Source organism: Rattus norvegicus, chromosome Y, assembly GCF_036323735.1.
Source record: "Rattus norvegicus strain BN/NHsdMcwi chromosome Y, GRCr8, whole genome shotgun sequence".
NCBI classification, from domain to species: Eukaryota; Metazoa; Chordata; class Mammalia; order Rodentia; family Muridae; genus Rattus; species Rattus norvegicus.
Genome location: NC_086040.1, coordinates 7,353,749 through 7,425,837, shown reverse-complemented (window position 1 = coordinate 7,425,837; position 72,089 = coordinate 7,353,749). Strand labels below are relative to the sequence as shown.

The 72,089-nt window shown below is 37.2% G+C and overlaps 1 pseudogene; it reads right to left on the bottom strand.

Annotated features, from left to right (window-relative positions):
- LOC103694672 (glutaredoxin-1-like) lies at positions 53,219-60,212 on the bottom strand (annotated as a pseudogene).

Below are 72,089 nucleotides of genomic sequence, written 5' to 3'. Positions count from 1 at the left end.
CATTAAAGAAAATGACCAAATAGATTATACATTTCAGTTCTCTAGTCACATTTGATATCTGTACTACACTATTCACCTTCCTGTGTTCCCAAAGCCAGACTTGAAGATTGTAGATGTGTTACCATGATTCTTTCTTAAGGCCAAATATAAGAAACACGGGAATAGCAGGGAGAAGGAAGGATTGAGGAATAGTGAAATGTCAAGTTCAATACCTTCATAAGTACAGGAGGGATTCTATTTGACATTTTCATTTGTAAATTCAAAATTCTTCACCTAGTTGCACAGAATCCATGTTAACATTCCACCTAACCACCTAACCAAATAGTTGTAGGAGGCACCAAAATTTTATATACAAAAGTATATATATATATATATATATATATATATATATATATATATATATATATATATATATATGTATGTATGTATAAATGCGCTACCAAAACTACATAAGACTGATGAATCTAAGAAGTGCATTCTGCCAGGACAGATATAGATATCTTCTGAGAGACACAGCTAGAGCATGTCAAATAAATGACTGAATGCTTGTGGCAAAGCAGTGACTTGAAATGGACCTCTTGTAGGTAGATTCCGTGAAAGGATACCAAGAGCTGAAGGAGGTTTCAACCCCATAAGAACAAAAATGCTTTTTTTAAGAACCAGAGCTTTCTGGTACTAAACCAATATTGAAAGACTGTACTTAGACAGACCTATGCATCCAACTGCATATGTAGAAGAGGATGACCTTGTTGGGCACCAATGGAAGTAGAAGGCCTTGGTCCTCCCTTGGTTTGACTCGCAGTTAAAGGAAATGTGAAGGGAGAGTAAGGTTGTTTATAGACGAAGTGGAGAGGGACCCGTTAGGGATCTTATGGGAGGAAACTCTTAAAGGAAGTAATATTTTAAAAGGAAATAGAGAAATATATTTAAAAAAACAAATAAAATTTGTAACAAATAAAAAATATGAGAAATAAATGATATAATAGTGGAAAGAGTGAGATGGTGAAGTCTCAACTAGAAGCACTTCTCTGTCCCAGATATCAGTGTCACACACAAACTGCACAAAAGATATATAAAGCATGGAGGAGTTTACTCTGAGCAAGGGACATAATACTTTACTTCCTTTCTTCCTTAGGACCTATTTCTTCTTGTCAAAACAATAAAGGCCATGTGCTCTCAGGAAAACAACAGTGCCCTTCCCATCACTTGGCTTTTGGAATAAAGAAATGAACGATATAAACTTTCTGAATTCCAGAAACCATAAGAACAGAGAAGTCCATAAGCTTCTGAGAGGACACAAGCTCCTGATTCCCATATCTGGGAGGCTAAGATCAATGCTATCTGTTCAGAAATACCACTCAACCCCTACCAAGGCATCACTGGGCTTTCCCAAGCACACATATTTCTTCCTTTTTTTAGACCAAGACAGAAGGGCAGCTTTCTTCTCCCCATTTCTGATCTCTTCATACTCATAGTTCTAACTCCCAAATGGCTGTTTACACTGTCTTAGATGCCAGTTACTAAACCCTAGAGGTACAGAAGGAATACCAGAGTGGCAGATGCAGACTTGACAACACTTGAGACATCAAAGAAGAAGATAAAGCTCTCCAGGTTACAAGAGATTTTTCAGGCAGGGCCTAATAATGATGTCACTGAGAACTGCCATGGCCTACCTGCTAAACAACTTTTCTTACATTTTCCATATTTGAGGGTGGTCTTTCCTGGTATGTCTCCTGGGATTCAATAGAAACCTTTATGTACTCCATCTCTCTAAAGCTAGAGACTTCTCTTTGCTTTATTAGTGGTTACATGCTCTGAATGGAGAAAGTTAGCCAGGGGCTTGGAATGGGTAGAAAAGATCTTGTAACATGGAGTGGAGGAGATTCTTCTGGATATTAATTTTATTCCCAGGTACAATCTCTGAAATACAGTACAAATTTGTAGGTTTTCTGTATTTCCCAAAGCCAGTATTTTGTCTACAGACCTTCAATTGAATGAATATCGTATTTCACTTTCTTATTGTTTTTTTTTTCTTTTCTTTTCTTTTTTTTCGGAGATGGGGACCGATCCCAGGGACTTGCACTTGCTAGGCAAGCACTCTACCACTCAGCTAAATCCCCAACCCTCACTTTCTTATTGTACATTTATCATTATGGGACTTTATAAATATTGCTGAATGTGTACTCAAAAATTGTTTTCCAATTCCTTTTTGTGCAATGATTTTCACAACAAAGGTGGCCCAGCTATAGAATGAATATAACAGTGTAAATATTGTGTACCTACTTGAAATGATAAACTCCCAAGTATATTTTATCCCAAAATTACCAGACATCAGTAAAACAAAGGCCAACACGGGCTACAGAATTCGGTTCTCTAGTCACATTTGATATCAGTTCTGCATCATCTACCTCACTGTTTTCCCGTGGCTAGACTTGAGGGTTGTGGATGTTTTACCATGATTCTTTCTTGAGGAATAATAAGATACAAGAGCAAGGACTGTGAGAGGAATGGCTTGAGGTCCAGTGAAACCTCAACTTCAATAGATTCATAAGAACAGGAGGGAATCTATTTCGCATTGTCCTTTATGGATTCTACATTCTTGACTTAGTTACACAGAATCGATGTGAAAATTCCCCCTACCCAAGTAGCAGAAGGAGCCACCCAAACATATATCACCAAAACTAGGTAAGATTGATGAAGCTAAGAAGTGCTTTCTTCCAGGAACCAGATATAGATATTTCAAGAGAAACACAGCTAGAACATCTTATATACAGAAGTGAATGTGTTCAGGTAAAAATATAAAAATAAAAAAGTAAAATTTTGTTTAACACTGCTAACTCCGGCACCAAAATGTCTGAAATTCTCTGTTAGATATCTTGGCAGAAACACCTTCCCACTCCTCGGCTACACAGTGGTTCATGCTGTCACACACTCTCCTATACTCAAACCCTCACATAAAAAACACACAGCACAACAATCTTTGTTCCAGTTAATTAGATATAATTGCCCACTTAGACATACAAATCCGGGTACCATCCATCCCTTAGGAACATTAATAACGACCTGTAAACACACAGAGCAGAATCTTAAATTCACCTATCATGGCTTCTCACTCTGTCATCTTTATTTTTCTCTTTTTTCCTCTAGTCTCCTCCTCTTTCTTCAAACATCTCTCCCACCCATTCTTCCTTCTCCTTCCAAGATTACCTTCCTCCTATCCTGTTCCTGCCACTCACATATACTTTTCAAATTCAATGGGGATGTAGTTCTGGTGAAGTAATCTGAGTTCTGAGTACAAGACTATGAAGCTAACCATTTGGGCAGTGGAATTAGAATCAAACACAGATAACTTCAGGGCAAACCACAACATGAATACTAGTGGCAAACCAGTTTACTGGAAACGGACTTCTTGTTGGGAGATTTTTGAGAAAGGATTAAAGAGGTGAAGGTGCTTTCAACCTCATAAGAACAACAGTGCCAATCAAACAGAGCTTTATGGTAGTAGACCAATATTCAAAGAATGTACATGAACAGACCTATGGCACCAACTGCATATGTTGCAGAAGATGGCCTTGTTGGGAAACAATGGAAGGAGAACCCTTGGTCCTACATAGGTTTGACTCCCAGTTCAAGGGAATGTCCAGGGTCAGTAAGGGGTTTATAGGAGAAGGTTAAGGGGACTGGTAATGGATCTTATAGTCAAAAAACTGGGAAAGGAAATAATATTTTAAAAGTAAATTAAGAAACATCCAATTAAAAAGCATTAAAATTTATTAAAAGATTAAAAAAATGAAAGAAATAAAAGAAAAGAAATCTGCCAGCTAATCACATTTATTGACTCAGAATTTTAGGGGGACACTGTCAGGGAATGGTAGTCAGAGTAATACTAGTGAAAAGACTGACATGATGAAGTCTCATCTATAAGCACTTCTCCGTCCCAGATATCAGTGCCAGACACAAACTGCATTATTAGAATCCAATGCATGGAGGAGTTTACAATGTGCTGAGGACACAATACTTGCCTTACCTTTCTTCCTTAGGATCTTTCCCTCCTTGGCAAAAGGATAAAACCTATGAGCTCTCAGGAAAAACTATAGTGCCCTTCCCAACACCTGGCTTTTGGGATAAAGAAATGAATTATATAAACTATCTAACTTCCGAGAAAGATAAAAAGCAGGGAAGTCCAGATGCTTCTGAGAGGCTCCCAGTACCTGATTCCCAAATGTGGAAGACTCAGATCAAGGCTAACTCTTCAGTGAACTTAATCAACCCTTACCCAAGACTCAAGGAACTTTCCCATTGACCACGTATTTCTTCATTTTTAATACCAGGAAAAAAGGTCAGCTTCCAACACCCCATGTCTGATCACTTCCTCCTCTGTGTTCTCCCTCCCAAATGGCTGTTTACTCGGCATTAAAGGCCAATTAGTAAACCCTAGACATACTGAAGGAATATCTGAGAGGCAGTTTCAGTCATGACAACACTTGTGACATCACAGAAGAGGCTAAGACTCTCCAGGATACAAGAGATTTTTCAGGGAGGCCTAATGATGATGTCACCGAGATCGCCATGGCCTACCTGCTGAACAGCTTTCCTTAAATTGACCAGATTTGAGAGTGCCCTTCCCAGGAGTGTCTCCTGTGAAACAGTGGAAACCTTTACATACTACATCTCTCTAAATCTAGAGTCTTCTCTTTGCTTCATTAGTGGTTACATGCTCTGAATGGACAAATTTAGTCAGGTGCTTAGCATGGGTAGGTACATAGAGTGGAGGATATTCTTCTGAATAATATTTTTTTCCCAGGTTCATTCCTGTGACACACAGTTCAACATCCCAGGTTTCTCTATTTCCCACAGTCCAGTATTTTGCCTACAGTCCTTATATGAATGAATATTGTATTTCACTTTCTCATGTACATTCCATGATAACAGACTATATTAATATTCCTGAATGTGTACTCAAAAATTCTGTTTCCACATCCATTTTCATCAAAGCAAATGACAAAATGACTTTAGTATTCAGTTCTCTAGTCCGATTTGATATCAGTACAACACTATCTACCTTCCTGTGTTCCCACTGCTAGACTTGAGGCCAAACATAAGACACCAGAGGATGGGCAGAAAGAAGAATGGCTTGAGGACCAGTGAAACCTCAACTTCAGTAGGTTCATAAGAACAGGAGAGAGTGTATTTGGCATTGTCATTTCTGTACTCTACATTTTTGACCTAGTTGCTCAAAATCCATGTAACCATTCCACCTAGCCACAAAGCTGTAAATGAAACCAAAAGTACATATATACATCAGCCATCAAAACTAGATAAGATTGATGTACCTAAAAAGTGCATTCTGCAAGCAACTGGATAAAGATCTCTTCTGAGAGACACAGGTAGATTGTAGAACTAGAGTTTCATAAAGGTTACCATTGTCAGAGCCCGGATGTGCAGAGCTAGAGTTTCATAAAGGTTGCTCATTGTCAGAGTCCGGATGTGCAGGGCCGGACGTGCCTGAGGGAGAGCCAGAGACAGGACTTGCCAAACCAGCTATCAGCCCCAGGACATTGATCATCCGTAGCCACCCCCTCCCCTTCCTTCACCCCCCTGAGTGAGATGAGCCACCCTACTTGCCTGCCGAGGTACTAGATAACACATACTCCTTGCTGATGTCATTTCGCAATGAAAGTAACCGTGCACCTTTTGAATTGACCATTCATGTGTAACTGTGCGAATGCCCCTTATCTCCCCTATATAAACCCCAGAGTTTGGAAGCTCGGGGTCGATTCCTCTGTCTCCTGTGTGAGATACATGTCGACCTGGGATCCTGCTAAGACCCGGGATCTCATTAATAAAAGCTACCTCTTGCTGTTACATCAATAATGGCTACTCGTGATTCCTGGGGGCACCCCACCCCTGGATCGGAGTGAGAGACTCGGCTCCCCATTTAGGGGTATGCTCGTTCAGATCATGTCAACTACAGAAGTGAATACTAGTGGCAAACCAATGAACTGAAACAGACCTCTTGTTGGCATATTTTGAGAAAGGATTACAAGAGCTGAAGGAGCATAAGAACAACAATGTCAATGAACCAGAGCTTTCTGGTACTAAACCAATATTCAATGAACGTACATGGACAGAGCAATGGCTTAAACTGCATGTGGCAGAGGATGACCTTGTTCATCATGAATGGAAGCAGAAGCTATTGGTCCTCTCTAGTACAAGGGAAAATGAAGGTGCAGTCAGGGGTGTTAGAGAAGAAGGGGAAGGATATGGGTATGAATCTTATGGGCATGAAAATGGGGAGCGAAATAACATTAAATGTTATACACAAACACACACACACACACACACACACACACACACACACACACACAAGCAGCATTCATAGTTAGTGGGTCAGGGAAGTTCCTGCCGTGGCACTCAGTGGATGTGGTGATTAGACAAGGCAGCAGGAAATGGGAGCATCTTCTGATAAACACACCTTGAATTAATCTTGCTCACTGTACTTCTGTGCTTTCTCAAACACAGCTCTGTAACATGGAATGACAGCACTGTCATTGGTTCTGTTTTGTTTACCTAGATTTTAACACTGTGACATTGGGTACTACTCAGGGCATTCGGCAAGCTTAGAAAGAAGACTAGTACAACAGAAATGATCACAAGGCCTTGAAGTGAATCCTAGCACTGTTATCCATTTGGTAGTGTCGATTTTGAAGTTCAATCTTTTATGCATATTCATACTCTTGGTTCTTCTACTTCCTAAATGGGGGGTTTGGGCAAATATATTAACCACTGCTTTAATTCCCTTCCCTATAAAATGAAATTCAAGTGTTGGTATCTCTCAAAGACTCTCTCCTTGATTTGCTTAGCTAATTTTCTTTAACCTCTCCAGGCCTTAGTCCTAGCACTTGTACTTTATACATGAGGTCTATATCACCTAGCCCTAACAAGCATCTTGCTAAGTAAGTCTGAACTGTGCAAACCCAACATACATTAGACAACCTACATCTGTTTTCATTAAGAATCTGACAGGTGGGCTTAGCCAGGGTCTCTAATCCAATGTTTCCTTTTAGGAATTCCCTTTCATTAACTTCTTGGCTATAAACCCTCATTTCTTTGTTAGTGATGTAAGTGGAGTTGAAAACACAGAAAGAATAATAATCACTTTTCCACAATTGCAATGCTTGTCAATAAAATGCCACCCTTAGATCTGCCCAGTTTTTTTTTTTGTGCTTCTTCTGTGGGCATAGAGGCCAGAGGACAATGCTAGAGGTCTTTCCTCATGACATCCATCTTCATTTACCCCTGAGATAGGGCCTCTCTGACCCTTAAACTTACCAAGTACGACTGGTTGGCCTTCCAGGTGAGGGCATTATCCTTTGTCAGGCTACCATGTGATGTTTCATGTCCTGCAGCTGCTAAATCGACTGTAAACTTGTTACACACTTTGATTTTCTTACTGTAGTGTCACGCACCCAACGTCTCACCATTAAGAACAATGAGTGTCAACAGGATTCTTCTTTGAACAAGCCTTTACTGTACAGCTCTCTTGAACAGGGACAGGGGACCACGGGCGGCAAAGTCGCTCGCCTTATATACACAACAATATGCTAATAATCTCTCAGGGATTGGTGGGGCACGGGTCATCCCACTATCACCCCACTGTCATCCCACTATCACCCCACTACTTGTCTTCTATGGATAGGCATAGAACGAATCACCTCACCAGCATGGTACCGCCCCCTCATTAGCATATTACTGGCCAACTGACACCAGGTACAAAGCCTGCGCATGCGGAGTCCCGTTGTTCACCACTGGAGTGCGCCCTACACTGTAGAATGCTCTAAGCGTGTCTTAGCTTTCCCCAAGTTCTCTTCCTATTCTACTTATGGAAAGGAATTTATTAGTCGAAAGATATATATTTTTGGTTTTTTGAGACAGGGTTACTCTGTGTCAAACTCACTCTGTAGACCTTGCTGCTTCCGTCTCAGAGATGTGTCCTCCTCTGCCTCTTAAGTTCTGGGATTCAATGCATGAATGACCACACCTGCATAGAAGATAAATATTTTCAAAATAACAACTGCCTGAGAATAAATGCTCACCACCCTGTAACTTTACTGGCAGTGACATCATCACCCAGCAGATATTACCTTTACTTTCATTATTCTGCTTTTTGTGAACTAAAACACTGCTAATGTGTTTATTCTGCAAAATTATGGTTAAGAACTGTGCGAATTAAGGAGTCAATTTGGATTGTTTTCCATGTAGAGGTCTGGCTGCAGCTGAAATATCATTACTTTCAGCTCCCCATTCCCAAGGCAAGAGTGTTCTTTGCCTCAGTGATGCTGGGTTTGGAGATTGGTTTTGTGTTAGGCAGGGCTGGCTTACTTTGGACCTGCTGTGGGATTTCTTAGACAGTAAGAAAAGATGCTTTAAAAGCATTTGTGCAATAGGACTTGCTTTCCTCAGTGCCACACGACAAGCTTCCCTTGGCAAGGCTTGCTTCATGGGGTAGGGCTCTAGAATTAACACCCATGGAACAGCCCCACTGCCAATTGACAGGTAAGAGCTAAGCACAGATAAACCAGGGCAGAAGCAGTTCTACTGGATGAGTTCAACCTACTCCAGTGAGATACAGCTGACCCAAAGAATTTCCAGCAAGAACAAGTTACAATTATTTAAGTTACAAAATTTTGGGTGCATTTATATGTGGCAAGAACAGGTGATGAGTATTCTTACTATGGTGAACTTTAAAGGACTTCAAAGAGACTCATATATAGTCTTCTCTGCTCCCAAAGTATGACATATAGTAGAAATGAGGCCTTGTTGTCTATTTGCCTGCTCATTTCTTCTGCCTTTTCTTTTTCAGCTAAAATATGTCAATGTAATAAATTCATTGGTTTTCACTGATAGCATCAATATGAAATCATATGTATAGATTACAATGAAAATTTAGGATTCTACCAAGTCTCAACTTTCTCTACAATCAGACATTGTTGTAAAAGTTAAATTCAAATAATAATCACCTCGCTTCCTTCAAGCCTCAAAAATCTTACAACTTCTGAACAATAAAATATTATAGATAATTTACAATCTTTAAACTATTTTGTATGAGTATTACATAAGCTATATACCGTATATTAAAATGCTCTTTTTTGTTGTTGTTTTTTTGTTTTTTGTTTGTTTTGTTTTTTGTTTTTTTAATGTTTTGGTTTTTTTTTTTTTTGTTTTTTTGAGACAGGGTTTCTCTGTTTAGCCCTGATTACCCTGACCAGGCCTTGAACTCACAGTGATCAGCGTGCCTCTGCCTCCCAAGTGTGGGGAATAAAGATATGTGCCACCTCTATCCAGTTGAAATGCTGTTTTAATTATAAGAACAATTAAGAAAATCAATATGACAAGAGAAATAATCAAAACAGAATTTAGATGTCAACACAGGTGTTACTTTTTGCAAGTCTTCAGTGAAGAAGGTAAAGGTTTAATTTTTTCAAAGCTAAAATTAATATTATGTAGAGAAATAATTTATGTATACATGATTTATATATAAAAACAATTATACCGGTTTAAAATTCAGCATTATACTAGCAGAAAATGTCAATTAATAATTAGGAAAAAACCCAGTTTATTTATATTTTGGTTTCCTGGTATCAACAGGTCTTCATCTAATTTTATTGAGATAGATTGTAAATCAGTTTCTTCCTGTGTGAGGGAATTGCAACAGAATGTAATAACTTTCAAAAGGCTTAATTCTTTGAGCTACTTTCAATAGTAAGACAAAAATGAGAACATTTTTCCAAATGAGTATTTTTTTTGCTAATAGCACATATATCTTTTAATGTCAATAGAACAAAAAATTACCTATAATATTAAAAACCACAACTACCAATTTTATTATATTATAAGCACATTAAAATGTGGACCAGAAACCTAATATTCAGGGCAGCAAAAGAGGAGCAATGGGCTGAACCCCAGAGAAGCAGCGCTGCAGGACTATGTGTGCTCACTCAGAATAATGAAGCAGCTACTTCTGCAGAGGTCCAGACCGGATCCGAGAAAACCTCTCTGAGAGGATCAGCCATCAGAGTGCACAAAGAGACCCAGACAAGACCTGGGCACCAATCACAATGATGGGAGTGAACTCAAGAGTGTCTCCTTCAAAAATGCAATAGCTAATCCTACCTTAACCTAAGAAATCTCAGGAAACATGACATGTACGTCCCGCACCCTCACCTGCCACCAATCCCTATTATTCATGTGAACAATGAGTTTCTAATTCCATTAGGATTTTATGTGTAATAAATGGTCAGGAAGCGCAAGGACCTGGGTTCGGTCCCCAGCTCTGAAAAAAAGAACCAAAAAAAAAAAAGCCAGAAGTTGGGGTTGGGGATTTAGTTCAGTGGTTAGAGCGCTTGCCTAGCAAGCGCAAGGCTCTGGGTTCAGTACCAGCTCCGAAAAAAAAAATAATCAGAAGCTTCAAATGCCATACCATCTAATGCAATCCTTTCTCCTTAAAATTTGCTAGAAGCAAAAGCGTCACATCTTTCTGCTCCTATGACTCCCAAATACCTTTCTTTGCAAAGCAAAGAAATCTTAAGGAAACCAGAACCCATTTACAATAATTCCCACTTTTTCCAATCCACATTTCCAAGAAAACACTTGTAGGAGTTGTTTCAAAGGTGATCATGAATGAAATATCAATCTTTGAACACAGAAATTGGCTGCTAGCTGAATTATTTTGTCTCCAAAAATCAATGATAGCAAATAACTTATTTCAAATATGTGTCTTTTTTAATATAACAAAAGAGGCCAAATAAATATTATCATGATTAATCTTCCTAAATAGGCTGCCTAAATCCTCACCTACAATGGTTGCAAGTGCAGATTTAATGCATACACCTACAGTTTAACAAATCATGCAACAAAAAATAAAAACAACCACCCACTGTAACAATTTTGAAAAGTGCACTTAGTACAGTGCTGTTACTATGGTAACCCAAGAAGACTAGTTCTTTGAAAGAATCACATCAGAATTTAAACAAGGTCATGTCATGGTCTTTTACTCTTCTTTCCTCACAAATATTTCTTTTGCAACAGCCTAAATAGAACATTATCTACATAATTAGCCATTGTCACAAGATTCTTTTGTCTCAGTTATTATTTCTAAGGACTTTGTTTTTTAGGACACTGTCTAATAAAATAACCTAACTAGGGCTGGGGCGATGGCTCAACTGGTAGGACGTCTGCCTAGCAAACTGAAGCCCTGAGTTTGATGTTCATCTCCACAGAAAACTGGTTGTTGTTGTTGTTGCACATTACTGTAATCCCAGCACTTAAGAGGGGAACAGAGAGAAGAGAGTCAGAAGTTCAAACTCAAGCTTCCTACATAATGAATTTGAAGCTAGTCAGACCTTTGTGTGGTCTAGCCCTGTCTTTTTTTAACTTTTATGTGAGACTTGTACTTTTTGTTTTGTTTTGTTCTGTTGTGTTCTGTTTTTTTCTTTTCTCCTTCAAGAGAGGGCTTTTCTGTGTAACTCTGGCTATCCCAGAATTCACTCTATAGAAAAGGGTGTCCTTAAATTCAAAGATCTACCTGCCTCCTCTGTGATTAAAGGTATGCACTGATACCACCTGACATGAGACCCAATCTTAAAGAAAAAAAGGGAAGTAAAGAAGGAAGGAAAAAGAAAGGAGGGAAGGAAGGAAGAAAAGAAGGGAGGAAATGAAACCTGATCACAATTCAATGTCAAAATTTTGCCATGCAAAGTTCTAGACTTTTTGCTACAAAAATTATTTATTTATCCAAAATTCAGCAATATTAAAATATTTTAAAAACTTTAGGGATCAACAAAATTAATAAATGGCCGCTCCATTTTTCTCTCTAGGGCAATCATGCAGCAAGCACACCTATAAAGTCTATACAATGATTTCAGGAAAATTCTTACAATGATTCTGTGAGGTAAAAAATATAGGTATTATTATGTCCACTTTAAAGATAAAGCTATGTGTAAGACAAAAACAGCCGTGACAAATGGGGTTAAGGGAAACAGAAAGAAGCTGAATTCTCCCTTATACTGCATGGTGAGGCTGGATGAGCCCCATGGCACAGTGACCACATGGCACACTGCACTCAGGCCCCTGAGAACGAGCCTGGGTATCACAAAATAAAAATGAGAAGCCAGGCAGGGTCACTCACTTCTTCATCCAAGAATTTGAGTGGTTATGGCAAGAGGATCAGACCTTCACGGTCATTCTCAGCTGCATTTCCTCTGAATGTCATCTTTTATCTGTGGCCTAGCAGGCTGTGTGAGAGATTTGTGCTAAGCGTTTACTGATCACTACTTACACAAAATAGTATAATAGAAGTCTTTCAAAAATATGTGGATTTAAACCTCCATAAATTTAACACTTTAACCATTTCTTAGTATATACAGTTAAACAAAGCTCTATAATTTCAAATTAGATATAAGAAAATAATAATACTGTAATCTGATTTTTTTTGTTTTTGAGAAAAGAATATAATTTTCTATCAGTTTACATATATATGTAGCAGATAAGTCATCAATGCATCAAATATATCAAGGTAAAACTGTACCATATTAAGCTAGGGTTAAATAGGAAATATATATATTTACTAGTACAGAACTGCTTCATGTATAGATTAATTATGTTGGCTCAAACTTCGTTCACATTCCCCAGCCCCCTGTGATACTGGGGACAAAGCATCCATTTCCTCATAAGCCAACTGTTCAAACACAGAGGTCAGAAAACAACCTGATGGGTGCAGTTCTTTTTCTGTACAATGGGTGCTCAGGGACTGAAATGAGGCTGTCAAGTTTTGCTCAGGTGCCTTTACTTCTGAAGGCATTTTGATGGCCATCCCAACCTTCTTTGTACTTCTTCTTACATCGTGCTAAGGACTGACCACAGACCTCAGTGAATGACAGGTAAGCTATATATTACTTATTTTGAGACAGGATCTTCTTATGTTGCCAGGTTGTCCTGAACTCACTCTGTAAATAAGACAGACCTTGGACTTGTAATCCTTTTGTGTTCTTAAAGGTTTTTATGTAAACATAAGTTCCTCAAGGCTGAGTCTCAATCCTGAGATTTGTGAATGTAGATGGTGTGAAGACCATAACCACATTGCCATAGACTGTCCCTTTGAAAGTCACTCACTGTTCACGCCTGTGTGTGAAAGTGCCTGTGACTATCCAAATCTGTCAAATGTGTTCTCTGTTTATTGGGAGCTTGGCATCAGTGTCTTCCCAAACATTCTCTACCTTAATTTTCCAGACAAGGCTTCTGAATGAAGCTGCAGCTCAATGAAACCATAATATGACTGGCAACCAATTCACAGTGTCTATCTCCCCAGAGCTGGAGTTATAGGTGTTTGTTGCTTTCCCCAGCCTTTTCTTGGATGTTGGGGACAAAATTCACTACAGCCCTATAATGTATGCTTAGCAGGGCACCAGCCCTCACCAATCTGAAAGCTGAACATGTAATTAGACATCCCAGATCTATACATAGTTCCCCTTGTTTTGCTGTAGCCTGCTTAGTGACAGTGACCACCAATGTGATAAATGCACTGATTTATGTTTTTCTTTGTTCTGTATCAAATAAAATACTATGTGATCACCTCCAGGGGTTATAACCTCAGTTGTGCTCCAAGACTACTACCACTTAGGTTTGCCTCAAGAATTAACTATCTCTTATTTCTTGAGGTGTGTGATGTATTTTGTGTCAATAGCACCTACCAGCAATTTTAACTTCTTAATGAATATATTACTAGTATAATCTATCCCAGCACTCATTTATATCTAAGAAGGGAGGCAGATGTTTCTGATAATTTAGTAAAAAAAGCAATATAGAATCTTTTATCAAATCAACTGTCAATTCTATAAATCATGGTGCATCCTGGGACTGACAACTGGCATTCCTTAGCAAGAACTAAAATTATGGAAGTTGTGGGGATGTGTTTCCTTCACTGAGGAACTCAATTAAATTCTAACACTTAACAAGAATGGCTACATTTATCAATACTATTCTAGCACAGACTCTATGTCATACTGTGAATGTTCAGGGACACCAATATCAGAGTACTAACAGTGCCCTCATCTGACATGGTGTCAGATGTATGTTAGACCAATAATAGTTTTACACTTCTGAATAGATCTCCCAAAAGTGCCGCACAGAAAAGGTGACTGAGAACAATGTACGTGCATATTTAAAAAACACTTTACTCATCTGCATTTGTCACAGCTCTTTGCACTGTGTAAGATGTGGGCTGATGCTCTCTACTCAGCAGACAAAGAAAGAATGCATTTTAGTGCAAGGATGGGAAATCACTGATTGACAGTTATTGGGAAAAGGTTAAAAATTCAAAAGGACTGTCTGCATTTGGTTCTGAACTTAAAAGCTTTTTTTTTCCTATTCCCAACAGAAGAGCAGTAGCAAGTCATAGAAGGATGCCATGGAGATGAGAAACTGGAGGGATCAGAGAACTCAATTTGCAGTTAAATGTGCTGTAAACAATCCATACAAGTTCGTCAAAGAAAATGATGAAAAATATACTTGGTTGTGAGAGGGATTCTTGTGCACCTAACCATTTCTGAACCTCATTAATAAACAAGCAGCAGGGATGGAAGAGTCCAGGGCAAGAAATTGCATTAGTAAAGGCTCAGATGGTAGACCTCAGCTTACCTTTGTGAGTGCTGTAAAGGGCTGGAAATGTCACGGTGAAGAAAGTTGTAGAGTATTTGCCAGGCAGCATTTAGTGAATGAGGAAAGGCTCTTCTTGTGTCACGGTACCAGCGCAGGCACTGGATGAAGTGAAGCCAAGCAGAAATGCACTGAATAGTGGCTCGCACTCTGTATGTATATCTGTGGCAAAATTCTGGTTCTGTGAAGATTTCAGAGAAGAAGGAAAACAATATCACAATTCAAATAAATTAACTGTTTCATACCATTTAGTCACACAGTACAACTACCCATCAGCATATTGATAAAAGTGTAACCCGTGGGTTCCCAGTCACTTTCTCCTATGCACACAATACTTACTCAACCTCTTTAGTGGCTGAGAAACCGGAGAAGCTGAGGTGACCACTGGGCAATGGTTTTTGAGATTTCTGAATATAGTAGAACCAACTCAAACAATTTTGTTCTTTTTTCTTTTTTTTTTTTCGGAGCTGGGGACCGAACCCAGGGCCTTGCGCTTGTTAGGCAAGCGCTCTACCACTGAGCTAAATCCCCAACCCCTTGTTCTTTTGTCAAGTGTAATAAAACTATAGGAAAAGAGTCTATGAATACAAGGAGGAAAAACACATGCTTTGTTCTATGACTTTAAAAAGAGGAAAATGTAGAAATATAATGAATACTGAGACAGCTTTGTAAGTGGCAAGTTACTATAAACATACACCCAGAGCACGTGTTCTATGGCCTCGCCATAATCAGAGAAAGCTTAAGGCACATTATTGTTTTTTATTGCTGATCTACAGTAGTTTTTGTCTTGGGGACTGGATTTCATTTATGCACCCCAGAATTACCGATCATCCTATTACTTCAGTCTCTTCAGTGCTGGGTTTGCAGGGGCATGGTGGCCTGCCTTACCCAATTTATCATTATCTTGTGTGAGTACATGCTAGACCTGTATACATTAGATCTTTGTTATTAATGCAAACTTCCTAACTAAATGAACTTAGCGTCACCTAAGCATGGGTAAAGAGCCAGAAGAAGGTCAAGACTTCTGAATTGACCAGGATGTTCTATCTCAATGCATTCAACCTGATTCTAAGCAATCAGTAGTTGGACCACTGGCACCTAAAATGGCATCCTGAGCATTTCTATGAGGACAAGTTGCTGGCACTCTCGCAGTTGTGATACAGCTCCCAACACATATTAACGTTGAGTGATAACAGCAGAATTATTTCAGTGTAAGTTGTAAATGTATTGGCAAGTGGTTGACTAAAATCCTAACACATCTTAAAAGCCAAATAAATGATATCAGATAAGGAGATTGATAACAGGGTGCCAATCACATTTAACTACATGTGTAATGGTTTTGGATGAGTTTTCATCATGACTTTAACTGTCATAGTTATCATTCTGAATAGTTCTTGTTTATCCTGGAAATTCACTAGTGTGAATACAAAATCAGACCCTAACTTACACATCATTTGGCAACAAGCCCTTACTCTCAGGTCATTGGTTCAAATTGTAAAAGCAGATCATATATTCCAGGTCCATGTGAATCACTGACAGGCTGTTCAGCTGATCGGCCAGCCAGAAATAAGCAAAGCCTACCTTATGGAAGGGAGCAGTAAAAATTTGAAATTGAGAGAAAAAGGGAAAAATGAGAAAACATAGAAACAGTTCTCTAATTCAAGGCTGACCATTCAGAGTGCCTGCTGGTAAAAAGGAAACCAAACAATCAGACACATACACAAAGCCCAGACAATGAGGGTGGGTAAAGTAACAAAGTAGGAAGGAGTTGAATGGAAAATTGGAAGGTAAAAAGTGGATGAGTGTGTGGTTGTTGTTTGGGAAAGCAGAAAGCAAGGGGAGGGAGAATATGATAGCCATAATGGTTTGTTCATGAAGGCCTTCACTTAGAAGGCTGAGGCAGCAATGCAACAAGTTTGAGGCTAGCCTGTGCTAAGGAGTGAGACCCTTTCAAAAGAACTAAGTAATGGAAGCACAAGAGGCAACCTAGTATTAGGCTACAAAGCATTTGTTGGAAAGGGGAACACTACGCTCACTACAAAGTTCTTCTTTGGCGATAAAAGACAGGAAGGTCCAGACAGTGGTGGCTCATGCCTTTAATCCCAAAACAGGGAGGAAGACACAGGCATATCTCTGAATTAGTGGCCAGCCTGGTCTACAATTTGCATTCTAGAACACCTGCACAGAAAAACCCTGTCTCAGAAAATCAGGGTGAGAAATACAGGCAGGGAGTGTGATCATCTGAGGTCTGTTGCATTCTCTAACATAAATGACACTCTTAGAGCATTGTGTTTCACGCCCAGGGTCATCTGCATATGAGGCATGCACTCTACCACTTGTCTGCATCCACAGACTATATAATATTGATTTCACTAATGTAATGTTAATGACTGTGTTCGCCTTAAAATTTTCAAAAAAATCACCTCTGACCACTATTCTGAAAAGAATGATAAATCTTTTAAGCAACTAACTCATGAAATATATTCCCTTAGAGTTTATAGAATGGTATAGCTCAATTCTTATAAAAATTCTCTTAAGGGGAGTAGGTTGAGACAGTCCTCACTATGTAGCCCAGGCTGGCCTCTAACTTGAAATTCTCCTGCCTTAGTGCCAGGATCATAGTGTCTAACAGCACGCTAAACTTTCTCATAGCAATTCCTTTGTTATTCCCATTAACACAAACTCACCTTGACTTGTTCTCTATAATCCTGTTATAATTATAAAAAAATCCTGGCATTGCAGAGCAGAACCAGACCCTGGTGCAACCATTAGGAATAAACTCATGTTGTGCAGGGGACCCGGTTGTGCCTCCATACCGGAGTATGGATAGAGATAGCTTTTACCTTTATCCTCTTAGACTCCCTTGACTTTATCATACAGAAGAAAATGCATAGATAATAATGCATTCCTCTGACACTGTAGTAATTCTGAAGAGGAGTTTAAATTCCTAGCTCTCTGGCTGTATAGATGTATTCATTGTGTAGACACATTCAACCTGGGAATCTATGGCAGGCCTCACCTCAGATGTGATTGGTTCTTTCTCTTTATTCTATAAGAATTTTTCTTCAGAGGGATACATGACTATCTAACATGAATCCATCTTGAATATCATCTATAGCAGATACTGTTTGAAGCTAGCTATGGAAACAATAATAACAAGTTTTGATATACTGGTCTCTGGAGCTGATATATTTTTATTCCAGGATCCTCTTCCTGTGCTGTTAAACACTCAACCCTCTCCAGGTCCCTTAAGTTCATATCCATGCATACACAATTTTACTCAAAATAAAAAAAATGGTAAAATCTGATCTGTGCCCAGGCAATCATTGCACATGACTTTAGAGGCAGAGGTAGCAGATCTGGGTGAGTTCAAGATTAGCCTGTTCAGTAGATCCAGCTCAAGGACAACCAGGGGCACACTGAAATACACTGCCTTGAAAAATAACAAAAACAACACCAACAACAAAAAAAACAAAAAAAATTATCGCTAATGATATAACTAAGGACTTAATTTTAAAACTTTAGTCACTTACTAGAAAAATGAGGTAAAGTTACTATTGGAAAGCCTGGGACTTTGTGCTGTCTAATTGGATTCCTAGCTGGGGCAAAAACAATGATAGGATAGAGGACAAAAGACTTACTAAGTATAAATAGAATGCACTATATTTGACACAGTAACATTGCAGAAAGTTCGTACTTAAAGTTCTTATTTTTTTAGGCGGGAGGGAAGGTAGCATAAGTCAATTACAAAGATTCCCATATAACTATGAATATAAAAGGTGAGCAATCTTTATTTTTAAGACCGAGTGTTTTCCTGTAAATAATAAAGATAAAACACAAGGTAAATAAAATTTTTTTTCAGAGCTGGGGACCAAACACAGGACCTTGCTCTTGCTAGGCAAGCGCTCTACCACTGAGCTAAATCCCCAACCCCTAAAATTTTTATTTTAGGAAAAGTGTTTACAAAACATTTTCAATAAATAAAACTATGGGGAAAACATTCTGTTAATTCTCTGACATACATTTTTAGGGAATAATTTTATCAATGAAGTTTGAATAAATAAGCCAACTGATTTTAAATGACCTATACCCAATAACACTTGTGTTTTAGTAACGATATTACAAAAGCAACAAATCACTGCTTCAAGGAAGTCTTTTACTAGCGTGTTAATCCTTTTTATACTTCACCCCTGCCTTTTCAACCAATCAGTCTAAATTTATTATCACACAGGTCAAATCCAGATACACATCCATTCATCAGGGTTCATTCTACATATCAGAGAAAGTAACCATGCATGAAACGATGGCTTCCTATTTAAAAAAAGGAATCACCGAGGCACTTCACACAAAGTACGCATCAATACCATCCTGCAATTGCAACATCATCACAGTAAGCTTTCTGAACCTTCCAAAAACCTCATTTAGAAATAAGTTTATTGAAAACCTAGAGCGGTGGCACATTAGTTATGTACTGCTGCTCTTGTGGAGGAAGGGGCTGAGTTCCCATCACCCAGGCTTGGTTAACCACAGTCTACAACTTATGCTTCAGGGATCAGATACACTCATTACGCTTTAATGAATACCAACCACAAGCGTGGTATATATATATATATATATATATATATATATATATATATATATATATATATATGCATATATATATACACACACATATATATGCATACGTATAAACTCACATATATGATTTAGACAAAAATAAACACTTCATAGGGATTTGTAGTTATAGGCAATTTAAGAGGATACCGATGTAAATGGAGAATAAAGTAGCCTTGGACTTCTGATCCTTCTACCTTCAAAACCTAAGTAAGGGATTACACAACGACACTCTGCTTGACTCTCTTTTCTTTAGAAAGAAAAAAAAAGTGCTAAATATTACCACACTGCTTAATTAATTATAATATGAACAATCAATTCACTATCTGGCTTCCATTTTATAAATGTTCAAGTTTATCTGGTATCCAACAAAAGCACTTACTCCTGAATCTGGGCACTATTCCCTCGTCCCAATGTGAATCCTGCCTCTAAGGCTGTGCAATCCATCAGTCCAGTGAGGCATCTGAGGAAGTCAATGCTAATGTACTATTCTCAAAATGTTGTGCATGCCTTCTAGACTTACCAGAAGTTTAAACCACCGAAATCTGGATTTATAGTAGAAAGTTTTGTTGGGGTTGATAAGAAAGAAGACCATAAAACCATAAAGGGCAAGCAAATACACATATATAGGGATGATACTAATTGGAGCAAAGAAGCTTAGCAGAAGGCTCAGGGACCATAATATCCCCAGGAATCTCCCAATCAGTAAAGTAGAGGGAAGACAAAAGAGAGAAAGTTACTCATTATTATTACACAGATAGCCTTTAATAAACAAGGATATGAAAAATGATGAACAGGTCAATAATCCCCTAGTGGAGATGGACTTGAGCACTGATCAGGTTATTCAAAAACACCCCTGCAGTCAGCCACTCAGAGTGGAGTACACAATTGGAGTCCCAGTGCGTCAGCCACTCTGTGAGAGTGGAGAACACTCAGGAGACTCCCAGTGAACTGGCCATTCATTTAGCGAGGACAGGTTCATACGACTCTGGACTTTATTACCTCAAAGAGATGCTGATGAGACAAATTGTTTCTTGAGTTAAGTTCAAAGATAGGACATGATGTACTCCAGCTTGTCTCCAACCATATTTGTTGATGCCCAGTAGAAAAAGGAATTCAATCAGAAGATAACTACCCCAATAGATTCTTTTCAAGGGTCATACAATTCTATCTATTTCAAGTTTATATACAAGATGAAAGAAATGTACCATGTTCCCTTAAATTATCTTTTCTCCTAATTCTCTAAGACACAGACCTAGGACAGAATGTTTCTACAAAGACAATTTGTATCTACATAATCTTAAGAGTCAATAAATATGCTTCTAGGCATATTTCTTCTGCCACTTTACACTGCAGAGTGCCATTAGAATAATTTCCATCAAACTATTTTAATCATGTTATTCCATTGTTCTATATGTTTTATTTTATTTTTATTTATTTTCTAAATTATAAGACAGCAGGGATAAATGGCATTGAACAGTAAGACCAGACTTTGTTTTTGTTTGAGACATGCAATCATGGCTAACCTGGAGCATGCTATGTAGACCGGGCTGCCTTCAAACACAGGGATCCTCTTTCTTCTGCCTCCTGTATGCTGGCATTAAATATGTGCCATGCCTAGTGTAAGACTAGTTTTGTCAATGGGACATTTCTATATGATACAACCTCTTCTCCATTGCTTTCACTGTCATTACACTAATTACATTATCTTCTACTACACAGATTTGTTGTAAAATGAAAAGATACAAAACACAAGGCAATGTGTGTATCTAAATGTCACATAATAATAGTTTACATCTATGCAACGTTTAATACGCTAAGAGTTTAGTTTGTTCTTGGTACTTTTACATGTAAAATAGTGTAAAACATTATAATAGTTTCATGAATTTAAATTACTATGCCTATGTTGACTAAGAAAACAAGAGCACAGGTAGTTCGAGTAATTTGCTCTGGTTTATTGAATTAAATGTAGCGTTTGGTTGGCCAGGCCATGTACTTGAAGGTACCCATCTTCCTCTGCCTCCACACCTGACTGCAACTTTTATAACTGTGCACAAATCTGGTGCTCTCCAGTACTATGTTTCTTATATGACCATTCAAACCACTCGGGAACACTATTGATATACAGCTTCCTACAATTCTGATATTCAAACACCTTAGCTCTGCAATTTCAAGCTCTTAAAGACATCTACTCTCCAAGTTACTTTTCCCAAATCTACCATGCACTACTCTCAGTGACAGTACCAGTGCATCTTATCTTTTTAAAAAGAGAGTTTTCCCCAGCACATACTGTGGGCATTCATTTCATCTCAACCAAATTATACCTACTTAATTTAAATAAGAATTTATTGTTTATGAAAATATTTAGTAAATTAAAAATAACAGGTCAGAGAAAGTGTTTTTTGAAATCAAATATATAAATCAGAAATCAAATCCTAGTAGGATAAATTATTTAATTTAGAATTTCTAGTTATCAGTTTCCTCTTGGTCAATGGAAATATCATCTGTTCTCCTATTGGTCTAAAAGAAAAATACTTAAAATGATTTGTTATTAGGAAAATGCAAATTACAAAACTAAGACAATACCTCACATCCACTTGGATGGACGTAACAGCACCCTCATACATTACTGGTCGAAATGGAAAGTGGCATAACCTATATAGAAGAGAATAAGATGCGTTTCTGTAAAGATAAACATACCCCAAGCCTGCACACCTACCTGGGTTCCATTTCTTGATCCAATAGGAGGGAAACAAGTCGCTCACTTACATCACACATACAGTGTCTTCTGATCACTACATGTGAGCCATATCAAGCACATGCCCATAGCTCCTAATATAATAATACAGACAACGAAAAATATTAAGTTTAGAAGACACAAAGAATCTATGAATGGACACATGGGTAAACAAAGTGTGATATGTGGAATGTAGTACAGAATGATGCCACAAAGTGAATGCATGTTGAGTACACACTAAGTGAAAAGGCCACAAGACTTCAGTCACATGGACTTTCTACAGGAGTTATATCCATAAAGAAAGAAGAGGACAGTAGTTGTTGCCAGCTGGAGCAATAGAAATTTGTGACTGGGCTTCCTTCTAGGACGATAAAAGGTTTAGGTAGATTGTGCAACTATACTGACTTATTATTGTAAAATAGTTAATTCTGAGGTCAAATAACAGCTTAAGCAAGCATGACAAGGTGGGTTTGCACCATATAAAAGCAGGCTTTGTCATAGATACTTATAACTTAGTGCTGTATCATGAAGCCAGGCAGGCCTGGAGAGTTCATTAACCAGCAGCAGAGCAAAATGACAAGCCTCAAGTTCAGTGAGCAACCTGGCCTAAAGGAATAAAGCAGGGATAAGAAAGACACCTGTTATCCTCTTTTCGACTTTTACATGAACACATGCTGGGTATACCTGTATACAGGAATCTGACTCACACACACACACACACACACACACACACACACACCGAGAGAGAGAGAGAGAGAGAGAGAGAGAGAGAGAGAGAGAGAGACTTCATCTTTTGTACACTTCATTTCACCAAAAGAAATAATTACAGAGGGAGAAAGTAATAAAATATTGAAGTTGACATTGCAATTCCATATTAAATTTAATTGTTTTAACTCTTTACCATTCATGGATTTGTTCTAACATTGCAAAATTTCTAATTCTGTCTAGTCAACTTGACATAACCTAGAGTGACCTGGGAAAAGGCACCCCTATTGCTTGTGCTTGTGACTGTGTCTCTGGGAGACTGTCTTGACTGATGGCTGATGTGAAAGGGCCCCAAAAATCTCAAGTAATTACGGAATAAGCTGAGTTCATAGAGTTTCTATTTAAGAATAAGAATGCCACCTCTGTGAATAATGGATCCATATAATAAAAGCTGCATACTGTTTCTTTCTAAACTCTCACATAGTTTAAAATCTTAGTGAGAGGATCCTAACATACATTAGCATCTCCTGGGCTAAGTGATCTTATGTGTTGCTTGCTGTGTATAATTTTATTAAGTATAAACATACATTATTTTACTAGAGGTAAATGAAGAAACAGAGTTAAATCAAATGCTACATCTAAGGACACAAAAATTTAATTTCAGTATTCTGGTTCCAGAGCCTTCTGGACTTCTATGTAAATTATAAACAAATCACAACATGTCTGTTAACACAAAACAAAAAGCAATGCCCCAAAAAGAAGTCTATTCTAAATCTTTTCATGATAGTCTTTGCTGCATTGAATCCAGTTCTGGATATGTTTTCTTATGTTGTTCTGGGTCCTAAATCACTGTTGAACTGCATCACAAAACAGTGCCTGTGCTTTACATCCCTTTCTGGCCATGGTAAGAAAGCACTCTTTTCTAACACGAATTGCTAATTATTTTGCAAGCTAAATCAAATAACGTGTATTTTTGGTGTTCGTCTTATTTTGTTTATTTTTATATGGTTAATTTCATGTTCTATAAACCTCACTTATAAACTTTCATCTGTGTCCTGTATGTGGCTACACTTCATTCCTCTCTCTTCTCCACACCATCCCATGGGGAAAAAATATCTATCACGCTGTTGATAGAACTTTGGATTGTTCCAGTTTGGAGACATTAACATAGTACAGTTACTAATGTTCTCGAGTGCTTATTCGTAGGTCATCTCAATTCCTAGCGATGGATCATAGGTTACTGCCCACAAACATAGGTTACCTCCGCTTTGGTAAATAGTGCCTATCAGCACTCTGAAGTGCTACACCTTCCTTTCACTTCCAGCATTACTGCCGAGATGTGCCACTGTACAGGGAAACACAACTCCTGTACACATCCATAATATATGGCTATGTGAGAGGCTTCTAAGCTGCTACTGTTGCAGGCACATAGGCACAAAATTATTTCTCTGTACTGTAGCCTCTTAGGTTGTACATTTATGAAAAATAAATTAATTAAAGTGATTGTAACAGTTTACATATACTACCACTTTTTCTCAAAAAGGATTTCAACAATCAATAGTCCTACCATTAATTTACAAGTGCTTATTTTATTCCCTTATGTCTACTGCAAATGTTAAGTAGTAAGTGAAATCTGGCATAATTTCATGATTTCAAATTGAGCAAAAGTTAATAGAAGAAAAACTGAAAACCAAAAATCTGTACAGCAAAATAATATTTTGTGAAATTAAAACTCTGTGATATGAGACTTTTTATGGCAAATTATTGAACACTAGGTCATGTCCCCTTCAGAGACAATAGCAATTTTTTCACATAGTTTTTAATATTAATGCTCAAACAAAAAAATCGTGCTTGTTAATGCATTACGGCTGCTGCGTTTCCCTCTGACTCTCAACACTGCTATCTTCTCAGTAATTGAGGGGAGATAAAGATAGACAGCTGGCCTTATCTGTTTACCCTTCCCCTCCCCAATACACACTAAAAACAAACAAAAAATGGTTCTGAGTTTAGATTGTAATGTACAATATTAGATATATAAATTGCATGTACTAATAGTAATCTCAGAGTAATACAGACTATGTTTACTAAAAACTCAGCTTGTCAACTATGTTAAAAAATAAAAAAACAAACAAAACCACCTTTCCCTTTAATTCACATGAAAAGAAAGAAATCTTTCCCTGACTTACTTCTTCCCTGACTTACTTAAACTCTTAAAGGATTGACTTCTCCTGTTTTTTCAGTACTGGGACTGAACTCAGAAGTCCATTTGAGACAGGCAAGCATTCTGCTACTGACCTACACAATCCTCTCCTTCCTCTGCACCCCCAAACACTTTTTTTGTCTGAAGACTCTTGGGTGTCAAGGAAAGTTACTAAACACATAAAGATGACTTGTGTGTTAACTGGGGAGATAGCACAGGGAGCAGAGAGCTTAGGGTGCAAGTGTGAGGATCTGAGTTTGAGTGCACGGAATCCACATAAAAAGCAAGATTTTATAACATAAATCTATCATCCCTTTACTCCAGCAACTGGATGGCAGGGTGAGATAGGAGAATCTTAGACGCTGGTAGGCCAGCTTGTCTGGCATAGCCGAGGTAAGCAATAGAGAAACTCTACCTCAAAACAAGATGTAAAAATGCCTGCCATGGTCGTCTGATATTCTACCTGTGCAGGGGCTCACATTTACATTTATGGAAAAAACAAAAACATCAAGTTTTAAGTTACTTATAGATGAACAAATAAAGATAAATTTATAGTAATCCTGTAAATTAAGGTACTGAGTTCATTGAATAGGTGAGGAAACTGCTGTAGAAAAGAAGAGTTGTCCATATGAACAAAACAACAACCCAACAATGGTGGAAATGGAATTGAAGGTCAGGCAGAGTTATGCTCTTTCCATGGCAGCTTGGTAATCAGGTTGGTCGTGTGTACTGTAGGCATTTTATGTATCCTAGACACATAAACTATAATTACCCTATATGCACAGAAACAGGTTACAAAATTATCATAACTCAGCAATATTAAATTGTATGATTTGGGTACATAATACTTTTTAGCAGCTAGTGGGAAGGAGAATCTTGAAGTTTTGGTTGTAATGGCTGACCTGTCTTTCTAGCTACAGAACTCTAATAATACAATGAAAACATACTTTCAATAGGAAAGTTCATGTAAAAGCCCTTACAACTAGGGTTATAACTTTATGATATAAAATAGGCAATTCTGAGGAAAAAGCATCCAAGGAATAATAAAGTTCTGAACATCACTTAATTTCAATTGGTTTTCTCTTCGATCCATTCATACTTCATAAATATTGTTAAACACCTATTATGCTCCATATAGTATTCTAGCGCTTAGAGACAACAATACAGGCATAAAGGTGTTTGGAACGAAGTCCATCTATTTCTTACATATTAGTGGCAAGTAGTGACAGGAGTATGTGATGCACTGTCATATCACAAGCATCTGAAGAAAACAAATATGGGCTAAAGGGATAGAAAAATAGAGAAGAGACCATTTTAGTGTAGTGTGATCACAGAATGTGTCACTGAAAATACAGCATTAAACAGAGATCTAATGAAGGAAAAGAATAAGGCAAAGAGACCCCCTAGGAAAGAGCTCCCTAAGCAACAGATGTGTTCAAAGACTAATGCCTTCAACTGAGTGAACACGGGAAGAAAGACAAGATGGGAAGTAACCAACAACTAAGGTGCAACATCCTTGAACATACTGTTTACTATGGAGGGGGAGGGGATGAAGAAAGGGGAAGAGAAGAAAACCACCTTGCACAGACTTGTGGTTAGAAGAAGCTCACGGTAGATGCACATAGTTGTATGGTAAACAAAAAACAACTCTTGAGACAAAGATAGTAATAATGGATGGAGTTAAGAGTGATAAAATTCAAAGAATATGAAGACACAGTAATAAGATTTCTTATTTGTGTAAGTGATAAAACACGAAGGATGTTGTTTGGAAATTAAATTAAGTGTTGGCCAAAGGTAAATTATCATGTGTGCTGTCCCCAGTGAGTAGTGTTTCTAGTAGTAACAGTGAGCAACTGACTCTAAAACTGTGACAAAAGTGATGTGCCTTCCTACAGACCTGAAGGGTTCAAGTTATCAAGGACTAAAATCTTTACAAACATGAGCCAAAAGGAATAAAAGACATGAGCTCTCAGGAAAACAACTATGCCCTTCCTACAACCTGGCTTTTGGAATAAAGAAAATAATGATATAAATTCTCTGACTTGTAGGAAACATAACAAGCAGGGAAGTACAGGTGCTTCTGAGAGGCTCCTGCTCCTGTTTCTCAGAAAAGGCTATCTCTTCAGCAAACCCACTCAACTCCTACCCAAGAATCACTGAGCTTTCCCATTGTTGACATAATTCTTCCTCTTTTTATACCAAGACAGAAGGCCAGCTTCCTTCTCCCCATGACTGATTTCTTCATCCTCTTTTTTCTCCTTTCTAAATGACTGTTTTCTCTTAATTGGTGGCAAATTAGCCAACCCTAGAGGTACTGAAAGAATATCGATGAGGCAGTCGCAGACAAAGCAACACTTTTGACATCACAGAAGAAGCTAGGGTTCTCCAGGATATAAGACATTTTTCATTTAGGGTCTAATGATGATGTCACTGAGAACTGCCATAGCCTACCTGGGGAACAGCTTTCCTTACATTGACCAGATTTGACCTTGCCCTTTACAGTATGTCTCCTGTAACACAGTGAAAACCTTTACATACTACAACTATCTAAAGTTAGAGACTTCTCTTTGCTTCATTAGTTTTTACATGATATGAATGGAGAAAGTTAGTCAGGGGCTTGGCATATGTAGAAAGGATCTAGGAACAAGGAGTGGAGGAGATTCTTCTGGATAATAAATCTATTCCCAGGTGTATTCCTGTGACATACAGATCAATTTGCTAGGTTTTCTCTGTTTCACGAAGACCAGGATTTTCTGTGCAGACATTTACTTGAATGAAAATTGTATTAAGTTTTCTTATAGTACATTCCTTGGTATAGTAATATATATATATATATATATATATATATATATATATATATATATATATATATATATATATATATATATATATATTCCAGAATGTGAACTTAAAAATTCTACTTTTCAATTAAATTTTTTGCAATTATTTTGTAAATAAAGGAGGGCCAGCTAGAGAGTGAATATAACAGTGTAAATATTGTGTAGTGTCTTCAAATGATAAGCCTCCAAATCCTTATTTTTTTTCCTAAAATTACCAGACATCAGTAAAGCAAAGTACAACATAGACTATAGAATGAATTTCTTTAGTCCCATTAGATATGAGTTCCTAATATCTACCTTCTTGTGTTCCCATGGCCAGATTTGAGGGTTTTGAATGTTTTACCATGATTCTTTCTTCAGTCCAAACATAAGATTCAGGAGGATGGGCAGAGAGAGCAATGAGTGAGGTCCAGGTATACCTCAAATTTAATAGGTTCATAAGAACAGGAGGGAGTCTATTTGGCATTGTCATTTGTTGATTCTACATTCATGAGCTAGTTGTGCAGAATCAATGTTAAAATTCCACCTCACCTCATAATTGTAGAAGCCACCAATGTATATATAATGTATATATATATATATATATATATATATATATATATACAGAGTAACAAATCTAGATAAGACAGATGCACCTAATAAGTGCATTCTTCCAGGAGCTGGATATAGATCTTTCCTGAGAGACACAGCTAGAGCAGGTCAAATGCGAAATGAATGACAGTGTCAAACGTGTGAACTGAAAACAGAACTCTTGTTGGTAGATTTTGAGAAAGGATTACAAGGGCTGAAGGGGCTTTCAACCCAATAAGAACAAAGATGCCAAAAAACCAGAGCTTTCTGGTACTAAACCAATGTTCAAAGACTGTACATGGACAGACTTATGGCTCCAACTGCATATGTAGCTGAGCATGGACTTTTAGGGCACCAAAGGAAGGAGAAGCCCTTGGTCATCCACTGGTTTGATTACAAGTTAATGTGAATGTCAAGTGGCAATAAATGTGGTTATAGAGGCATTGGATGGGGAGTGCTTGGGATCTTACTGAAATGAAACTGAATAAAATTATTCAAATAGGGGTTGGGGATTTGTTCAGTGGTAGAGTCCTTGCCGAGCAAATGCAAAGCCCTGGGTTTGGTACCCAGCTCTGAAAAAAAGAAAAGAAAAGAAAAAAAAAAGAAATATCCAAATAAAAAGGCAAAAAATGGTAAAAAATAAAGAAAATGCAAGAAATAATACAAAAGAGAACTGCCTACTAATCACACCTATTGACTCAGAAATCTAATTAGTCACTGTCAGGAAATGCTGATCAGAGAAATACTAGTGGAAAGGGTAGGATGATGAAACATCAACTAGAAGCACTTCTTTCTCTTAGATATCCTGTCAGACAAAAACTGTACTCTAGGAAACCAAAGCATGGAGGAGTTTACACTGAGCTGAGGATACAAAACTTTTCTTTCCCTTCTTCCTTAGGATGTTTTACTATGGGGCAACAAAAGTAAATGTGATTAGCTCTCAGAAAAAACAATGGACCCCTTCCCAACAACTGCCTTTTAGAATAAAAAAAAATGAATTATATAAACTCTCTTACTCCCAGCAACCATAACAAGCAGGGAAGTCCAGATTCTTCTGAGAGGCACCTGGCTCCTGATTCCCATATGTGGAAGGCTCAGATCAAGTCAATCACTCAATGCCTACCCAGGACCCACTGAGATTCTCATGAACCATTTTTTTCTTCCGTATTTTTATACCAAGACAGAATTCAAGCTTCCCTCCCAAATGTCTGTTTACACTGAATTAGTGGACAAATAGTAAACACTGTTAGTACTGAAGGAATATCCAAGAGGCACTTGCAGACACAACAACACTTTTTACATCACAAAAGAAGCTAGGGCTCTCCAGGATACATGAGATTTTTCAGGGAGGGCCTAATGATGATGCCAATGAGAACTGCAATGTCCTACCTGCTAAACAGCTTTCCTTACATTGAAGAGATTTGAGGGTGCCCTTTTCAGGAGAGTCACCTGTGACACAGTGGAAACCTTTATGTACTCCATCTCTCTAATGCTAGAGACTTCTCTTTGCTTCATTATTGGTGTCATGTTCTGAATGGAGAAAGTTAGTACTGGGCTTAACATGGGTAGAAAATATCTAGGATCATGGAGTGGAGGAGATTCTTCTGGGTAATAATTTTTTCCCATGTTGATTACTGTGACATACAGTTCCATTTTCTACATTATCTCTATTTCCAAAAGGCATTAATTGGGTGAATATATTATTACATTTTTCATTGTACATTCCTTGCTAGGGGACTTTCTATATATTCCTGAATGTGTACTCAAAAATTCTGTTTTCTAATTCAAATTTTGCAATGATTTAGGCAACCAAGGGGGCCCAGCTATAGCATGAATATACCAGTGTATATATTGTGTACTACTTGAAATGATAAACCCGCGAATCCTTATTTTATCTAAAAATTACCAGACAGCAGTAAAGAAGAGGAAAACATGGATTATAGAATGTGGATCTGTAGCCATATTAGATATCAGTTCTTTAATATCTACCTTTCTGTGTTCCCAGGGACATAATTGAAGATTTTGGATATTGAATCATGATTCTTTCTTCAGGCCAAACATAAGATTCAGGAGGATGGGCATGGAGAGGAATGGGTGAGGTCTATTGAATCCTCTACCTCATTTGTTTCATGATACCATGAGGGTGTATACTTGGCATTGTTCTTTGTGGATTCCACATCTTTGATCTAGTTTCCCAGAATTCATGTTAAAATTTCACCTAACCTCATAGCTGTAGGAGTCAGCAAAAGTGTGTGTGTGTAATATATATACGATCAGCCACCAAATCAAGATAATGTAAAGAAGTGCCATTGAGGGGAAGAAGATATAATTCTTTCCTGAGAGACACAGCTAGAGCATGTTAAATACAGAAATGAATGGTATTGGTAGACAAGTGAAGTGTAAACGTACCTCATTTTGGTAGACTTTAAGAAAGGATTACAAGAGCTGAAAGACTTTCAATATCGTAAAAGCAACAATGCCAATGAAGCAGAGATTTCTGTTTCTAAACCAATTTTCAAAGACTGTACACGGACATACCTATGGCTACAACTGCATATGTAGCAGAGGATTGCCTTGTTTGGCACCAATGGAAGGGGAAGTGCTTGGTCCAACAGAGTTTTGACTACTAGTTCAAGGGAATGTCAAGGGGCAGTAAATGGGATTATTGAAAAGGGGAAGGTCTGGGTAGGGGTCTTATGTCAGGAAACTGGGAAAGAAAATAACATTTAAAATAAATATATAATTAACAAATTTAAAAGAGCAATGAAATTTTCTAAAAAATAAAAAAAAATGAAAGAAGAATAAGAGAAGAAAATTGCAAGCTAATCACAGCTATTGACTCAAAAATCTAAAGGGTCACTGTCAGGGAATGATAGTCTGAGTAATACTAGTAGAAAGTCTGAGATGATAAAATCTCACGTAAAAGCACTTCTCTCTCCCAAATATCAGTGTCAGACAGAAACTGACTATAGGAATCCAAATCATAGAGGAGTTTCCTCTGAGCTGAGGAAAAAATACTTGTCTTTCCCTTCTTCCTCAGTACCTATTTCTTCTGGGCAAAACAAATAAAAGTCATGAGCTCTAAGGAACAACTGTGCCCTTCAAATAATCTGACTTTTGGGATAAAGATGTTAATGATGTAAACTCTCTGACTTCCAGGAACCATAAGAAAAAGGGAAGACCAGATGCTTCTGAGTAGCTCCCTTCTCCTGATTCCCATATGTGGAAAGGTCAGATCAAGGCTATCTCTTCAGAACCCACTAAACTAATACCCAGGACTCACTGAAATTTCCCATGGACGAACAATTTTTTTATACCAAGGCTGAAGGCCAACTTCCATCTCCCCATCTCTAATCTCTTCATCCTCCATGTTCTTCCTCTAAAATTGTTGTTTATTATGAATTATTGGCCAAATAGTAAACCCCAGTGGTACTGAAGGAATATCAATGAGAGTTGCTGTCATGCCAAAACTTGTGTCATCACAGAAGAACTTAGGACTCTCCAGGATAGAAGAGATTTTTCAGGGAGGACATAATGATGGTGTCACTGAGAATTCCATGGTCTACCTGGTAAACAGGTTTCATTACATTGGCCAGATTTGAGGGTGCCCTTTCCAGGAGTGTCTCATGTGACAGAGTGGAAACCATGAAGTACTACATACCTCTAAAGCTAGAGACTACTCTTTGTTCATTATTGATTACGTGTTATGAATAGAGCAAGTTAGTCAGGGGCTTGGCAGAGATAGAAATGGTCTAGGCACATACAGTGGAAGAGATTCTTATGGATAATAATTTTATTCCCAGATCCATTCCTGTGACATACCATGCTATTTCCTATGTTTTCTCTATTTCCCAAAGGCCAGTGTTTGCACTACACAACTTTACTTGACTGAATATTGTATTACATTTCCTTATTGTACATTCTATGATAGGGGATTTTTATATATTCCTGTATGTGTACTCAAAAATTGTATTTTCCAATACAGTTTTTTGCAATGATTTTGGCAGCAAAGGGGACCCAGATATAATGAATACAACAGTTTAAATATTGTGTACCTACTTCAAATGATAATCTCCAAAATCCTTTTATTTTCTAAAAATTCCAGATATTAGTAAAACAAAGGACGGCATGGACTATAGTATGTGGTTCTATAGTCCCATTAGATATCAGTAATCTAATATCTAGATTACTGAGTTCCCAGGGACACACTTGAGGGTTTTGGATATATTTCCCTGATTCTTTCTACAGGCCAAACATAACATTGAGAAGGATGGGCAGGGAGAAGAATGGCTTGAGGTCTAGTGAAAACTCAACTTCATTAGTTTCAAAAGAACAGGAGAGAGTTTATTTGGCATTTTCATTTGTGGATTCTACATTCTTGATCTAGTTTCCCAGAATCCATGTTAAAATTCGACCTATCATCATACTTTTTGGAGCCAGCAAAAGTGTGGTGTGTGTGTGTGTGTGTGTGTGTGTGTGTGTGTGTGTGTGTGTTTGTATATATATATATATATATATATATATATATATATATATATATATTCAGACACCAAAACTAAATAAGATTGATGAAGCTAAGAATTGCATGCTACCGGGAACCAGATATAGAATTTTCCTGAGAGACACAGCTAGACCATGTCAAATACATAAGTGAATCCTAGTGGCAAACCAGTGGATTATAAACTGACAACACGTTGGTAGATTTTGTGAAAGGATAACAAAAGATGAAGGTGCTTTCACTCAATAAGAACAACAGTGCCATCAAACCATAGCTTTATGGTACTAAACAAATATTCGAAGAGTGTACATGGATAGACCTACGTCTCCAACTGCATATGTAGCAGAGGATGGCCTTGTTGGGCACCAATGGAAGGAAAAGCCCTTTGTCCAAACTAGGTTGACTCCCCGTTCAAGAGAATGTCAAGCTGCAGTAAGGGAGTTATACAAGAAGGGTAGTGGGAGAGGTTAGGGGTCTTACAGACAGGAAACTGGGAAATGAAAAAAGAAACATTTAAATGTAAATACAGAAACATCCTGTAAAAAAAAAAAGCAAAAAAAATGCTAAAAAGTAAAAAAAAATGATAGAAATAAAAGAAAGGAAAACTGCAGGCTAATGTCACCAATTGTCTCAGAAATCTAAAGGGTCACCATCAGGGAATGGTAGTCAGAGTAATACTAGTGGAAAGACTGAGATCATGAAGTCTCAACTAGAAGCACGATTTCAGTCTCAGACACAAACTGCACTATAGGAATGCAAAGCATGGGGGAGTTTCCTCTGGACTGAGGATGTAATACTTGTCTTTACCTCCTTCCTTAGGACCTTTTTCTTCTAGACAAAAAGAATACAGGCGTGAGCTCTCAGAAAAACAACTGTACTCTTCCCAACACCTGGCTTTTGGAATAAATAAATGAATGATATAAAAGCTCTGACTTCCAGGTACCATAACATCAGGGAAGTCCAGATTCTTCTCAGAGGCTCCCAGCACCTGATTCTGATATGTGGAAGACTAAGACCAAAGCTTCTCTTCAGCGAACCCACTCAGCCCTAACCCAGTACTCTCTGAACTTTCCCACAGACGGCATATTTCTTCTTTTTAAAACCAAAACAGAAGGCCAGCTGCAATCTCCCCATCTCTGATCTCTTCATCCTTTTGTTCTCTTTTCCAAATGGCTGTTTTCACTGAATAAGAGGCTAATTAGTAAACATAGAGTTACAGAAGGAATAACCGTTAGGCCGTTGCTGTGATGACAACACTTATGACATCACAGAAGAAGCTAGTGTTCTCCAGGATACAAGAGATTTTCAGGGAGTGGCTAATGGTGATGTCACTGAGAACTTCCATGGCCTACCTGCTAAACAGCTTTCCTTACATTGACCAGATTTGAGGGTGCCCTTTTCCAGGAGTGTCTTCTCTGATTCAGTGGAAAACTTTACATACTCCATCTCTCTAAAGCTAGAGACTTCTCTTTGCTTCATTAGTGGTTACATGCTCTGAATGGAGAAAGTTAGTCAGGTAATTAGCATGGCTAGAAAAGATTTAGGAACATAGATTGGAGCAGATTCTTCTAGCTAATATTTTTCCCCCAGGTTCATTCCTGTGACATACAGTTCAATATCCTAGGTTCTCTCTATTTCCCAAAGATCAGTATTTACCTACAGACATTAATTGAATGAATATTGTATTTCACTTTCTCATTGTACATTCCTTGATAAGAGACTTATTAATATTCCTGTATGTGTACTCAAAAATTCTGTTTCCAATTCCATTTTCAACATAGCAAAGGACAAAATGACTATAGAATTCAGTTCTCTAGTACTATTTGATATCAGTACTACACTATCCACCTTCCTGTGTTCCCATTGCTAGACTTGAGGGTTGGATGTTTTACCATGATTCTCTCTGAATGCCAAACATATGATACTGGAGGATGGGCAGAAAGAAGAATATCTTGAGGACCAGTGAAACTTCAATAGGTTCATAAGAACTTGAGGGCTTCTATTTGTCATTGCCATTTCTGAACTCTACATTCTTGACCTAGTTGCTCAGAATACATGTTACCATTCCACCTAACCACATAGCTGTAGGAGCCACAAAAAGTATATATATATACTAGCCACCAAAACTAGATAAGATTGATGTAGCAAAAAATTCATTCTGCCAGCAACCGGATATAGATATATCCTGAGAGACACAGGTAGATCATGTCAACTACAGAAATTAATGCTATTGACCAACCAGTGAACTGATACAGACCTTTTTTGGCAGATATTGAGAAAGGATTTCAAGAGGTGAAGCAGCTTTCAATCCCATAAGAACAACAATGTCAATGAACAAGAGCTTTCAGGGACTAGACCAATATTCAATGAATGTATTCAGACAGAGCTATGACACAAACTACATGTGGCAGAGGATGGCCTTGTTCATCACAAATGCAAGAAGAAGCTATTGGTCCTCTCTACGTTTGTCTCCCAGTTCATGGGAATGTAAAATTGCAGTCAGGGTGTTTAGCAAAGAAGCGGAAGTATACGGGTAGGAATCTTATTGGTAGGAAAATGGGAAACGAAATAACATTAAATGTAAATATAGAAACATCAAGTTAAAAAAGCAATAAAATTGCTAAAACATATAAAAATGAAAGAAATAAAAGATGAGAAAACTGACAGCTAATCATACTTATTGACTCAGAAAAGGTAAGTGGTAGTCAGTCGAAATATTAGTGGAAAGACTGAGATGATGATGTCATTTCATAGCACTGCTGCTTCCCAGACTGCACTATAGAACATCCAAAACATGGAGTAGTTTACTCTGAGCTAGTGAAACAATACCTGTATATCCCTTTCCTTAGGACCTTTTTCTTCTTGTCAAAAAAAGTAAAGGCCATGAGCTCTCAGGAAAACAACTGTGCCCTTACCAAAACTTGGCTTTTGGAATAAAGAAATTAATGATATAAACTGTCTGTTTTCCGGGAACCATAATAACCGGGAAGTCCAGATGCCCCTGAGAGGCTCCCAGTTCCTGATTCCCATAGGTGGGAGACTCAGATCCCACTAAATCCCTGCCAAGTACTCACTGAGTTGTACCAAGGATCATGCATTTCTTCCTTTTTATATAAGACAGAAGGCAAGCTTCCTGCATTCTCCCCATATCTGATCTTTTAATCCTCTTTGTTCATCCTCTCAAATTGATGTTTACTCTGAATTAGAGGCCAATTAGTAAACCCTAGAGGTACTGAAGGAATATATGAGAGGCAGTTGCAGTCATGACAACACTTGTGTCATTATAGAAGAAGATAGGTATCTCCAGGTTACAAGATATTTTTCAGGGAGGGCCTAATGATGATGTCTCTGAGAACTGTCATGGCCTACATGCTGAACAACTTCCTTTACATTGACCAGATTCAAGAGTGTATGTCTCCTATGACACAGGGGAAAGCTTTATGTACTCCATCTCTCTAAAAAGCTAGAGAATTTTTTCCTTTATCAATGGTTTCATGCTCTGAATGGAGAAAGTTAATCAGGCACTTGACATGGGTAAAAAAGGTCTAGGAACATGTGGTGGAGGGGTTTAATCTGGATAAGAATTCTGTTCCCAGGTCCATTCCTGTGACATACACTTCAATTTCCTAGGTTTTCTCTGTCTCCCAAAGGCCAGTATTTTCCCTACAGACCTTTAATTGATTGAATATTGTATTTCATTTTCGTATTGTACTTTCCACTTAGGAATATATATGAATGTGTACTCAAAAGTTCTGTTTTGCAATTCCACTTTTTACAATTAATAAGCAACAAAGAGTGCCCAGCTATAGAGTGAATATATCTGTGTAAATATTGCGTACCTAATTCAAATGATGAAGTTCCAAATCCTTATTTTATCCAAAAATTATGAGACAGCAGTAAAGCAAAGGATGTCATGTACTGTAGAATTTGGATGTCTAGTCCCATTAGATATCAGTTCAATAATATCTAACTTCCTATTCCCAGGGCCAGACTTAAGGGTTTTGGAGGTTTTACCATGATTATTTCTTCAGGCCAAACACAAGACTCAGGAGGATGGGCAGGAAGAGGAATGGCTTGATGTCCAAAGAAACCTCAACTTCAATAGTTTCATAATAACAGGGGGGAGTCTGATTGGCACTGGCATTTGCTGATTCTACATTTTTTAACTAATGCACAGAATCCATCTTAAAATTCAACCTAAACACATAGCTGTAGGAGCCACCAAAATATACATTATATATATATATATATATATATATATATATATATATATGTATATATATATATGTGTGTGTGTGTGTGTCTATGTATGTATATGTATATGTATATGTATATATATATATATATATATATATATATATGATAGATAGACAGATAGAGATAGATAGATAGATAGATAGATGATAGATAGATAGATAGATAGATAGATAGATAGATAGATAGATAGACGGTAGATAGATAGATCTGCCACAAAACTACATAAGTGCATGTTGCCAGGAAACCGATAAGGATTTTTCCTGAGAGACCCAGGTAGAGCATGCCAATTACAGATGTGAAAATTATTGGCAGACCAATGGAATGCAAACCAACCTCTTGTTAGTAAATTTGGAGAAAGGTTTACCAGGACTGAATGGGCTTTCAAACCCATAAGAACAACAGTGACAACGACCCATAGTTTTCTGGTATTAAACCTATATTCAAAGATTGTACATGGACAGAACTAGGGCTCCGACTGCATATTAGGCAGAGAATGAGCTTGTAGGACATCAATGGGAGGGGAAGCTCTTAGGCCTATCAAAGCTGTAACCCCCAGTGTAGGGGAATATCAGGGGGTGCAGGGAAAGGGAGTGGTTTGTGAGGGGGAACACCTTTATAGAAGAACTGGTGGGGGAAGCAATAGGAGTCTTGTGACTGGAAAACTAGTAAAGTATATCATATTTGATATGTAAACAAAAATATCCAAATTTATAAAAGGATAAAGAAAAGTTTAACAAGCTGAACAGCCAAAGAGGAATCTCAATCCTACTTGAGAGGGAGAAGAAATGAACCTCAAGAGGGAAGAGGGATGGACCTGGGTGAGAAAGGAGACAGTAAGGGTAAGAGGGAAAAATGGTCAGGTATTGGTGGGGAGAAGGACTGAAGCCCTGAGGTCCAGCAGAATGAATGAAAACAGGCAACCTCAGGATCTTATAAGTTGGAGATGGGGGGTGGCTCTAGAATATTCCAGAGACCTGAGAGGTAAGAGACTATCAGAACTCAGTGAAATGTCCAGGAGAGGGTAGAGGTAACTTCTAGAGTCTACCTCCATTAGGAAAAGTGAGCATCAAGTGAGGGATAAGGTCGACATCAACAAATCAAAATTCTGACCCATATTTGGTCCTCTTTGAAAGAACTTCAAGGACAAAACCAGAGAAGAGCCTGAGTAAAAGGAATTCCCGTGACCCACCATATCTGGGAACCAAATTAAGTAGAGGTCCCAAAGGCCTGACACTATTACTCATGCTTTGTCATGTTGAAAAAACGGACCTACATGACTGCCTTCTGAAAGACCCAACAAGCAGCTGAAAGAGTCAGATGCAGACAATTGCACTCAGCTAATGAACAGAAGCTGCTAAGACCTGTGGTCAAACTAGGGAAAAGCTGGAGGAAGCTGAGGAGGGGAGTAATCCTGTAGGAGGACCAGCAGTGTTAACTAACATGGACTCCATTGTTTTTTTTTTTTTTCAGACACTGAGCCATCAATGCGTCATCATGCACCAACTAATATGAGGCCTCTAAGACTGGAGTGCTGGTTCTGGACACAGCAAGAGAAGATGCACTTAACCATCAAGAGATGTGTGTCCACAGGGAGTGGAGAAGTGTGATAGAATGGGGGTTCAGTGAGAGACAGCTTCATTCAGAAGAGCATGAGGGGAGTAGGTATGGGATGTAGAACAGTCAGAGTGTGGGCTGGGAAATGAATGAAATCTGGATTGTAAAATTCTATTAAATAAAATTAAAAAAAACTGTAAACCAAAATAAACACTTTCTTCCCCCACTTTCTTTTTTCCCTTTTGGTCATGGTATTTCATAACAGCAATAGAAACTTTGGCTAAGACATGGTATTATTGAAAAAAGTGTGCAAATCCTAATTAGAGAATGATGACATCTCTGTGGAGTCAAGTAGCATGATCTGATTCAAACTTCCTTATTCAGAGGTAGCAACTAACAGGGAATTTCTAAGACTAAGTTTATTATCATGACATAGTGAACACTTTATAATCCAACCCTTATGGGATCTGTGATATCTGGAAACAAATCAAGAGCATGGGAATAAAAAAAGGGAAGAATTTTGTTTAAACATTCATGGAAGAAATGAAATTCATATTTAGTAGATTAACACAAAGAGGGTGATGCTTATGATTGTTTCCTGCTACCCAACACAATCCATATTCTCTTTTATTCCTTTTAAGTAATAATAGATTAAGTAATAAGACTCTGTATCTAGAGAGAAAGTTTGAATTTAATATGAACTTAACTCCAAAGATATCACTGTTTGTATGGGATTATTTTGTTTACTAAATTTATTATAAATATAATTTGTATAAGAATGTCAAATGGAATTGCCTGGAAAAGTTCCTATATCTTGCTGATATGGATTTACTTTAATGAGATTTTACAGTAGCAGTGAATTCCATTTGTTTATATCATGGTTTCTTCTACATCTACTGATGGAAATGACAATAGTTAGATTAATTCTGAAACGCTTGCAAAAAATTTCACTTACCAAAAGAAATGATTATTGAAGAACTGCAGCAATTATATTTCACTACTAATGGACTTTCTTCATGTACATTGGTATTGGCTTTTGGAAAAAGAAAGAAAAATTAATTTTTGAATGTCTCAAGTTAGCCAAAGTACTTTAGAAAAAAGTCATTCTACTCTTAATAAAGAAGATATTTATCTAATGCTAGATAAGTTTTAAAATATTTTAAAAGGATTGCTTTTGCGTTCTTTTTTAACTGTCCTACAATAAATAAAATGCAGTTTGGTCATTTCACTTTTTAATGAACCAAGGAGTAATGAACCAAGGAGTAATGAACCAAGGAGTAATGAACCAAGGAGTAAGGGTATAATTCTGTGACATAGAAATATCTCATGGACATTAGCCATCCCATCAAATTACTATTTTAATTTTGAGTTCTCATTCCCTTGTAATTCCGAATAAGTATCTTATATTTTCTGGCATTTTAGCACTTGGGTATTATCTTTTTCTCAAACAATATGCTTTTACAGTTTCATCTCAAAATAATAACAAATAAATTTTGCAAAAATATATGTACTACAGAGTTTCTTTATGCCTGAACTTAATATCAAAATATATCCTGTAAAATTTAGCTATTGTTGCAATTCCATTCACCATTACACATCAGATTTATTCTGGCTCTTCATATTTGACAAATACAAACCCACACATATGGTTGTTCCTATCCCAGAGCAGAATAAATTTGACAACTGAAAAGGTTGCAATAAAAGTCAGTCAACTAGAATTAAAGTGGTAAGTCAGGTAGAAGATTAAAGCATCCTAGCTGGAAAACAATTCTTACCAAAGAAAACTTCACATGTGTGATCTTTATAAAGTTTGAATAACATATATTTTATGGCAAGATGAACCCATTCTAAAATGATCATCCTTATGACATATTAGAAGATTAAAATATTTATAGTATTCATTTCAAAGTATGAGAGCATTTTATATTTTATAGTGAGTGTTTTCTCGCAATCACTTGTCTCTTTACAATCTTATTTGCTTAACGATTAGATAATGGAGAGTGTATATTCCATACCAGACAGTAAGACTTTAGATGCTGTATTTCACCACTATATATCAGCAATCTTAACAATTTTTTAAATGGAGTCATCTCCTTACAATTATTCTAAGTGTGAAATTCATATCCTGTACAGTATTGCTTCATGTAAGTAATTATATTCTTTGGATTTCATTCAATCAATTAATAATTTTACATTTTCACTGTTTAAAAGGTTGGTTGTATGTGACTGAAAATACATGGAAGATATCTGTATCCCAACACATTGACACAAGAGTCTCTATTGCTGTCTTATCCCATAAAAATCTTACTGAGAGTGGTTTAAACTGTGTTAGATGATATGTCAATGATGCTTAACCAATAAAATCATCATATGTCTATTTTTTCTTTCCAATGATTCTGTGTGTTCATATAAGAAATGGAATTACTATTTCAATGACATTTCTTGAAAAACATGAAATGCTATAGTCTCCTGACCGTTGCCTTTCATACATAACAAAAATGCTTGAATCTTTAACTTATACCAGCATATAAAAGCTCTCTCATTCTTTTGAGTTAAGCCTACTCTTCCTTTCTCCCTCAGTTCCTTCTTTTTTAATTGAATATTTTATGTATTACATTTCAAAATTTATACCCTTTTCTGGTTCCCATCTCTTCCATCCACCCTCCCCCTGCCTCTTCGAGTTTGCTACCAATCCCACCTGCACGCTCACACCTCAACACTCTGGCATCCTCTTCACTAGAAAAACTAGACTTCATAGGAAAAGGCTTTTTCCTCCTATTGATGCCAGACAATGCCATCCTCTTCTATATATGTGGCTGGAGTCATGGACACTACCTGTGAACTCTTTGATTGGTAGTTTGGTCCCTCAATTCTTTCCTCTATCACTGGAAAAGAGCTCATTATAATTCCCTGCTGTCATTGCTGTCCTTGCAGCAGGAATACAATGGTTAGTGAGCCTGGACCTCAGGAAGCTGAACGTTCACACACATGACTAAAAACATGTAACCAGTAAATAAAATATAGCGTGTAAATATTGCACAATGAACACTTGCCATGGGATTCAATGCTGTTTCAAAATAATATAGCCAAGTTTACTTTGTGCCCAGCTCCATGAGTGAGTGGGTCATCCTTTATTTTAGATTATTTATTTAGTGTTGAATATTGTGAGCCTCAGACAAAATTCTTCCAGTGGAACTTTATACATACTCATGGTTCTTTATTAGTTTTTTTGTTTTCTTTGGTGTGACTTGATATCAAAATATATACAGCACAAAACTTAGCTCTTTATCATTTTTGGTATAGTGCTCAGCACGTCTGGTGTGTGTCTGTCACTCCCTCTCTGACCCAGATCTATTTGAATTTATGAAGCTGTAATGCCAAGCATTTTACACACAGGAATCAACTTTTTTCTCCCTCCCCAAGACCCCAAACCTCCTGCTTCTTGCCACTATTGATGAAAATTAAATATTCACTGATATATACAGAACGAGAGAATCCCAGTCATTTTTCAGTTAACTTGGTATCCTCAGAGTCCGGCCATGCACCATATGTCAAATGTCTGAGTGATTTTCCATTCCAAGGACAGCCTACAGCTGATAACTCTTCAAACTAAAACTATATTTTTCCAAGTATCTATGTTTGATGATGACTCTTAAAAGCTTTAATCTCCTTTGTAGCCCTCTCCCACCCGAGGTAAAAGAAAGGATGGGCAGTCATTGGGGAGTAGGGTGGTGGCCCTGTTTAGAAAGGGTCATTGGAGCAACACTCATCTGTGTTGCCTGGAAAGCAGAATTTCATTTCTCAAGTTGGAACAGGCAGCTTGTTACATTAGCAAACATTTCATGAATAATCTAGTAGTCCAGTTCTGTAAAGTTGTCATAACAAACAGGATACAGCAGCAGTGGCACAACCTAGTAGAATAGTCAGGCTTCTGTCAGTAGCCTGGACAGAGAGAAATTCTATGCTGTGCTTCTCTCAGGGAACTAAAGATCAGAAGAGACTCAAGATGCACAAGCATTGTTCCTGCTGCTTTATTTGTTTGTCATAGTCTGTATAGATAGATTTCCCTTGGAAAAATATAAAATATTTGAAACGTTTTCTGCTGCTACAAATATATTACTGTAGCTGAGTAATCCTGTACATCATTTTCTCCTCAGAGGGATAGAGATTATTCCAATCATTTACACCAATTGCCGCTAATGTTGAAATGGGTAATCCAATATGTGATCAGAGGAGAAAAATCAAGACAGTGTAGATCCTTTGACCATGTTTCCAATATAAAAAGTTTAAAAACACTTACACCCTATGAGCTGTAATGGTACTGCATACTCTTTTTTTTTTTTTATTAACTTGAGTATTTCTTATATACATTTCGAGTGTTATTCCCTTTCCCGGTTTCCGGGAAAACATCCCCCTCCCCCCTCCCCTTCCTTATGGGTGTTCCCCTCCCAACCCTCCCCCCATTGCCGCCCTCCCCCCATAGACTAGTTCACTGGGGGTTCAGTCTTAGCTTAAAACCACCTCAATAGCAGTTACTTATTTTTACTCTTGTATGAAATAAAGTACAGTTAGTTTTAAAAAAAGGTGATAACAAGGTGTTTTTGAATGTGTAAGTTTGATGGTGCTTTTGGTCAAGATGATAATTATCAAATCTATGATTTCAAGCAAGTTTATAAAATAATGTTGGTAAGACATGAAGCTCCTCTGTTGATTTTCCTATTATGTCTGGCTAAAGGCACATGCCATCTAGTTGTAGGGATAAAGGATCACTTATTTTTGGAGAAAGTCTATGAGTGAGTTAGAGAAGTAAAGGACATCATATCAATCGCAAAGTACATAGGAGTCAGATTGGTAGAACCATCATCATGTTAAACAAGCAGAAATGAGTACTCACACAGAGCCATTTAACTTAACATCATTTTTCTTTTATTTGGCTAAACCATATACATCATGCCTTGGCAAATTCTTTTAAAGTTAGGATTTTGCGTTGTAAAAGCATGTATGTAGTTATATATGTATGTATGTATGTATGTATGTATGTATGTATGTATGTATGTATGTGTTTATATGTCTATATGTGTATGTGTACACAAGGACATATGTTTATATGTTGAATATATGTTTATATATGTGTATATGCATATATGTGTTTGTGCATATATGTGTATGTGGCCATGTATATATATATGCATATATGTATATATTTGTAAGTTTATATATGTTTATATATTTGTATGTGTATATGTGTATATATATGTAACATACAAATGCACTCTATTTTCTAATTTTATGAAAATATTCTCATATATACATTAGTACTCAAGATTTTTAAAAGCTGCTTTATAAATTTTATTCATTTTAAATTTACAGTTCACAAAATATACTCAATATAGGTAATTAATTTCTATACTATCAAATTTCTCATCTATTTCATAAAAACACTAATATTTACATTAGTTATGTGATTGTATATATGTTTTAGAATGAGACATAACTAATTTGCTTTTCAAATATGTGATATAATTTCAGGATACTACTAGACATATGTGAGGTAGAAAATATTTCAAAGGACTGGTATATGGGATAGATCAGAGAGATAGATACATACATACATACATACATGCATCGTTACATTGATGAAAGATCACATATGATAAGTAGACAAATATCACATACTCAGAATCATCAATCATGAAATAATTAGTATTGAAAGGTAAAAATATGGAGCAAAATTTTAAATGTGAATTGTGTTCATATTTTAATACCTAAAGGGAGTTTTATCAGCCATAATCTTTAAAATAAAATGTCTATTTTTCACTTCCACACAAGTAGATAACAGACATGAAATACTTAATTTCCTTGTCATTAATCTTTCAAATAGTTTCATCATCTTGTCTCTGTTACTTAAATGCACTACATCATAATTTGTCTGTATGTTCAAATCTTTAGTCACTTCCACCCTGCTCTGCATTCTACCTCAAATCCTATCACTATATTTAAGTCTACAACAGATACTCATGTGCTATCATGAAAATTAATCACTATCCATCATTTTTTGTCTTTAATATCATTGCTCTCATACAGGTAACTATTATTTCTCTGTTACAAATGTTATTACTACCCCATCCGTGTTTTCAGTATTCTTTTCAACAACAACCATTTCATAATTGCTCTTTATATGAGATAATAAAATGATCTCTTTTTCCCCCAATAAATTATCTACCAACAGTTTGTTACATTGAAACTTTAGACAAGAAAAACAAAGTTGTTACAAAGTGCTAGTTCTACTCAGACCTAGAACTGAAAGCTGTCTATGTGAGAGGAAGCACAGGAAGAACACTTCTGGAAGAGAAAGCAGAGCTTGCAGAAGACCTCGTGCAGGGAAGTGCTTCATGCCATTTTAAACAAAAAGTGTAAAAGACCTGAACTTTCATATTGAGTGAAAGTTGTTGAAGAATATTTACAAGTGATTCTGATTGGACTATATTAGCAGTTTTATTTACAAAATGATGGTAAATACTAGAAAAATGCCCTGAAATTGTAATACGGCAGAAAAGGAAATAAAGTTAAAAGTTAGTACAGGTTTCAATATCGATGCTGTTAATTTGAGCATACTGGAGATTATTGGACGATTTAATGGAATTAATGACTCAGATACATTAACAATATTAAATGACTCTATAGCGAAATTACACAGAGTGAGAACACTAACAATAACCTGTGAAAAAAAATCTGTGCAGGTATGGCTATATTCTTTAATCTTTCTTTTTGAAAACATTCATTTAATTAAGTAAAATTCAATAAGGAACCAAAGATAACTCTTTTTATCTTTAGCATATCCAATCTCTAAAGAGATAGGAGTATAATGGATGAAAATTCTTCCAGGAATTGCCTACTCCAGGTATTATTAATTTCAAATAATAAGCAGTACAGTGTATCATATTTGTGGGCATTAATTACTAAGGCCCAATTATCTCCTCAGAAGGACGTCCATTAAAAAGCAATCTAAGATAACTTTGTTTCCTTTACATATTAAAAATCTAATATATTGAGCTTTCTTATCATTTCACACCATAGGACACCATAGGTAATTACTTCGTTTGTACAAATCAATATCAGTCACTCTACCTTTCTGATTTTGATACATGCCAAGCTTAACAAAGAGGAGACTGTAAATTTCTCAACAGTCCTTATATTTCTCCCATTGTTCACTGCATCTGGACCATATTACAATCAATGAATTTAATATTTTAAGTAAATGATAATGGGATGCAAATGTAGATTTTGATATTTCATACAATAAAACAAATCAAAAGATCCAATAAATAAATAGTTACAGAATTTACTTTTATATGAAGAAAATAGGTTAATAATACCTTATAATAACCACCCTAATTCATATTGAGTCAGTTCTGGAATGTGTGTAACAATATTACAAAAACTTTTTAAAATATTCTGAAAGATAGTTCTAGATTATTTCAGTTCAATTCTCAGGCTCCATATTACTAACTAATATAGTGGTAAACACTTGTACTCCATGTGCATATACAATATTAATTTTCATAGGAAATATGTTTTAAAATCTCAAAAGCTATGTTTATTTAACAGTAAGAGTTTAGAAATGTAAGATTAGACTTTTTTCCATTTTTATTAAATTAAGTATTCATTATTTACATTTCAAATGTTATTTCCTTTCTGGGGTTCCTGTACATCAGCCCTAAATTCTTCCCCTCCCCTTCTATAATTGTTGTCCCCTCCACAGCCATTCCCCTTCCTTAAAGCACCCCTTTGTACTTTCACTACACGAAGCATCCAAATTTAGAAGGACCAAGGGCTTCCCTTTCCAATGGTGCCCCAATAAGTCTATTCACTGCAACATTTGCAGTTGGAGCCCTGGGATACTCCATGTAAGTCTTTGGGTTGTGGTTTATTATGTGGAAGGTTTGGTTGATTGGCAGTTTTTTCTTATGGGATTGCTAGTGCCTTTAGCTCCTTCAGTCCTTTCCTTAATTCTTCCAAAGGAGGTCCCATTCTTAGTTCAGTGATTTACGGCTGGCATTCTCCTCTGTGTTTCACAAGTTCTGGCTAAGTATCTCAGGAGGGATTTATATCCAGTTACTGGCAGCATGCACTTCTTAGCTTCATAGATCTTATCATGTTTTGGTATATCCATAAATACATACATATATGCACACACATACACACACACACACACACACACACACACACACACACACACACACATATATATATATATATATATATATATTATAATATGATATGTATATATGAGCCACATATCTGGCAGACTCTTAATGGCCATTCCTTCAGTCTCCTAAAAACATGGCCTCCCTAACCCTCTTATGGATATTTTAGTTCCTCTTTTAAGGAAGGAGTGAAGAATCTCCATTTTGGTCCTCCTTCTTGAGTTTCATGTGGTTTTGCATTGTAACTTAGGTAATTTGAGCATTTGGGCTAATATCTACCTATCAATGATTGTGTACTATGTGTGTTTTTCTGTGATTGGGTAACCTCACTCAGGATGATATTTTCTAGGTCCACCCATTTGCCTATGAATTTTATGCACTCATTGTTTTTGATAGCTGAGTGGTAATTCATTGTGTAAATATACATCATTTTCTGTATCCATTCCTCTGTTGAAGGGCATCTGGGTTCTTTCAAGGTTCTGGATATTATGAATAAGGCTGCTATGAACATAGTGCAACCTGTGTGTTTGCTGTATGTTGGTGCATCTTTTTGGTATATGTCCAGGGGAGGTATAGCAGGTTCCTCAGACAGTACAATATCTAATTTTTCAGAAAACTCAGGACTGATTTACAGTGAGGTTGTACCAGTTTGCAATCCCAACAACAATGGAGGAATGTTCCTCTTTCTCCACATCCTTACCAACATATACTGTCGCTGATGACTAAGTATATTGTACATAATTCAAATCATTTTAAGAAATGATGGTATCCCAACTGCTAGTCTGGATGTAGCTGAATGCCAATTGCTCCATTTTTATCTCTTTCTTAAAAGATCAAGTCCTAATGCATCAAGGAAATCCACATAAAACCATATATGCAGAAGTCAATAGAAGGGAAAGTGTCAGAAAGTGCATAGAAAACAGCTTCACAGTAGAAAATTTTCAGAACAAAGTATCAAATGTTCAGGCTCTAAGATCACCAGTCAATATATGAAATCTCATCTTTCCGAAAAATTTCTTTACAGCAAAGTACAGTGCCAATAGGACAAAACAGAAATCTACACATTTGGAAAACACTTTATCCAATCCTATATCTGGTAGAGTTCCATAATAAAAAATATAGAAATAAATCAGAAAGTTAAACTCCCACACAACAAAGTAACCCAAATTTTAAATTGGGTTAAAGAGCTAAACCAAGAATTCCCAAATGAGGTATCTCAACAACTGAGAAACATATCAGGAAATGTTCACCATCCTTTGTTATCAGGAAAATACAAATTAAAATGAACTGGAGAGTCTACATTACACAAATCAGTGTGAATAAGACAAAATCTAATGCAGTAGCAGAATAGACTAGGATGTAGAGAAAGTGTAACACTCCTCCACTGCTGGTGGGATTGGTATCTGTATAGCCACTATGGATATCAATGTGGAGGTTCAGAGAATATTGCAAATAGCATTGCCTGAAAACCGGGCGTTACCACTCACTTCAACGCAAATACTCAAACATGATCCACATATAACAGTGATATGTGGTTGACATTTTCATGGCAGCCTTACTTATATTAGTCAAATGCTGGAAACAAACATGAAATACGTCAACTCAATTGATGAATAAATACAGAAAATGTGCTATATTTAAACAAAGAAATACTACTCAGGTATTAAAAATGAGGAAACCAAGAAATTTGTAGGCAAAGTGATGGACCTGGAAATTAGTGAAGTAACAGAGATCAAAAAGGACATAACATGGGATGTACTTAGTGAGAAATGGATGTTAAAATCAAAGATACCCAATACACAAATCATTTATCACATGGAGGGTAAAATGTTACAAGGCCAAACTGTGGTTTCTTGCAACCCTCTTAGAAGTGAGAACAAAATTATAATGGAAGACAGAGGAATGGAGGGACCATGCTAGATGTAGAGAAGGATGGACAAAATGGGGGAGTAGAAACTATATAAAGAGAAAAGAGAAATCTAGCCGAAAATAGGAATAAATAACAATAAGCATCAGTGGTGGGTGTTGAACTTGGGTATGCCCAGGAAAGTTGAAGATGCCAGGGATGCAAGAGGGTCCCATAAATTTACTGGGACCGTTGTAGTTGAAATACTAAGCAGCAAAGAGAAAGAACCACAAGAGCCTGTCTCCTGTACCTAGACATGCTCACCTGTGAAGAGCAGGTGATGCCCACACAGTTCAAAATCTTTAACATATAAATGTCCAAAATGAAAAAAAAAATGCAAAGATAAAAAAGGAGGGGAGACTGAAGGAAAGGCAATCCAGAGACCACCCGACCAGAAGAACAATTTCATCCACAGACTCCAAATCCTCAGACTATTCCTGATGTCAAGATGTGCTTGCAGATAAGACCTAAATATGTCTGTACTCTGAGGGGCTCTTCCATCACCTGATGGTGACAGATTCATATACAGATAACCATTGGACAGAATCTGAGAGCTAGAAAAGAATGGTTAATGGATTACCTGAAGGATCTGAAGGGGAGTGGAGCCCAATATTAAGAACAACACTATCATTAAGTTGACCATCAGAGGTTCAGGAAATTTACCACAAACAAGTGTATACTTGGGCCAGTCCATGGCTTTGGCTACAAAGATCGTAGAGCATATGGAGAAGACAACTGCCTCATCTTCATTCTCTGGGAAAGGAGTCAGTTGTTCCTATGGAGTCTTCATATCCCAGAGAAGGGGGATGCTAGAGGACTAAATTGGAAGTGGACATGTAGATGGGGGAGCACCAATTTATAAAGAAAGAGGATCAGAATGGCTTGTGTGATTCAAGGAAGAAAGACAAATTGGGGAAATGATATTTGAAATGTAAACAAATAGATTACTGTATACATATAATGTTTATAATATTATACATTTATGTTTCGAACAGAGACATTCACATCTCACTCCTTAACGACTATACAGTCACTATCTCTACTACAGGTTTACTGAAAGCTGAAATCCATAATTTTTCAGATGTACTTATCATTGGAAATTACATAGATAAACCCAATCAATATTTAATCTTCTGTCCTGTACCTATTATAAGTAGTTATTAACCTTGATAAAAAATGAAAAAAAATTGTTTCTACTCCATTAGGTTTCCATTCTATGACTGAAATTTCACTGAATTTTAGCTGTACATCTCTATATTCCCTCCATTGTCGCCCTCTTCGCTGTCTCTTCACATTTGACATTCCTGTTCCTGACAGTGTCCCTCAGCAATTCAAAAGTACACTTGTACTTCCCAAAATGGGGACAGAGGACACTAAACTGATCATACAGATACACAGTTTGGTGAATTAACATTCAGATTAAAGTGAATAAGTATCTCATTTTCCCTTTTGGATCTGGGTTAAGTCATCTATGATGAGTTACACAAGACACATTCACTGTCCTGAAAATTACCTGCTTTCCTTTTTCTAGTCTGTCAATGCACCATATTTCCTTATGCAATCATTTGTTAAAGAACAACTTGAATACTTCCAAATTATCAAGGGTCTCGATACTATAATAAATCAACATTTGGATATATGTCCTCGAGTTAAATCTTAAGGTGTATCCATTTCTACATTCGTGAAGAAACATCATACTGATTTCTAAAGTTGCTGTAGAGTTTGCAATCCCACCAGGAGAATAGCAATATTCTCCTCTCTCCATAATACCGTAAAGATAAGTTGGGACATGTTTTATTAAACTAAGGTTTCTGAAAGGGATCAAAATATGTCAGAATCATTTTGATTTGCATTTCTGTAATGTATAAGGATGATATATATTTTGCATTAGGTTCTTAGTCATTTAAGTTTCTTCAATTGTGAATATTTTGTTTAGATATGTACCCAATTAATTATTTTTACTGGATATATAGTGTTTTAGTCTTTTCATTATGATTTATAGAAGCCCGTATTTGAACGTGTACATGGAAAAATGCTTACTCTTTTTGAAATTAGCCACTTTAAATTTACTAAGGTAAAATCAGATAATGTGCTCTCACTAAACTAACAGAATTGGCCGATCTGTTGTAACTAACAAAATTCATTGAGGTCACTTTATGAAACATCCCTATATAATAAAACATTCTCTATGTACATAATATTGAGGAATATTCTTAAATGTTTTATTTTTTGAGAATTTCCCCCAAAATATTTTGCTGATAATTTTCCCATTTATTTTACCTACATCACTGTATTTCTTTGAATCCTACCTTTGTATATCTTCCACGTTAAAATACTATTTAATAACCGCATGATGATCCCTTACAAAAATTGTTCAACACTCCAACAGAAGACTCTCACGGTCCATAGTGTGTCAGTTAGGAGTAACAACTTTCAGGCATTTATACGGCATTTACACTGCATTCTGTATGGTTGACTAGCTTGAAACTGTGCAGGGAACCACAGCTGCTGTGTGTCATGAGGCACTCTACGTATCCAGAAGACACGATTTCCCTATGAACACCCCCACATTTTGTGCACCTACTGTCTCTTTGCACCTTGTTTCAGGGTGGCCTTTGTGCCTTTTAGAAGGGTTATAACATGTATATCCAACTCATCATGGCTGAAATCAAAAAAATGAGGACAACAATATAATGAATGAAAGAAGAGTTCATTTGTGGAAAGTATTAACAAGTTGTCATAACCTCAGGCCAAGTTAACGAAAGGGTAGAATTAACAAAATTAAAGAGAAGAGAAGAGACATAGAGAAAACACTTTTTATGTTTACAACCCCAATTCTAGAATATTTTTTAAACCATTAATGATTTACTGGATGTATTTGATATACCAATATTAAATAACCTCAATATGCATAATTTAAACAGCAGTATACTGAACAATGACACAGAGTCGAGCATTTAATATCTCCCTCCTAATATATCATAGGACCACATGTATTCAGTTTAAAAATTTGATAAGACATTTAAAGAGCATTGAAAGTTTTTTTAGATGATGATATAAAGTAGACAAAAGCAATGAATACATTGCAATTCTAATTTGAATCTTGAATTATCCATCAATTGACAGAGAACAAAAGAGAGAGAGTGACGCAGGGGGAAAATGAGGTAAACAGAAAGGTATAGAGAGAGGGACAAAGAATTACAAATGACTGACAGAGAGGAAGACTGAGTATTACAGACTAAGTTACACAGATACACACACATTCTCAATAAAATGTTTGTGAACAGATCCAAGACGATATTAAAAATAATCTTCAACCAGGTTAGCTTTCCTAAAATACCAGACATACTAGTCTCATTTAACACACACACACACACACACACACACTCATACACACACATGCATATATATATATATATATATATATATATATATATATATATATTAAATATACTTCTAATCTGATCTTTGTGGTAGGATGTTTAATCTTTAGCCCAGAACTTTAATCAAGATCTATTCTTTATTTTGATTTTTTTAAGTCATCTGCAGATACATCTGTTTAAGGAATGAATCTTTCTCACTGGAGCCCAGAGAAGAGAACTGCAGTTCCAAGATTAATACACATCATTGAAATATGTCAAAGGAAAATGTAAAAGTGTGAATGGAATAAATATTTTAGGACAGTGCTTTCCAAGCAACTTCTTTCATAGACAGTCTTTGAAGGAGAGCTCTGAAAATTTGCATTTCATATTTGAGTTTTCTGGGACTCTGACTAGAATCACCTCACAACTGTTTGGGATTTTCATGGGAATTAACCAGTGTGTGAACAGAGCTGAATTCATCATTTGCTCTGCCATCTACCTTAAAATTGCTACAGTGAGGAACAACTATGCAAAACTCATCTGATTTTTCAAACAGCATCCTCATACCATTGTGGACTTCTGTGCTTATGGGAGGGAAAATTTGAGATCACAATTTGAGAGCTCTAAATGAAGAAGTGGGAAGGGCCTGTGTGTAGATCATAAAAAACTTCACAATATTCATTGTTGTAATAATCATTAGGAAGTGGACTTCTGCAAAATGACTTCAGCAGAACAGCATGGTAGTAAAACAGTAATTGATTCACTGGAGATTTAGATGCACTGGATTGTTAAACATGGGCGTAGAGGTAGAGAAATGTCAGCACATGCAGTATGGATAATCAATCCTGTGTGATCTCTTAAGCTTCCCTACCCCATGGTTTCATGCAAACAGCATCATATTTAAGCACTGAGGAATAGAATAAAAGCCATTTTGTTGAAAATCCAAGTCACAAGAAAATACTGTCCTCCTCCATGACGCACATTAACTCTCAGGTGCGCTGGCCTTCAACATGACTGAATGTCTGCTGTCAGCATGGGATTTACGGACACCCTATTCATAATAGCAGAGCTCCAATCGGCTCCAGCCACTTCATCAGCTCCCTATTTGGTTGCAGGGAGATTAGATCAGTGTGTCTGGCTATGAAGTCTTTGATTACCTATAAAGACCCAAGGAACTATTCTCACTCCATTACTTATTGTTGTGAGTAATCTTGAATTGAATTGGTGTTGTTAGTGGCTGTGATGTCTACAAATCCCAGAAGTCCATGTTTGAAAGGGAACTGGTTGAGGACGTCTTCGGTATTTCTGCAATACTGGAAGGTGAGCTCGATGGACAGGACCATCTTCCCAGACTGGGTCTTGCAGTTCCCATAATCCTGAGCCGTGCTGTGAGGCTGCAACTTCCCTGAATTGAACGTTTAGTTGAAGTTACTGGTCTATTGAAAAATGGCAAAATCGATGTATTCTTAACAATGCGTTCTACTTGAAGCCCATAGAAAACATGGAAGTAAGAAGCTTTTACTTTTTCAAGGCTGCAGTCACATTGCTACCAAACCTTCACACACAATAGAACCTGCTTACTGAGAATTTAACCATATAATAATGACCAGATGAGACATCTAGGCTTGTGGACTGATCAACTCCTGGATTCTTGGACTTTCCAAATATCCATCCATTGTTAAATTATGTGGTCCACAGCCTGTGATAATTGTGATAAATCCCTTTTCCTTGTACAAAGAGATTCATCCTCTAATCTCTGTTAGGAACACCAGCTTCTACACCAGGAATATAGAGAAGACCTTCTACAGCAGTTTGTGTCTAGTAAGAGTTTCAAACCGGCAAAGGGAATAACAATCGAAATGTAAATAAGAAATACTCAAGTTAAAAAATAAAAGAAAAGAAAAGAAAAGAAAAAAGAAAAAAAAGAAAAAAAAATAGTTTCAGCTAAGTTACAAATTACCAATGTTCCCATTCCCTTAGCATTATTTTCATTTGATGCTTTGATACAGTGCTTCATACTTCCTATTGTTATTGGCAATAGAATTCAAATAGCAAAAGTAACCTATCAATGAAATGCACAGTAATATATTTGCATGAGTGCAACAGGAAGTATTATAGTATAAACAAGAATCGGAAAACTAGATTTCCTTCCTTCTGTGGGCCAAGACCAGGAAACCCTAACTACATAAAAATCTGTGACAAGTTTTCTGAAGTTTGTTTTTTTCTTCAATCATGGGGCTCATAGGGAAGGGGCTCAGTTCTCAAGAGTTGTCACAAATTTCCTTAACTGCTGAGACAGGTCAACTGCTGAATATGTCATTCATGGACCGGAAGAAATTCTGTATCCATCCTGCTATGATGTGTATATATCTATGTATCATTCATAGAAAGGACACTTTTGGCTGTTGCTTTGAAAGCAAATTTCAGGAGAGATACAGAATTTCCTCTTTCACGCACAAAATCTCAGGCTGATGGTTGGTATCAGAAGTTCATTCCAGGAGTTGCTTTACAAGAATCATTCACTGATCTGAAAGAAACACTTTTTAAATGTTGGGAGATCTTCTAGAACAATATCATCCATTCTTCTCCTTTCCCAGTTTTGAACTGAATCCTTCTCCACCAAAGATCTGTGGTCTCTGCTGCAGGGTGCATCTCCCAGACTAGTTTGAATCCTGCTCTTAGCACTGCATTTATGATACATCAGCATGATTTCCTTACCACTTTCAACCCCAGGAGAGTTTTTCAATTCTTAATTTAATCTGATGAGTCTTATCTGCATCGTAATATAGGATGAGATTTGACAGTTCTGCTCCAACCCTTATAATAAGAGATGCTGAGGTATGATTCTGTTTCCACTAATGCCCTAATGGATGACTGGCAGTTTAGACAATAAGCATTCCTATCTAATATATGTATTCCTGGAATTCTCACAAAAGTTCTCCCTTTGGTTGAGTTTGATGGAGTTCAAGTAATACAGTACAAAAAAAAGGATAAAAGCCATGGGCAGGGCCTGGAGAGATAGTTCATCCATTTTGATCATTCTATTAACATAGAATGAAAAGGATAATCCAGTTTCAGGTTGAATTCATGGACCCTCATTGGATTCTGCGGAAATTGCATGTATGTGGTACATAGCACTTACATCAAGCAAAACATTTATGTATAAAAGAAATAATAGAAATAATAAAGTAATGATAATAATTTGAACCAATGAGCTATCCAAAATAGGCACCAAATACATATTCAAGGCCAACAACATAAAAACTAAGTATATAAAACGTTTTTAAAAACATGGAATTCATTATCTCTTCTATGTGGTTTCCACTGAGACTATACTTCAAGAAACCAGAGACAGATTAGGTCAGATTTTCCTGAGTTTTATTTCCAATATATTGGTGAATGTTTTCATTTTCTGGGAGTCATTAGACCAATAATGTTGATATTCTCATTAATTTGTTCTATGTTATCATTCCTAAAGTACGATGTTTTAGGAGTAGCTTAATATATGACCACAAGGATACAGTATGGATACCTTTTCCATCATGAAATTGGTAAACAGAGTAGGCTACACTAGGCACATCGAAAGGCCAGTCCACATGTGTACCTCTGGCTTGCTGGGAACAATTGTGAATCCCAAGGCCCCTGCAAATTTCAGTGATATCTTTCTGCATATCAGGATGCAACACTACACATGAAAAAACATGTTTCTTACGAGTTGAAAAACACATTTTATTCTGAAAAATATATATTAATTTTTTCTAATAGGGCTTAAATGATAAAATAATAATATAATGTACATGACATTAACAGAACTGCAAATTCACCAAAAGAACAAAATTAATAAAGAATGAATAAAAAAACTTCCAACCAAACCAATAGTACTAATACCTGAAGCAAAGCTAACTCAAACCAAAAAAAAAAAGAAAAAAAGCAGTAATTAAGCTAAGAAGAATTCTCTTGTTGAAGGTTTACACAACAGTCGCACCCTGCCTTGGGAACATAGGGGAAGAGCAGTCAGTCACCAATTGTAATACATTTTAAAAGGTGAATCTAGCTATGCCTTTTTGGGTCTTTATAGGTCATGGCCTCCCATAGCTAATGTGAGACTTGTACAGAATTTGCTTTCTCGACTTTGAAATTCTCTTGACTGATTTCCAATAATAAACTTGAAAATCCCTCATAAAAAGAACAAATTAATCCTCTGAGACTACTCCTGGATGCTCAGAAGCTCTTGATGTGCGTCAACATTTTTTGATTCCCTCACATGTTCATGTTCGGCATGAAGGGAATTCGAATGTCTGAATGGAAACTCACTTCCCTTGCCAACCTAGGCTAGAGTAGCATTTACTTAGCTCAAATGTTTACACTCCTAAGGAGATAAACATTTCAAAAATTAATACTCTCAATGTGTACCATTAAATTTATAGTATATAATTTCTACCATTCAAATTCTTCCTCATGCATATTTCCTGAAGCCCTTAGCTTTCTTCATTTTAGTAACAGATTTTGTACCCATTATTGCTTGTTTACATGCAATGTTTGTCCTTGGCTTTGAACCAGCTCCTCAGTCTTAGGTACAGGACCTTACTGAAGCACAAGTTTCTCCATTTTCAATTAAGCAGTTGCCAATACGGTTTCTTAGGTTTTTCAACTTGAAGAACTGTCCAAGCTCTTACTGTCCCTACAGAGTTATGTCCAGTAATGACCTCTTTCAATACTATAATCATGAGAACTTAGCAACTATAGTTCCATAAAATCAAAATTGAATCAGTATACATCTCTGAAATGCTGCTTCAGAGGATTAAGTGGGATTAAGTAGTTACTGTTTTCAAGTCATCCCTCTTAAACTTTAAAATGTAATCATTACACATGCACAGAATGCTTTCTCAAGAAAAGAGGAGGAATTCGAAATTTTTCATTGGCTTTGGGTTTAGCTTACTTGTGGAGAATACACTTCATATCTTGGAAAAATCCAACATGCCACACACAGCACAGAGGAAGTGAATTATTTGTGGCTTAATTGTTTGTTTGTTTGCGTGTGTTTGTGTGTCTATGTGTGTGTGTGTGTTTGTGTGTATGTGTGTTTGTGTTTGTCTGTTTGTGTATGTGAGTGTGTGTGTGTGTGTGTGTGTGTGTGTGTGTGTGTGTGTGTGCGTGTGTCTAGTGTCTAGGTCACTCCACAGTACTCCACTTGTGCTATGTTTTGGAGTACAAAGATGTTCAAAGATATCATGGCCTTCTTTGTTTTGCATCCCCCGTTAGCATATCTAATCACTTCAAATTACAATATTTACTTATACCTCTGGGGCACAGACTAAATTCATAATATCCACAATTCTCCATAGAGATTCAGAGCAGATTGATAAATAATTTTTGGAGTCTTTAGATTCAAATTTTGTCCCAAAGTTCATTAAGTATTTATTGTCCTCAAAACTCAAATCTCAGTGGTATTTTGGACTTTTGAGTTTCATGCCCAAACCTCATCCACTACATGCACTACCTGCACTGTTGACAAGTTCAACCTATGCTTTCTGAATGTCATGTTTGCTGTGACTACCTAGTTATACAGACATGTGATACACAAGTGAGTTCTAATATAGATTTCTTAATACTCAATGGTTCTGATCAGAATCTGTGAATTGGTTAATTAATCTCTTTGTGCTAAATATAGGTTGCAAACTTCCTCTTGATAATTTTGAATAGCATCTGGTATATATGCATGTGCTTTTTAGGAGGTTTTCCTTTATCTATTAACCCTCTACATACCATAGCATCAGATTATTTTAAGTTTCCACGTGAAGTGATTCCTTTTCTGTCCTGGTTTAGAATTGTGTGGGGATAGTTAGATCAATCTATGTAGCCCTACAGAATTCTTCTTGATATATTATCTTCTATGGATGGTGTAATATCTACAACCTTTGATACACAGCCTTTGATACACCTTTCTTCACCTGTGTAAAAGAAAATATTTACAGCAGATGGATCCTGTAATGTTTTGGATACTACATGATTCCCTTATTTGAAATATGTCTATGCACAGTTATTCAGCCCCAAACAGATCCATGGGGAGACAAACCTGTTTAAAATGTCAATTAATACTCAGATGTCTTCTACGTATACAATCTGAGAATCAGTCACTTTAGTTCTGGTGTGGAACTGAATAATACTCAGACATTGTCAAATTAAAAAAAAAACAAAACAAAACAAAAAATTACTAAGGCAAGGATTGAGATAATGCTTTTATCTATGTAGAATATTAATTTCAGCCTCACATATAAATGTGTGATGTGAATTAATTTCAACCAATACTGCAGAAGGAATAATATACTTTCTTGTATGGTCTCTCTGGATTAGACTATGATATCAATACAGTCTTCCATGACAGATTTTCAAGCACATATGAATATCTGAGGCTTCCATGAGAGTAACTATTGCTCAACAAAATAACCTTCATGTTATTTGTTACACTACTCGGGACCAATTCTTGCTATGTATCAGAGATTTGACTCATTTTTAAATCTTTTTTGTATCTCATGCTAATTTTTATGCTGCATGATCAGAGGTTGGTTGTAATTGTCCTCCCTGCTGAATTCACAGCTACAAGAAAGTGTTTCTTATGAGAAGGGCTGATATTCTAGAATGTAGAATGTTGTTGGCTGTGGTTTTCCTTGGCTCCCTCTGTTCTCTTAAGGTTCATATCAGTGAAGAAACAGCATTAAGAATGGGGAACACTATTGTTCTGAAACAGGACAGACAAAATCCACCAAACTTCCCTTGCATGGAATTAGACAGCGTGGACAGGAGATACACTCGGCCTAGTCAATTAAATGCTCCCCCTGTATACCCAATGGACAAATGTTTACCCATCTGGTTAGGCTTGTTAGCCATGCTTGCTTAGACTGCTTACCCAGTTCCCAAGCTGTGAATAGGAGACTTTTTTCTTAGCAAGGGATGAGGTCGTGGAACATCATCTTACTTTTGCTCACTGTTTCCCCATTCCTACAAGGTAAGCAGATTCCTCCAAAGGAGCTCCCATTTCCATTATCTCCCTTCTTCATATCTGAAGTTATGAGCCCAGTCAACAAGAATATGTCCATAATCAAGACAAAGTAAAACTTTTCTTTCTTCAGTGCTGGGGAGGATGGGAAGTGGTGATGGTGTCTTCCTTATTGAAGGTTATCTTGAGACAGGAGAGGGGCAAGAGCTTTGGAGGAGGGTGCATCTTGATCCCTTTAGAGTTTCAGAATAATAATAATAATAATAATAATAATAATAATAATAATAATAACAACAATAACAATAACAATAACAATAACAATAATAATAATAATAATAATAATAATAATAATAATAATAATAAATAATTATCATCATCATCATCAAAATTAGTTTAGCCTGGTGAGATGATTCACCATTTAAGAGCACTAGCTGCTTTTCCATATGTCCTGAGTTTAATAACCAGCAAAATCATCATGGCATACAACCATATATAATGGCATCAAACTCCCACTTCTGTTCTGTCTGACAGTTACAGAATACTCATACAAAACCAATAAAATAAACCTTTAAAATAAAAATAAAATAACAGTTTACTCATCTAAGTTTAACTTACTGTGCTTCTGTAGCTTACCAGCTTTCTGTGTTCCTCTGACGACAGAAAATGCATTCTCTGTCTATTAAAATCCATCATGAGGGCTCAAACATTACTTCCCGTAACCCAAGACAGTTATTCAAACCACAGTTTCTGCTTTTCTGAGAAATGAAATAGCTTCCTATCACACTCCCATCCTTTCTTCATGTCCTGCCCCTGACCGGCACATAAGAAAATTAGTTTGTAAAGAAAATTAGTTTGTACATGAGGACATTACAGTTACATTTTCCTGTGGTGTGAGAAAACTGAGGTTAACCCAGAGGTGTCTGGACTGTCTACAAAGAAGTGGGGATAATGACTAAATTCTCTCCAAATGCTGTTGGTGCAATGGTTCAGTATACATGGGAGTTTTCCAACTCACAGGTCACCTTCTGGAGCTCAATAGTCACTTTCTCCATCTTCTTAATCTATTGTACATGCTCATTGATGGTGGAAGGTTGGGATGATGGCTTTCCAGCAGATCATGTAGATAAACACAAGCGAACACGCATAGTAATGGCCCACGAACAGGAGAGAATATGCTGAGTCCCCCAATGAAACCTGATGAAAGAGGAAATCTTCAGACACTTTGAAGCACTGAAAGAGGAGGAAAGCTCTCTTCAAGCTGGATCTATTAGCTGGTTTCTTTCTACCAACCATGATTCCTAGACCTATGACTCACTCCCTTCTGCAGACCACTGGCCCTAAACAACAAATTCTGGCCAAGACATGAAGAAATGGAGGACATTCTCACTTCATATATGATGGGATGGAGGTAAGTCATGGAGTCCATAGTTCTTAGGACCACCAAGACTTACTGATGTATTATCAAGACAAAGAGTCAGAGACTTTGATTCCTGTCCAGGGGAGTAGCCCTCTGTCCATTCTTGGAATAACATTCCAATGACATGTACAGGAATCTTCTGAAGATGAAGTTCAATACTCTACCCTGATAGTGAAAGCTTTTTACCTCTGTGGATTTTATTGGTATTCTTTCTCATGCAGAATGATATTAAGAATCTTGTAGTAGACCAGCTGCATGCTTGTCAATTACTGGCTCTCTTCCAAAAATTCATCAGTTATTCTTGACTCTGGGTCTCTTCCTTAGGAATCCACAGACTTCAGATCATAATTCCTACTCCTAGAAGCCCTGAGCCAAGACCACATCCTCCAGGAAGCTTCTCAGTAGCAACCCAGGGCTCACACTCTCTGCTTTCTACCTGATAATCTATGCTTTGGACTTTTATAACAAGAAAGAATCTTAATTTCTTTTTCCTCCCTCTCATGTCTCTCCATGCCCTCTGTTTTCTCTGTAAATAGCTTGATAATCCTGAAAAACATGTGTATGGGTAAACCAATAAGGACTAACTAAATGCCACAAGGGCATTTTCTGTTTCCATAACACTAGTGACATCACAGAGAATACCATGGAAATTCCAGCATACATTAGACTGTTCCCCTTCAACAGCACATAACTACCCATTAACTAGCTCTTTTCCAAATCAACAAGCCAAGTTGCACTTTCCAGGAGTTTGCCTGAAACACATGGAAGACTTTCAATCACTCTCTCTTCTAACCCAGAGATATCACTGACTTTTTTTTCCCCAAAATCATGTGTGAATAGTGAAGACTCAATTTTCAAACACAGGCCAGAAATGGTCCTCCCCACATTAGGTAGCACACTCAAAATTACAAGGAAGAAAGGAAGCTGAGAAATTAGCTCAGGATGATTGTCAGTGAAGTAAAGATCCACAGAGTTATTCCCGCTCAGGAGGCATCTTCTTTAGCTAAATGATCAGTTTTTCCAAATTCCTCCTTTACTGTTCATGCTATGTAAAGGTAGAGGTTTGGAATGATGCCTTTCCAGGAGACCAGATACATAGATTAAACACAAGTAAGGAAATACATCCAGAATATCCACAGAGTACTACAGTGCGAGTAGGGGCATAAAAAAATAAAAAAAGTAAACTTACATAAATCCTGATCACAAATACCTTCCGAGCATCAAAAATAACTTAATTTAGCCATGAGCCTGTTAGTGATATGATCAGCTTTTCAGAGGTCTCGCTACAGATGCATTGGTTAACATACGTGTACTTTGAGACCACAAAAGCAAACACTTGGAGAAAACATGATGTGTAATCCTTGGAAAGAACAATAAAGAAGTCAAGCTGAACAATCGAGAGGTATCATGTGGAGGAAACAGACAGAGATATAAAGTCAGACAGACAGACAGACACATACATACATATATACATACATACATACATACACACACACACACACACACACACACACACACACACACACACCCCACGCACACACTCACAAGCACAAAACAAAGCAGCAGTAATAGGGAAAATGATGTTGTAGATCCCTGATAAGGAGCTGCAACCAGGGAATAAAAGTCAAATTCTTCACTTGGGTGACACATGTCATATCTATACACTTGAAAGTGAGTCACTACTACATTTATGTACCACATCCATTAGGAACATACAGACAGGGAAGGATAAAGTAAGGGACGAGACTAGGTAGTTCCAAACTATACATATTTATTAAAGCCCAAATCTACCTTTCTCCTTATGCTGGCAGTCCCTGCAAAGAGAAGCCAGCCCATGGGCAGCCTGACATGCATTTCTTGGATCTCTGAAAATTTTCCTTCCATACATGCTCCTAGGAACCTAAGCTTGTTGGTAGTTGTTGAATATTCTACATCTTCTCAGTTCTTAAAATTCTAGTCTAGTAGATTTGGATGTCAACTTTATTTCTAACTCTGGTTCTCCAGAGGACAGTAAGTTCAAATCACACTGGTGTTTATGAGAGAAGTGAGTGCATAAACTGCCATGAAGTGTGCTTTCATTAGTAAAGACTGTTGCAGGAAAGATGAAAATATGACAGAGAGTAAGATAGATACAGACAGAGATAAGACAAAGAAACAAAGAAAGACAGAGACACAGAGTGAGCATGAAAGAATATGCCTTGTGAACATGAAGCCATAAAAAATTTGTGAATCTCGAATAAATATTATAAATTTCTGCCTGTAAATCCCAGTAACCACGAAAGAAGCCTGGAGCCAATTGTGCTATTGTGACTGCATACAGATTGGCCTTTACCAATGTGAGACACTAGACTTCCATGAGCAAGTCCTTAGCCTGGATAATGCCATTATGGTGGCCCAGAAAAACAAACACTGAATTGTCCCCTCTGTCTGCCTCTCATTAGTCTGATCTCACTTGTCACAGGAGACTGAATGGTCTTCCAAATACCCTGAGATGCAGCACACATGAGACACAATCTATCTTAAATGGTGCTTCATCTGACCCTATCCTTGGCTTGTGGATGGTACTCAGGAAGCTAACTGGCAGTTTACCCTTTGCCTAGCTGGGTTTCAAAGTTCAGACTTGAATCTCCCACTCTGTGATGGTCAACACTTCCAGGTTTCCATTTTGAAGGCAGTGTCACAATGGCCTGCTACTGCCTTCTCATTCCTTTCACATGCTTCATGTGACCCACTTGACAGCCTCCTCAAACTTATTCAGAGATCCACAGGATTCAACTTGATGTCAGAGCCCTCAGGTCTGGTCCCAGATGCCGAGAGAACAATGTGACAGTTCACAGTAATAATGTAGACATGCCAGGATATTTCCTCCATGTTTTGTTTTCAAGTGTATTCTTTTATTACAGATTATACTACACTTTCTAAAAGGCCACGTTGTGGGAGAACATTAGGTTTTTGCCCCATCCACAGTTTATAGTTTTCTTACATAGCCTTTTTTTCCGTTTTCTGGATTCTTTTTTCAATATTTCTGTAAATGTGTATACAACTGAGCCATTTAAGCACACAAACACATACACACACACACACACACACACACACACACACACACACACACACGGTGTGGGAATAATAGAGAATTCCCTATAGAAGAAAAGTTAGGTCAGTTAACCTAGAATATAAGATGTGAAGTTTTGCACTAAAATCTATTACCCTATGAAGAAGAACAGGAAAAAGTTGTGGTTGGTGCATTGCCCACAAATTGGCCACATGAACAACGAAGTGGGAGACAATAGATCTACATGATCAAAGCCAAAGTCCAGAAACATACACAGTTAATTGAATGTGAATACAGCTCATCTCTCTGATCTCTAATAGAAGAGTTCAGGTGTTTCCCACACCTCTACTGAATGATATTTCATTGCAGTCCAATGCTACCACACTGAAAGATATTCAAGAACATACCTGACAGGTGATCTTTTGATACAGCTTCATATAGAGATAAAGCAAGAGTGTCAGCATACCCAGAGCTCTGTTGAGCAGGGGTTGCTGATTTTCTCTCACTCCCTTAGCAATGCTTCAGAAATCGAAGGACACAGACTCCTCAGGCATATTCACACCCGCACAGGGTGTATCATGGCTTCACTACACCACAGCCTGTAGTTACTGAAGCCAGGATTAAAACTACAAACCCCATCACCATACATTTCCTGGACAGATGACCAGAGTCACTGATAGATCTCTCTAGACCCGTGACTGTTTATATACATGCCCTGTAGGAGTAGAACATGGTTGTTTATTTCCCTCCTTCACTGTTCACGATCCAAAGAAAAGTCAGGAAGGAGCCAGTCCCTGTTCTAGTTCACTAACTCACAGTTCTTCACTGTACTAGAAAACTGCATGCCAAAAGACACTGTCATTAGGAAAAAACAGCAACCCACAGATGGGGAAAAGGTCTATACCAATCCTACATCTGATAGAGGGCTATTATCCAATATATACAAAGAACTCAAGAAGTTAGACTTCGGAGAGACATATAACCTTATTAAAATTGTGGTCCACAACTAAACAAAGATTTCTCAACTGAAGGAAATCAAGTATCTGAGAAGAACCTAAAGAAATGTTCATCAGACTTAGTCATCAGGGAAATGTAAATGAAAACAACCCTGAGATTCCACCTCACACATGTCAGATTGACTGAAATAAAAAACTCAGGAGACAGATGATGATGATAAGGATGTCAAGAAAGAGGAACACTCCTTCTTTGTTGGTTGGATTACACACAGATTCAAACACTCTGGAAATCAGTCTGCAGGTTCCTCAGAAAACTGGAGTAACTGAGGTCCAAGCCTCTCCTAGGCATAGACCGAAAAGATGTCATACAAAAAAGACACACACACAACAATGTTCATAGCAGCGTTATTTAAAATACACATAGGCTGAAAAGAACCCAGTTGGCATTCATCAGAGGAATGGATACAGAAAATGTGGTACATCTACACAATGGACAACTAATCACCTATAAAAACAATGATTTAAAGAAAGTCTTAGACAAATGAATGGAACTAGAAAATATCATCTTGTGTGAGGCAACAAAATCACAGAAAATCACAGATGGTATGCAATCACCAAACATGTGTATTGGGGGAAATATCTATGAGTTTACAGCACAGACTGTTGGAATGCCATTCCGAGCATCCAGTTCATATATATATATATATATATATATATATATATATATATATATATATATATATATATATATATATGTGTGTGTGTGTGTGTGTGTGTGTGTGTGTGTGTGTGTGTGTGTGTGTGTGTGTGTATCTCCACCAAAACTAGAATAAGATTGATGAAGCTAAGAAGTAAGAAGTGCATATGCTGGAGGTTGGGGATATAGCTCAGTGGTAGAGTGCCTGCGTAGGAAGCACAAGGCCCTGGGTTCAGTCCCCAGCTCCGAAAAAAAAAGAAAAGAAAAGAAAAGAAGTTCATGCTGACAGGAACCAGATATAGATCTTCCCTGATAGACACAGCTAGAGCATGTCAAATACAGAAGTGAATGCTAGTGGCATACCAGCACAGTGACAACAGACCTCCTGTTTGTAGATGTTGAGAAAGGATTACAAGAGCTGAAGGGGATTTCAACCCCATAAGAACTACAATGCCAATGAACCAGAGCTTTCTGGTACCAAACCAATATTCAAAGACTGTACATGGAGAGACCTATAGATCCAACTGCATATGTGGCAGAGGGTGGCCTTGTTGGGTACCAATGGAAGGAGAAGCCGTTTGTCCTCCCTGGGTTTGACTCCCAGTTAAAGAAAATGTCAAGGGCCAGTAAGGGGGGTTTATAGAAAAAGGGGAGGAAACTTGTTAGGCTCTTATGGACAGGACCTTGGGAAATGAAATAATGTTTGAAATGTAAAAGTCAAATATCCAATTAAAAAAGCAATAAAATTTCCAGAAAAATTAAAAAAATGAAGGAAAGAAAATAAATGAAAACTGCCAGCTAATCACACCTATTGAATCAGAAATCTTAAGGGTAACTGTCAGGGAATGCTAATCAGAATAATAGTAATGAAAAGAGTGAGATGATGAAGTCTCCACTAGAAGTACTTCTCCCTCCCAGATATCGGTGTCAGACACACACTGCACTATAGGAATCCAAAGCATGGAGGAGTTTACACTGAGCTGAAGACACAATACCTGCCTTTGCCTTCTTCCTTAGCACCTTTTTGTTCGGGCAAAAAGAAAAAAAAAGCCTTGAGCTCTCAGGAAAACTACTTTGTCCTTCCCAAAACTTAGCTTTTGGAGTAAAGAAATTAATGATATAAAGTCTATGACTTCCAGGAACCATAACAAGCAAGGATGTCTACATTCTTTGAGAGGCTCCCAGTTACTGATTCCTATATGTGGAAGGCTAAGGTTTAGGCTATCTCTTTGAGGAACCCACTCAATTCCTAAACAGGACTCACTGAGCTTTCCCATGGAGCACATATTTCTTCTTTTTTAACCAAGTGAGAAGGACAGTTTCCTTCTCCCTCTCCCTGCTCCTTGCTCTTCTCTCTCACAAATGGCTGTTTACTCTGAATTAGAGGCCAATTAGTAAACCCTAGAGGTACTGAAGTTATATCTGAGAGGCAGTTGATGTCACGATAACACATGTGACATCACAGAAGAAGCTACTGCTCTCCAGGTTACAAGAGATTTTTCATGGAGGGCCTAATGATGATGTGACTGAGAACTGCCATGTCCTACCTGCTAAACATCTTTCCTTACATTGACCAGATTTGAGGGTGCCCTTTCCAGGATGTCTCCTTTGACACAGTGGAAACCTTTATGTACTCCATCTCTCTAAAGCTAGAGACTTCTCTTTGCTTCATTAGTGGTTACATATTCTGAATGGAGAAAGTTAGTCAGGGGCTTGGTACTGGTAGAAAAAAATAGGAACATGGAGGGGAGGAGATTCTTCTAGATAATATTTTTATTCCCAGTCCACTTTTGTGACATACAGGTCAATATTCTAGGTTTTCTCTGTTTCCTAAGGCCAGTATTTTTCCTACATTCCTTTAAGTGAATGAATATTTTACTACATTTTCCAATTGCACATTCCTTGAAGGTGAACTTTATATATATTTCTGAATGTATACTCAAAAATTCCGTTTTCGAATTTCATCATTTTGCATTATTTTGACACCAAAACGGGCCCAGCTATAGGGTCATTATATCAGTGTAAGTATTGTGTTCCCATTTCAATGATAAACTCCCAAATCCACATTTTATCCAAAAATTACCAGACATCAGGAAAGCAAAGGACAACATAAACTATAGAATGTGTTTCTGTAGTCCCATTAGATATCAGTTCTCTAATATCTACCTTCTTGTGTTACCAGGGACAGACAAGGGTTTTGGATATTTTATCATGATTCTTTCTTTAGTCAAACCCGAAGATGCAAGAAGATGGGCAAGGAGAGGAATGGCTTTAGGTCCATGGAAACATCAACTTCAATAGGTTCATAAGAACAGGAGGGAGTCTATTTGACACTATAATTTTTGGACTCTTAATTCTTGACCGAGATCTACACATTCCATGTTAATTTTCCACATAACCTCATAGCTGTAACTTCCTACAGGAGTATATATGTCAGCCACCAAAATTAGATAAGATTTATTAAGCTTAGGGGTACATGCTGAGGGGAACCAGGTATAGAACTTTACAGAGTGAGCCAGCTAGAGCATGTCAAATACAGAAGTGAAGGCTAGTGGCAAACCAGTGAACTGAAAAAGGACCTCAATTGGTAGATTTTGCGAAAGGATTACAAGAGCTGAAGGGGATTTCAATACTATAAGAACAAAAATGCCAATGAATCAGAGCTTTCTGGTACTAAACCAATATTCAAAAACTGTACATGGACAGACCTATGGCTCCAAAAGCATATGGAGCAGAGGATGGACTTATTGGGCACCAATGGAAGGAGAAGGCATTGGTCTTCCCTGGGATTGACTGCCTGTTCAAAGGAATGTCAAGGGCAGTAAGTGGGGTAATAGAACAAGGGGAGGGGAACTGGTAAGGGATTTTATGGCCAGGAAATCAAAAAAAGAAATAATATTTGAAATGTAAATATAGAAATATCCAGTAAGAAAAGGATAAAATTTGCTTAAAAATAAAAAAAAATGAAAGAAAAAAAGAAAAGTGCCAGCTAATCACATCTATTGACTCAGAAATCTAAAGGGTCACTGTCAGGGAATGGTAGTCAGAGTAATACTAGTCGAAAGACTGATGTAATGAAGTCTAAAGTAGAAACACTTTTCTCTCCCAGATATCAGTGTCAGACACAAACTGCACTCTAGGAATTCAAAGCATGGAGGAGTTTACATTGAGCCGAGGACACAATACTCGTTGTTCCCATCTTCCTTAGGACCTTTTCCATCTGGACACAAAGAGTAGAATCCATGAGCTCTTAGAAAATCAACTGTGTACATCCCAGCACCTGACATTTGGAATATAGATATTAATAGCCAGCAAGTAAATCTAGATGCTACTGAGTGGATCCAGGCTCCTGATTCCCACGTGTGGAAGGCTAAGATCAAAACTATCTCTTTAGTGAACCATCACAAATCCAAGAGAGCACTCTGTGAGCTTTCCCATGGACTACATACTTCGTCGTTTTTCAAAACTAAAACAAATGGCCAGCTTCCTTCTCCCCATCTCTGATCTCTTCTTCCTCTATGTTCTCCCTCCCAAATGGCTGTTTACTCTGAATTAGAAGCCAAATAGTAAACCCTTGATGTACTGAAGGAATATCTGAGAGGCAGTTGCTGTCACGACAACACTTGTAACATGAAAGAACAACCTAAGACTCTCCAGGATAAAGAGATTTTTCAGGGAAAGTCTAATGATGATTTCACTGAGAACTGCCATGGCCAACCAGCAGAAAAGCTTTCCTTACATTGCCAAGATTAGAGGGTGCCCTGTCCAGGAGTGTGTGCTTTGGTACAGAGGAAAAGATTACATACTCCATCTCCATAAAGAAAGAGACTTCTTTTTGCGTGATTAGTGGTTACATGCTCTGAATGGCGAAAGTTAGTTAGGGGCTTGGCATGGGTAGCAAAGATCTAGGAACTTGGAGTGGAGAAGAATCTTCTGGATAATAATATTATTTACTGGACCATTCCTGTGAAATACAGTTCAATTTTCTAGGTGTTTTCTGTTTTTCAAAGGACAGTATTTTCCCAACAGACCTTTAATTGAAAGAATATTGTATTACATTTTCTTACTGTACATTCCTTGATAGTGGACTTTACATATATTCCTGAATGTGTACTTAAAAATTCTGTTTTCCAATTCAATTTTTGGCAATGATTTTGGCAACAAAGAAGGCCCAGCTATAGAGTTAATATAAGTTTAATATTGTGTACCTCCTACAAATGATAAACTCCCAAATCCTCATTTTAGCCAAAATGTATCAGACATCAGTAAAGCAAAGGACAACATGGACTACAGAATGTGGTTCAGTAGTCCCATTAGGTATCATTTCTCAAATATCTACGTTCCTGTGTTCCCACGGCTAGACTTTAGGGTTTTGGATGTTCTACCATGATCTTTCTTTGGTGCAAGTGTAATATTCAGGAGGATCTGCAGGGAGAAGAATGTGTTGAGGTCCAGTGAAACCTCAACTTCAATAGGTTCATAAGAACAGGAGGTATTCTATTTGTCATTGTCATTTGTGGATACTACATTCTTGACCAAGTGGTACAGAATCCATGTTAACATTCCACCTACCCTCATAGGTATAGGAGACACCAAAATATATATATATATATATATATATATATATATATATATATATATATATATATATATATATATATGACAGCTAGAGCAGGTCATCTATATACATGAATGCTAGTGGCAAACCAGTGAACTGAAAACGGACCTCTTGTTGGAAGATATTGAGAAAGGATTACAAGAGCTGAATGTGCTTTCAACACCATGAAAACAACAATGCCAATGAACTAGATCTTACTGGTATTAGACCAATATTCAAAGAATGTGCATTGACAGACCTATGGCTTCAACTGCATCTGTGGCTAAGGATGGCCTTGTTGTGCACAAATGGAAGGAGAAGCCTTTGGTCCTCCCTAGTTCAAGGGCATGCCAAGTGGCCTTAAGCGTGATTAAAGTGGAAGGGGAAGGGAACATGTAGGGATCTTATGGGTAGGAAACTGCAAAAGGAAAAAAACATTTTAAATGTGAATATAGAAACATCCAGTTAAAAAAGCAATAAAATTTGCTATAAATAAAAAAAATGTAAGGAATAGAAGAAAAGAGAACTGCTAGATAATCACATCTATTAACTCGGAAATTTAGAGGATCACTGTCAGGGAAGGGTAGTAGAGTAATACATTTGGAAAGATTGAGATGATGAAGTCTCCACTAGAAGCACTTCTCTCTCCCAGATATCAGTGTCAGACAAACTGCACTATAGGAATCCAAAGCATGGAGCAATTTATACCAAGCTGAGGGCACAATACTTTTCTTTGCCTTATTGCTTAGGACATATTCTTCTCGGCAAAAGAATAAAAGCCATGAGCTCTCAAGAAAACAACTGTACCCTTCCCAAGACTTAGCTTTGGGATAAAGAAGTTAATGCTATAAACTCTCTGACTTCCAGGAACCATAACAAGGAGGGAAGTCCAGATGCTTTTGAGAGTCTCCCAGCTCCTGATTCCCATATGAGGAAGGCTCAGATCAATGCTATGTCTTCAGCAAATCAACTAAGCCCCTACACAAGACTCACTCAGCTTTCCCATGGACAACATATTTCTTCCTTTTTTAATACCAAGACAGAAGGCCAGCTTCCTTCTCCCCATCTCTGATATCTTCATCCTCTTTGAACTCCCTCCCAAATGGTGGTGTGCTCTGAATCAGAGGCCAATCCCTAGAGGTACTGAAGGAATATGTGAGAGGCAGTTGCTTTCACAACAACACATGTGACATCACAGTAGAAGCTACGGCTCTCCAGGGTACAAGAGATTTTTCAGGGTGGGCCTAATAATGGTGTCACTGAGACCTGTCATGGCCTACCTGCTAAACAGTCTCAGCAGCTATGTTGATTGAAGGCATCCGAAAATTAAAAATACTAAATGGATGACATCACAGTTGTGATGATTATGGATTGATTAGACCCCTTACCATAGAGATGTCTTATTTCAGGGGAATGTATGAATGATAAAGCAGTAAATGGCCCTGAATTAAGAACCAGATGCCTGATAAAGTTTCACCTTAGTCACCCCCAAGTTTTATGTGCCCAGAGCGAGAACAGGGGGAGTAGTGGGCAGGTTGTTGATTTCACAGAGGATGCTAGAAATAGAAATCAATTGTGGTAGATGACATTCATATGGAAGAGAAAGGTTTATGACTTTTATGGTATATGTCTGATAACACAGATATGTCCATAAAGCATTTTAATGTATTTGAGAATATTCATGTTAATATGGATTGAATTTAAAGTTTGGTTTTATGTCTTAATTCATTAATTTTAATTATATGCTTACATGATAGGGGAATATAAATTAATGTACGATATACATTAATGTTGTAATGTTCTAGATTATTTAATGTACTGTATAAACCTGCTGACTGGCTTGGACACATCCTGCCATGCTGTCCAATGTAGGTAGTTATAACATACATTGTTGCTGGCAATTCATATAGTTCTGTGGACCCAGGATAGGTAGCCTGGTAAAGCTGAGTTACCAGAAAACTGCCAATTGTTTCTGAAAGAAAGATCTTTCCTTCTTCTGTTCACTACCAACCTGTGGACTCAAGGTAGCCCTTTGATTCTTTGCATTCTCACATCTTATTTATACCATGAAGTCTCATGTAGCAGGGGGTTGTGTATGTCACCAGGAGGTCTGAAGTATCAGGGGTCTTAGGGACACATGTTGGGCATCCAGGTCAGTGATCTAGCTAACTTTAGTCACAAGGGGCTTCTCTTTGATGTCCATAGCAGTGA